This window comes from Malus sylvestris, chromosome 6 (assembly GCF_916048215.2).
Source record: "Malus sylvestris chromosome 6, drMalSylv7.2, whole genome shotgun sequence".
Taxonomy (NCBI): Eukaryota; Viridiplantae; Streptophyta; class Magnoliopsida; order Rosales; family Rosaceae; genus Malus; species Malus sylvestris.
The window spans coordinates 21549225-21621313 of NC_062265.1; the positions used below are offsets into that span (position 1 = coordinate 21549225).

At 36.1% G+C, this 72089-nt stretch overlaps 4 protein-coding genes, 1 long non-coding RNA gene and 2 pseudogenes across 9 annotated transcripts; all 7 read left to right on the top strand.

The window, feature by feature from the left end:
- Window positions 1–8907: 8907 nt before the first annotated feature.
- Window positions 8908–12653, top strand: LOC126627088 (uncharacterized; annotated as a pseudogene).
- Window positions 12609–13086, top strand: LOC126625522 (uncharacterized; annotated as a pseudogene).
- A 6336-nt stretch (window positions 13087–19422) lies between these two features.
- On the top strand, window positions 19423–21778 carry LOC126625523 (probable apyrase 6). The gene is made up of 4 exons (XM_050294592.1): window positions 19423–19639; window positions 20840–21018; window positions 21434–21541; window positions 21662–21778. Exons 1-4 carry the CDS (start codon window positions 19423–19425, stop codon window positions 21776–21778), a joined length of 621 nt encoding a protein of 206 aa, XP_050150549.1.
- Window positions 21779–21923: 145 nt separating this feature from the next.
- Window positions 21924–23790, top strand: LOC126625024 (uncharacterized). The gene is made up of 2 exons (XR_007624303.1): window positions 21924–22025; window positions 23649–23790. It is a non-coding gene; the product is annotated as an uncharacterized LOC126625024 (long non-coding RNA).
- A 160-nt stretch (window positions 23791–23950) lies between these two features.
- On the top strand, window positions 23951–27351 carry LOC126625524 (uncharacterized). The gene is made up of 4 exons (XM_050294593.1): window positions 23951–25998; window positions 26095–26102; window positions 26208–26491; window positions 26596–27351. Exons 1-4 carry the CDS (start codon window positions 23951–23953, stop codon window positions 27349–27351), a joined length of 3096 nt encoding a protein of 1031 aa, XP_050150550.1.
- Window positions 27352–27954: 603 nt separating this feature from the next.
- On the top strand, window positions 27955–34301 carry LOC126625359 (uncharacterized). 5 transcript variants are annotated; one of them, XM_050294461.1, is made up of 8 exons: window positions 27955–28066; window positions 30483–30586; window positions 31310–31590; window positions 31782–32020; window positions 33073–33291; window positions 33404–33502; window positions 33590–33674; window positions 33772–33864. In XM_050294461.1, the coding sequence occupies exons 3-8, from the start codon at window positions 31317–31319 to the stop codon at window positions 33774–33776; spliced, it is 921 nt and encodes a 306-aa protein (XP_050150418.1). In that variant the 5' UTR covers window positions 27955–28066; window positions 30483–30586; window positions 31310–31316; the 3' UTR covers window positions 33777–33864. The 5 variants fall into 5 exon arrangements, with proteins under 5 accessions (XP_050150418.1, XP_050150417.1, XP_050150413.1 ...); XM_050294460.1 differs by having other exon boundaries at window positions 33590–33680; window positions 33772–33829; XM_050294456.1 differs by having other exon boundaries at window positions 27958–28066; window positions 33590–33670; window positions 33772–34301.
- Window positions 34302–35110: 809 nt separating this feature from the next.
- LOC126625525 (uncharacterized) lies at window positions 35111–40109 on the top strand. The gene is made up of 3 exons (XM_050294594.1): window positions 35111–35188; window positions 39157–39379; window positions 39545–40109. The coding sequence occupies exons 1-3, from the start codon at window positions 35111–35113 to the stop codon at window positions 39943–39945; spliced, it is 702 nt and encodes a 233-aa protein (XP_050150551.1). The 3' UTR covers window positions 39946–40109.
- Window positions 40110–72089: the final 31980 nt, after the last annotated feature.

Here is a 72089-nt window from a genome sequence, read left to right on the forward strand (position 1 = left end):
GTATTAATTATATATAGAATAAATATTTAAGGGATTAATTATTTATAGAATAATATTTCGGGTATTAATTATTTATAGAATAAATATTTAAAGTATTAATTATTTTTTGAATAAATATTTAAGATATTAAATATAATACCTTAAATATTTATTCTAAATTAATTATTTTTTGAATAAATATTTAAGATATTAAATATAATACCTTAAATATTTATTCTAAAAATAATTAATATTTTATTCGTTGCGCAATATATTGAGCGATGATAATTTCGTCGCATAAGACAACTTTGCCCGACAAATCCATATGTTTGTCGCGTAAAGCATGGTTAGTCTACATTCAAACCTTCCAACTAAATGCTCATTGATGACGCATTTTGTGCGACGAACTTGAAATTTGCGCAACGAATATGTTTGTCGTGCAAAGGTGTCCCAATGCTATATAAACATAGTTTCAGAGCCCTAGTTTTCAATTTTTTTTTGTTTCAAAAAGAATGGCCGATTCTAGAGAAGGTTCTAGAAAAAAAAACTTGTAGTGCGATTAGAGAGGTATCGACAGAAGCAAGTGCCGTACTTTAAAGGAAAAAATTTGGCTGAGGTGTACGCCGAATTTAAGTTTGACATTGGGAACTTGGTGCCGAGGGACTGTTGACACACCCCGTCCCGAAGGAGGGCATGCTGGCCATCATGTGAGAGTGACGTAACCATTTACATAGTTCGGAAGCTTAAAAAAATACAATTACTAAGATGAAACACCCGAGGGTGAGTCCTACATTTGTGAATCCTGTCAGAACACCGTTGGATTCCTCGTGGCCACCAAAGCTCTGCTATCTTGAACCTGGAGGGGCGCAAAACAAAATTGAGTGGGTCAGTAAAACAAAGTTTTTCGAAAACATTTCCTTTAATAACATTTCTAACCCCTCACAGTAAAACCTGTATACTTTCCCAGAAGATAACCGTATATAAACATATATATATAAGCACATATCTCAATCCACCATTCTTTAACACTTCTTAGAAAATATGCCATGTCAAGAGTCCAAAAACATAATATAGATGCATTAATATAAATCATGTGAAAAATAAATCAACCGAAGACCCTACAATGGTCCTATACGGCTGAATCTAAAGCTCAATATCCAATCCAGCCGGAGTCACCAACTATGACCTGTACGGCACTACCGGAGTCACTAACTGTGACCTGTACGGCACTACACTGCACATAAGTCGAAACTACCTATAATAGTTTGTTCGACTAAGATGGTGTAGTAATACGCTCTAGTGCTTCTCTCATCAATCATCTGCACGCATAATCTAAGGTCACCTACTAGTCGGAACCACCTCCAGTGGTCTGTACGACTAGCATGTCGGAACCCTCTCATGGTCTGTACGACATGCACCTACTTGGATCCAAGGTGAGCGTGCGGTGCGGTGAATAATATAAGCACTAACACCAGGGGTGCAGGTTATGAGCTCTCAACACAATTCACATCATCAATGATTCACATGAATAACATAAACTCACCTGATACTCACCTGTGCGTCCACATCACCAATTCACATATATATATGCATCAATTATCGATTCATATAACTCATAATATGCATGCATGGCATTTGAAAACATACTTTCATATAAATTCAATTTCTGGAAAAAATCAATAATATATAGGTATATACGGAAAACAAAACTGCCCACTCACTGATATGTCGAAGGGTCGTAGCCCCCGTGTCTCCCTTAACTGTGCTCATCATCCATATAAGCCTCACCTATAGAAGAAGTAACCGAAATAACGTTATTTAAGCACATAACCAACCTAGGTAATAACTTTTCATACATTGCTTAAACTGGGCATATGAATATACCACAGTGATCTACACAACCTCACGAGCGTCATAATAATTTTAGAATAATTTTTTAGTGTCGCACGCGCCCCCACGCGCCGTGGGTGGCACGGACCTACGCGCCCCCACGCGCGTCTTCTTCTTCCTCACGTCGCCGGCACCGGAAACCTGCAACTCGTCCGTTCTCACTCGTTTCTTCACCATTTTTCATGAAATTTTCACCTACGAGCTCTAAATTAAGAGGGGAAGGAATCTATACCTTCAAAAACCTTTAAAAACCTCTGAAATTTCGTCAGGAAAATCCTCCAAAATCGGCCAACTTCGAATGACGTGATCCTGACGTCCAAAAACCTCCAACCTGGTCATCCGAGCTTCAAAAGATCATTTTAAGAACTTCTATGATCTTAGATTGGTCCAAAAACCCTTAGATTAAAACATCATGAATAGTACCTCGTTGTTAACTTTCGGAAAACCCTTGATTTCATGAGTTTCAGGCCAAACCAAAAGCATGACTGCGTTTGTGAACTTACCAGGGTTCCAAATCCGTTAAGAACAAGTTCGATCCATGCCTCAAACGTCCAAAACCACGACGTCCGTACATTCGAGGCTAAACGAAAAAAAAACCGAGAGAGAGAAGGGAGAGGAAATCCACGGGGGAGAGAGAGAAGGCAGATTTGTGTGTGTGTGTGTGGTCCACATAAATCCCTAACCACACAAATGAAAACATAACCCAAGTTCCATTTAAAATTTTCCAAAAACTTAGGAAGGACAATAATAATTAAATGTATAAGTCACACACACACCTTAGAAATCGATAAGGGCAATTCCGTCATTTCATATCAATGAATATGAAATTCCGGAACGGGCTGTGACAATTGTTCTGCCGAGTTTGAGTCTTGGAAAAAGGTCACTGAGGAGTTGAAGAAGTCCATGCTGAGAGAGTTATCGGTAAGTTTGTGGTAAATAATGAACAATTATTTTTGTTAAAACGTAATATTTTTTAAATTACTCATTTATTGTTACTGGCATTAATGTAGGTTCATTGGGATGTTGATGAAACCGATGAGAAGCAACAGATTTATATGGATGGGCTTTTTAAGCAGAGTTTTCGGCAGTGGAAGTTTGATGTGTTGCGGGCGGATGATTGAAGTTGATGCTGGTTGTATTTTTTTTTTTTTAAGAATTTGTGGACTTTATATTTAATTTAATGAATATATATATGTTATGTGGATGAGTATTAATATTTGCATTAATTATAATTTGTATTTGGGATAGTAAATTTGTTTTTTTAATTGATTTAATGTTTAATTAGGTTTGAGTTTTTTATTTATAATAAAATAAAAATTTACAATACATACAAATAAAAAACAAAAATAGAAAATAAATTAAAAAAATATGCATTGCGTGACGATACATTCTTTCGTCGCGCAATGTGTTCAAAAGAATAAATTGTAAAGTAAAGGACATAAAATAAAAGAAGCATTCGTTGTGAAAGTGTCATTTGCGTGACGAATACCATATTAGTCGTGCAATGGATGTTTGCGCAACGAAGACCTATTTCGTCGTGCAAAATCGTTCGTCCAAAAGGGAACTTTTTAATTTGGATTCAGCCATGTGTAGAGGCAAACTACAAAATAAAATTGATTGTGCCTTTGCACTCATCCCTTCGTTTTGCCATTCGTCATTTCATTTTCTCTCAATTTCATCATCTAATACTCCCTTCATCTTCTTCTCTATGTTGATCGAGCTATCTCGATGTGTCTGGTGAGCCTTTTTTGTCATTAGGGTAAAAGTGTTAATGTAAATTCATACTAACGCCATTAATTTCGTTGTCTATAGGGATATTGTGTGTGATTGGCGATTGGTGGAGAACGATTGAGAAGGTATTTTCTTCGTTTTATTTTGTAAACATATAAAACTAATTAAATTATGTTGAACTTAGTTTGTTATGTTTATATTGTGTTGTGAAATTTTATTTATATTATGTTGTTAAATTTGTATGTGACGTACAAATATGTGTTGTGATGGATGAAGTTAATTGAAATTAACTTTGTACTTGTTTTTTATTTTTAGTAAAACTTAGTTTCCCGTTCGAGGATTAGTTGGATTTCGCGCATGGATGTGAAAGCATGACTGCGGTCCAATTAATTCTTGAATTGTCCCATTATTTGGACAGTTTGGGAATGCACAGTTATGACGCGTAGTTTATGGTTGAAGAATTAGGTTTCGATTGTGGAGATTTCAGTGTCATCTCTATACGTTCTTCGGGTCGTACACCTGAAGAACTGTATTGAGTTGCTGCCGAAAATCATCCATGTCGAAATCTAATCTGATGTAGCCGGAAATTACGTGACATGACTGCATTCCCGAATGGGATAGGGCGCTTACCGGAGGCATAAGGCGACATTATCATTTTGTATGAAGTTGTTGTGATTTTTGTTCCAGGAATTATTGACATGATGTGGATACAGAACATGAATAGATGCACGGACGAATACTTGGATGGAATTGAGGATTTTATTGACTTTGCATGTACACACAACCTGGGTGCAACTAGAATCCGGTGTCCTTGTAGGAGGTGTAACAACACGTTAAGGAAGACAATTGAAAATGTTTGATTTCATTTAGTAAGGAATGGAATGGAATGATTGAGACATATAATACTTGGAACCATCATGAGGAACAATTAGACAATGCTTCGTCTTCAAATGCCACAAAAGTGACAATGTTGAACGTATTGTGGATCCTAATGAACAAGTCATGGACATTATATATGATGTTCCTACACCAATGGACAATGTAGAGTTCAAATAATATGAAAAACTATTAAAAAATGCCAACCAAGAGTTATACCCGGGGTGCGAGAGCTTTTCCGTTCTCACAACCATTGTGCACGGAAAAAGTAAAGTATCGTATGTCAAACTAGTGTTTCGATTACTTTTTGGGGGTTTTCAAGAGAATGCTTCCGAAGGACAATTGTTTGCCGAAAGACCATAGACATGCGCAAAAGGTGTTGAATGGCTTGGATTGGGTTATGAAAAAATTCACGCTTGCAAAAACAATTGTATTTTATTCTACAAAGAGAATAAAGCATTGGATAAATGCTGTGTATGCAATGAGTCGAGGTTCAAAATGACATCTCATAATAGAACAACTAAGATCCCACAAAACGTCATGCGTTATCTACCCTTGAAACCTAGGTTGCAGCGATTGTATATGTCAACGCATATTGCCACAGACATGAGATGACATATGGAAAAATGGGCTAATAACAATGTCCTGAGGCATCGTGCAGATGGAGAGGCATTGAAAGAGTTCGATCGAACGTTCCCTGATTTTGCTGATGATTCTCGTAACGTTAGATTGGGACTTGCCACTGACGGATTTAATCCATTTGGGGTTTTAAACCAACACCACAGTACTTGGCCGATTTTCGTAATTCCGTATAATTTACTGCTATGGAATTATGAAAAAAAGAATACATGATGATAACTTTATTGATAACTAAGGATCCTGGTAGGTCAATCGATGTATACTTACGATCGTTGGTGGATAAGCTAAAAGATTTATGGACACACGGTGTGCGTACATACGACAAATGTATTGGCAAGATGTTCACTTTGCGAGCTGTAGTGATGTGGACTATGAACGATTTGCCCGCATATGCAATGGTTTCCGGGTGGAGCACTAGAGGTTATATGGCATGCCCTGTATGCAAGGAAGACGTAACATCTAGTTGGCACGCCGAAAAAGTTTGTTACCTTGGTCATTGGAGATGGTTGCCTTGGGATCACGAGTGGCGAGAGAAGGATAAAGAGTTTGACGGGGAGAAAGAGCATCGCCTCAGACCTAGAGAATGGTCCAGTGATCAGATTTTGGAACAACTTAACCGTTTGGATTTTGCTCTTTTCGGGACCAATGTCAGTAGGATAAGACCATCTACACATATGAATTGGACGCACAAGTCTATGTTTTTTAAGCTTCCGTATTGGTCCAAACTAAAATTAAGACACAACCTCGATGTTATGCATGTTGAGAAAAATGTATTTGACACATTGGTCAACATAATTGTCACATCTCGGCCCGGGTCCCGGGCCCGTTCCACCACCGTAGCACGATATTGTCCGCTTTGGGCTTACCATTCCTTCACAATTTTGTTTTTGGGAACTCACGAGTAACTTCCCAGTGGGTCACCCATCTTGGGAATGCTCTGGCCTCCTTCTCGCTTAACTTCGGAGTTCCTACGGAACCCAAAACCAGTGAGCTCTCAAAAGACCTCGTGCTAAGTAGGGATGGGAATATACATTTAAGGATCACTCTCCTGGGCAATGTGGGATGTTACAATCCACCCCCCTTAAGGGCCTGACATCATCGCTGGCACACTACGGCCAGGGTTAGGCTCTGATACCATTTGTCACATCCCAGCCTGGGTCCCGAGCCCGTTATACCACCGTAGCACGATATTGTCCGCTTTGGGCTTACCATTCCCTCACGGTTTTATTTTTGGGAACTCACGAGTAACTTCCCAGTGGGTCACCCATCCTGGGAATGCTCTGGCCTCCTTCTCGCTTAACTTCAGAGTTCCTACGGAACCCGAAGCTAGTGAGCTCCCAAAAGGCCTCGTGCTAGGTAAGGATGTGAATATACATTTAAAGATCACTCTCCTGGGCGATGTGGGATGTTACATAATTCTAGATATTGAGAGCAAGACAAAGGACACGATCAAAGCTCATCTTGATTTGGAATGAATGGGAATACGGCGAGGTTTATGGATGAATAGGGACAATGATAAAGCCATAAGGGATCTTACGTTTTTTTCAATGAAACCGAATGATAGGAAATAATTTTTAAAGTTTTTATCATTTGTAAAGTTTCCCGATGGGTATGCTTCAAATATTGAGCGTTGCGTGAACGTTGATGGGGGTAAATTAGCTAGCTTAAAGAGTCATGACTGCCATATGGTTCTGCAACACCTACTTTCTGTGGGTATTCGACATCTCTTGCCAGCCGATGTGGTGAAACTAATCATGTTGTTGTCCTTTTTTTTTTTGCAATTGACGTGAAGAATGTTGCCAAAAATAGACGTTAATCAGTTGCGCCATGACATTGTGCAAGTTCTATGCAAGTTTGAGATGATATGTCCTCCAACTTTCTTCACAAGTATGATACACGTGATGGTTCACATACCTGGTGAGGCATTGCTTGCTGGACCAGTCAACTTTCAATGGATGTATCCAATATAAAGGTATATATTCCTCATCCTTTTTATTAATCAATATTAAATATATTACTATTAGTAATATGTGTATCGTATTGTTTTCTTTTGGCAGGCTTCTTGGAGACTTGAAGAAAAGTGTACAAAACAAAGCGAAGCCCAAATGATCCATTATACAAGCTTGGGTGGCATATGAGGTGCTTACATTTTGTGGAATGTATTTAAAGGATGTCGAGACAACTTTCAATTGTCCTCATCACAATAATGATAGGGGTGTGAGAACAGAGAAACTTTCAGTTTTTGGCCAAATCGCTAGACCATTCGGATATTCGATTTATGGCGAGTCGTTTTTCAAGAAGGACATGGAGGTAGCTTATTGGTTTGTACTGAACAATTGTGATGAGACACTGTCATACCTAGACGAGCATGAAAATATGATGAAGCAAGCACATCATTCACATTTGTATGCCAAGAAACACCGTGAATTGTTTCCGCAGTGGCTTCTCGAATATGTAAGTTTGAAGTATTTTGTATTGGACATATATATTGTACCAATTAAGTTGCTCGAACTAACAAATTTAAATGTTTGTCTAATATTATCAGGTGAATCAACTAAAAACATCAAATTCCCCCGCCTACAGTGAAGAGTTATTTAACTTGGCGTTCGGACCGATTCGTGTTGAATTGTACTTAGGTTGCCATGTCAACGACGTCAAGTTCTTAGCGAGTGCATGAAATGATAAGTTGTGTACACAAAACAATGGTGTTCATGTCCCCGGGGGAGGCGAAAGTACAGACATTGAATTCTATGGCAAACTAACAAGTGTTATGCAATTGCTTTACAAAGACTAGTGCCAAGTGATCCTATTTAAGTGTCGATGGTTTGATACAAAACCAAATAGGCATAGAAGTGTGAAAATAGATCATGGATTACTATCAGTGAACACTACCAAAACTTGGTACGATGACGACCTTTACATCTTAGCAACCATGGCAAAACAAATTGTGTATCTAGATGACCCTAAAGTCGGGAGGGGTTGGAAAGTTGTTTAGAAGATGTATCATAGGAATGTGCATGCTATACCAGAATAAGATCGTACTAATGACGACATTGACAATGTTGCTGACCAACGTCTTGAATTTTCGATGGAAAGTGGTGCGGAAACACTCCGAGATAGTAATCTTATCCAAAAACCATTTCATATAGAATGAGTATCTTCAATCGAAATACTGATTCAGTCGATCACAATTGACCTCGGTAATATTCCACGATACAGAGGTCCAGTACGCACAAACGACGATGGTGACGTACATATTGATGATGAGGAATGGGACATTGAAAATGATGATAGCGACAAAAGTGAGAGTTATTATAGTTCGGATGAAGATTAAGGCAATTTGTTCATAACTTTTTTTGTAAAACGCATGAAATGGTTAATGCATTATATAGAGTGATGGAAAAAATGGTATGAATGATTCCCATTTTATAAGTGAATTACTTTGTACATAAATTTGTTTTATTTGTATTTTATAATAAATTGTAAACAAAATAAAAGAATTTAAAAAACCATTTTAAAACATAATTGTGAGACGCATAACAATTTTTGGTCGCGCAAGCATTTTAATTTTACGGGGGAATATTAAAATTTCAAACATTTGTGCGACAAATACATATATTTCGTCGCTCAAAGTGTATTTGCGAGATAAAATATATGTATTCCTCGCGCAAGTGTCTGAAAATTCAATTAAGGTGCTTATTTTTCGCTGAAATTTTAAAAAACTTGCGCGATGATTTTTTAGCCTTGTGAGACAAACACTCTGTCGTGCAAGTTTCTATATTTTAACCCCGTGTCCCTCCTTCCTCCCCTCACTTCCCTCTTCTTCCTTTTTTCCCTGCTCGATGCCCTCTCTTTCCTTCCTCTGTATCTCCATCTGTCTCTCCGTCCCTCTCTCCGGCCGTCGCGTCTTTGTTTCCAAGAGGTAATTTCCTCTTCAGTTTTTATTTTAAATTTTCTTTATTTACCATGTTAATTAGGGTTTTTTTTTTTTGTTTTTTTTTCTTTTTCATATTGGGGGTTAAAATTAAGGCAGTCGAGTTAGATTTTGCGTTCGTTAATTGGGGGTTACATTTAAGTTCTTAAATTATAGTTTTTAGGGTTCTTAATTGGGGTTAGATTTAGGTCTAAAATTAGGGGAACGATTTTGGGCAATGAGGTTAGATGAAGTTTTCTTAAATTGGGGGTTAAATTTAGGGTGTTTCACTGGGGGTTAGAATTAGGGCCTTGTCTCGCTCTTGATTGAATTTTTCTTATTACCATGCAAAGTGATTTAGTGTGTTGAGAAATAATGGAACTAAATGAACTTTCTACTATCTTTAGCTTTGTTCCTTGGTTTTCCGAATGGTGTTTTTGCTACTTTGCTATTCGATTTTGGAATTGGATGTTGGTTGAAGTTTTTGGTTGAAAAACTTGATGTTTGTTGCTAGATGTGGGTGGAATCTGCAGAATGCAGAACCTGGAAAATGTTTACACTCTTTCCTTCTTAAAAAGTAACCTAAGTTAGACAATTGGTTTCCCACCCTATAATAATTAAATTAAATGTACTAGTAACTAAACAAACAACGTGCTGCTCGGCCCACTAATCTTAAACAAGAAATCATGAAGACAACAATTTAGCTTTGTTCCTCAGTTTTTCAATTAGGGTTTCTACTTCTTTGGTGTTTGATTTGGATATTTTTTGAAAATTGTTATGTTGGTTACTGGATGTAGTTGTTGGATTCTACAGAATGCATAATCTGGAAAATTTGTAACTCCTTCCTTCTTGGAAAGGAACCAAAGTTAGAAAATTGGTTATGGATTTCTCAGACAAGTAGAGTATTTTTATGGTTAATATAAGTCAAACGAATGTACTAGTAACTAAACGACCAACGTGCTACTTATCTTTAGCTGTGGTCCTCAATTTTCGAGTGGGGTTTTTGCTACTTTGGTGTTGGATTTTGGAATTGGATATTGGTTAAAAAATTTGTTTTTCGAGTGGGCCTTGTCTCGCTCTTGATTGAATTTTTCTTATTAATTGCGGTAACTTTTTTTTTTCCCAATGTGAAGAATGTATGATTTTGTTAAAGAAATAGTGTTGTAGCTTAATTAGTTAGTCATACAATCGGACATAGATAGTTATAGAAATAGGGTCGTGGGGTTGTTTAAATTGAAGAACATAAATAGCTTAATTAGCCTACTAATGGTTCACTTTCAAAAGTCTTGACTCCTAAATAGATAGAAAGTGTTATTTGTTGCTACTCACTCTTTTATAAATATATTGCATTGTTAATTACTCCAGTTAGCAAGCTCTATTTATATCCAACAGTCATATGATTTCTATATGTAATGTGGATGTTTAAAAAGACTGAGAATCACTTTATATGGTCCCTTTTCTCATTACTACCTGTGAAACTATTAAGTAATTATGGTGGAAACTGTTTGAAATTATGTTGCTTAGTACACACACACACACACACAGTACATACATCCAAAATAAACATACATCTGAGTACATGGAAAATTAGCATACATTAACACACACACACACACACACACACCCAAAATCAGCATATATACATGGACACACACACAGACATAGTACATACACACACACCCACACACCCACACACATAGAGCACGTACATGTAGACGGACGCATACACTCATAGGCTATGATTTTGCCTCCAACTACTCCTTTATGCTAGTTTCTTCTTATAAGTTATAATTGATGGGTCTATATATCGTCTCTGAATTTATTACTTTGTGTATAGTATATCAGTTTTAACTTTTGTTTCTGCCAAACTTGAATTGGGTTTAGAATTAGGGTTTTTAAATTTTGTTTTAAATTTAAGTTGAAATTATTAGCATGTGTACGGTAAGTTAAATCTTTGTGTACGAAACAAATTGATTTCCAATTTTATAGATGTCACACCTCATTAGAATTCGGAGGGCGATGACTTCTACACCTAGTCCGATGACTACACCTATTATTACCACTATTGCTCTAGCAGAGATGGACCATAGGCCGGACAATCCGGTTGACCCAATTGGTCATCCAGTCGCATAGGCGTAGGCATCATCTGCTTCTTCGGTGGCACTTCCTATTAGCATCCAATGTAGTCACCGGCGCCCCCGCACTACGGACCAGATGTTGCCATCGGGATCCACAACTAATGCCTCGGGTACACAGCCATGTATACAATCCTAATTCATTCCCTCATTCCCATGTTGACTGAGTTTTGTTAGTTTAGGTTCAATTTGTTAAGTTATGTCATGTAAGGATTAAAAAGTTGTCATCGCTTTGAACCTTTTATTAACTATTGTGATCATTATGTTGGATACGTATATTGTTAATGTTATTTTCAGGGTTTTGGGAAATGTTTTAATTATAGGGGAGGTTATGCCGAAATTTTAGTAGGAATTGTTATAAGTTTTGGGTTAATGATTTCTTTTTTTTTTTCATCTTTTTGCAGCGAAGAAAAAAACTCGAGGACCTTGTCGGCAATTGAAGACGGCGAAGGTCACCTGGGTGACCAACAGTCGTATCCCAATCGGATACGATGAGCGACATTGGGCAGCACCAACGGTGGAGCAGCATAGTGCATTGGCCCACGACATTGGGCATGTTGTGCGGACCTTTTGCCCTATGCGGTGGAAGTCTTAGAAGGCAATGCCGAAGGAGACGAAGAACACGGTGCACAATCAATTGTTCGTAAGTAACGTTGCCTTTTTAATGCTTTTCATGTACAGTTTATATATTTATATTTATTACCATCTTTTATTACTAATACTTTCAAAATATTTGTTACATTGCAGACAAACTACAATTTGGAGGACATGGACGAGGACATGTTCGCGTACCTCAATCGGCTCTTCTCCGAACGCTATAAGCAGTGGAAGAGTGACCTGCACCAATGTTTACAGCAGCTTGATGATCCACAGGTCGCTCTCGAGGAGGGTTGTCCAAAAGAGTTGGAGGACCGACAAGATAGTTGGGTTTGGCTTTGTGGTCATTTTCAGGAGCCGGGCTATATGGTGTGTTTTTAATTATGACTTCTTTCATTTTACTTTTGTTAATTTTTACTAATCTGTCTTAGTATTTTTTTAATTTTCTTTAAGTATTATAACTAATACACTTATTTTTTGTATAACAGAAGAAGGCGAAGGCGAACAAGATCAATCGGGAGAAGAAGACTATTCTCCACCATTCTGGTTAGAGGCCTTTCTCCTATAGGATAGAGGCGCGATGGAATGTATATATTACAACTTTCATTTCCAATTTTAAAATGTCGCTAATAATTTTTTTTTTCGTACTAACATTTTCCTTATCTTTTTCGATTTTAGGAGGGTTCAAAATTTCCGGAGATCGACGTCTTTGCTGACGTTTATGTTCGGCCTAGGGATGAGTTGACCGAGTCCCTTCATGCAATTAATTTCTTATGCATTAAACATTTATACTAATTATTTCAAATTGTTTTCTATTAATAATCCATGTTTTTTTTTTATAAGCAACTATGGTGGAGAAAAGTCAGTCGATGTTTTAGTAGTCTGCCTCCCAGCTTCCCTCGGACACGTTGATTGAGTCTGTGGATCCCCTTGAGGATGCAGGGTTTCACATCGTGACAGAGACGTTGGACCAAACTTTCGGTCCAAGGCCAGGGATATATTGTCAGGGTATGGGACATGCCAGGCGGCGGGAGAGTGGAGTCTTATCAGTTAAGGGGCCAGGTTACGGCTTTTACGCAGGAAGTCGCTGGCCTGAGGAGTGAGTTGGCATTGTACAAGACTTAAATGTCAATGCTTGTACAAGCCCTCAGTTCCTCCGGAATACATCTCCTTGGTTTTTCTGCACCATCGCCCTCAGAGCCTTTCCACACCGAACAAGCATAGCAATCAGGCCCGTCGACCTTCAACCCCGTCCCCAACCAGCAGCAAGATTACCAAGCACCTCCGAACGACATGCCTATAGATTTTTCAGCTTTTTTTTCATAGTTTTGTTCCCGCTTTTTTTTTTAACTTTATATTTGTACGTACATTTTTATTTATATTACAAATAAAACTTGTTTTTATTCATTAATTTGCTTCTTTTTTTTTTTTTTGTCATTAGTGTGAAATCTTTTTTTTTCCTTTTATTTTATTTATTAAAAATTACATTTACGCGACGCCGACTGGTCGTTGTGCAAAATTAAGCGCGTCTCACGACTTCGTCGCACATTACCACACGCCTCTTACATTTTTCGAGACAAAAGCGTACTTGTACCCTTTTATATCGTACGATGAAAACCTTTGTCCGTATAACATTAGCACGATGAGTAGTAAAGCATCACGCAATTGTTTAGGTGAGCGATGAAGTTGAAATTATTTGTCGTGCAATGTCTTTTTTCACGACCTTTGCGTGACAAAATATGCGCGACGAATTTCTGGTCGCCATAATTTTTGTGCGACCTAAGAGTGCTTTGCACGACAAAATCTCCCTCGTCGCTCAAACTATTTAATTTAGTAGTGATTCCGAAAACCGACCAAACTTCCCGTCAAGCATAGATAATCAGTAGTTAGATGTGCCCAAGTGATTTGCTCCAATTTTGTTTAACATTGTTGTTTGGAAGGTAGTGAAGGGAGAACCGGCCAGACGAGTGACTCAGATCAAGAGATATGCATGCATGTACTTCAACTCGACCGCACATGGGACCGGAACACATACCAGTGTTTAGAATCCGACTATATCCGGCTGTAGGGCCTCTGCTGAGATATTAGTCACTACTAATTTTAGAAAAAATGCAATACTAATGTAAATGGAGTCTACCACGTGCGTTTTACTGGTTGAAATCCTGTCACTTGGCATCCTTTTAGGTACCTTTATGTGGTAAATCTTTGACCTAATCTTGATTAGTAAACTAAGCAAATCTAAATACTAATAAACTAATGGAAACATGGTGTGAGTAGTATTACTATTATTATTGTGCTTCTAGGAGTTTGCCTAATAAAATTATTCTCTGTGTTTTTTAATGAAGCCCTTGTTTTCAGAAAGATCGAAATAGATTATTATTCAACTGAAGAAAAGTGATGTGCAGAAGGGAATCTAAAGAGTCAAATATAATTTGCTTATGGCAGATGATGAGGATGTTCAGGTTCATTCTAAATTGGTCTTAATCTTTTTAAACATTTCAAACAAGTACCCAACTAGTTAAAAATGTCACATCCTCTTAAGCTCCAGTTAATTTTTCAAACATAGATCATATTCAAAATCTACCAACTGGACATATAATAGACAATATTAATATTAGTTGCCTCAAAATCTAAATTTCAAACATAGATTATATAATATGGAACTCAATGATCAAACAGGTATTGAATTTAATCGAAAAGAGACTCAAATTGAAATTACATTAGGAGGGCAATCTTTTAACAAAGTTTAAGAATTCAGAGATAGGATTCCAAAGAGTTTGTTTCTACTCATTTGATTTCCTTATTCATTGATTCTCGGCTTGTAAACCTTCCAGTTTTTCTTTTTGGTGATGAAGATGGTGGTGGCCATATCAGGGTAGTCCATACCATTTTAGCAACATTCATGAACTTCTTTTCGATGTTGGCGGCTTGAATTGTAGGATGGAGTTGGTGGTTTTGCGTTGGGTTTGGAGGTGATGACATCATGACGGTGGTGGTAACTGTTAGTGAAGGCTATGCTTCCATGACCTTCTATTCTTCCATTAAGTATGTCATGTGCTATACTCTCATGAAGGTGGTGGTAACCGTTAATGAAGGCTCAACTCTTATAATTAGTCAAATTTCCACCTAGCTGTTGGATTTTCGAATTTTTCATCTATTCTTCCATTAAGTATGTCATGTGCTATACACATAATCACCTTTAAAGGGAAGAAAAAAAATGTCATTTTCTCCTAACCTTCGATCTTTTTTTTTTTTTTTTTTTGTTTGGTAAAAGCGGTAGATGTATTACCAAAAACACACTAAAGTTTACGAAGAACGAGGTGCAAATACAAGAAAAGCTCAAAAGAAAGTATAGACCCTCAAAACAAAACCCATAACAAAGGTTTGAGCTCAAAAACAGCAAAGGAAATAGAGAACCCTGAATTCCCTGAGATCGCTGCCGATGCATCACCGAAAAACATCCGCCCAATAGATGCCAAAAATCCAGCCAAACAATTCCGCAACAATGATGGAAAGATGACTCCAACAACCTTTACAAAGCAAACCTTCTATCTTCTTCCTTTTCTCTACCAATGTTTTCTACTCCCGAGATCTTTTCTCGTGACCTTTCAAACCCAACATTTCTTTCTGTTTTTCCCTCCAATCTCCAAACCCAACATTCAATTCCAGGTTAAAATGTAAGGAATGGATTGGGTCGACGAGGTGAAGCTCCAGTCGCCCCCGGATGCAGCATGGAGAGAAGAACAAGCTTGTCACCAGATTCCTCCTCCTTGATAGTGAACAACACCCTCGATGACACGTCGTACAATCTCGATTGCCATTTGAACACCTCGCTGACATCAAAGTTGATGTTACGGTGTAGGGAGCTAGGTGAGTGGTTGTTGTGATGAGCTTCATGGGGGCCCGATGCGGGCTAGAAACTAGGACTTTCTTCTATTAGAAACTGAAAAACCTAAACGTAAAGGATGCTCTGAACAGTTAAATAACAGTTAAATTGCATAGTTATTGAATGCTGAAGATTCTCATTAAACTGAATGAAACAAGTTTACAAATAAAATAGAAATAGGCAAGGTCCACGATAATGACTAACATGACTTGTGCATATTTTGTGGAGTTAACAACCCTAAGCAACAAAAACAATTTTGAACGTGGTGAACAGACACAAACCCATCGCCTACATAGTAGGACTATAGCTTGACTTGGTCTCTACGTTACTACATAAACTTTATTTAATTAAAACTTAATTAAACATGATTAAATAATTCTTAACGCCCTCCTTTAAACTGATTTCTATTGAAAATAGTTTAGGGTTTCTCTACCATCGCATAATCTTCTTCATCAGCATCTGGCTTCTCTACCATCACATAAACTTCTTCATGATCAATGCTTCGAACTGAACAAACACCAAGCATGTTCCTCGACTTCTCAAAAGTAGGTTGCTTCAAAGGTTTAGTTAAGATGTCTACAACCTGTTCTCCACTCTTGCAATACTCTAGTTCAATCTTTCCATCTCTGCACAAATCACGCAGAAAATAAAAACGAACATCAATATGTCATGCATGACTGGATTCCTTGACAACTTGATAGTTGACATGTTACCGCAGTTGAGATCGTTGGTCCATTTTGATCATCACCCAAGTACTTTAAACATCTTTATAAGCCATACAACTTGACATAAGCTTGTAAGTGCTACCATAAACTCAGCTTCAGTGGAGGAAAGTGTCATTATCTATTGCTTCTTTGAGGACCACGATATTGCACCAGAGTTAAGCGTAAATGCATGGCTAAAACTGCTCTTACGATCATTTATATCACCTACAGAGTCACATTCTGTGTACCCAACAAAACCAGCACTATTTGCCCTTTATAAAACACACCATAATCAACTATCCCTTTCACATACTTGAGAATACTTCTGGCTGCATTGATATGCATTTCAGTTGGTTTCTCCATATATCGACTTACCAAATTCACTACATACATGATGTCAGGCCGTGAGGAGGTTAAGTACATGACACTGCCAATGACTTGCTTTTGGTCAGAACAAGTTGATAGGATCCCTTTTTTCACGTCCCCATGTCCCTCCCGTGTGGTGACGTAGGGGCGTAAAAAGGAAAGAGAAGGATGTGGTTTCTCTCGCTTTTGGCATAGCGAGCCCCTAACAGGAAGCCTAGTACTATGGACATCCTTCCCTCCTCTGTCTTTGCACAACTTTAAACTGAGTTCAGTTGGATTTCCAAATGGCTTGCATTCATCCATATGAACCCTTTTAAGAATATCCTGTGCATACTTCTTCTGATATATAAAATTACCAGCAGTAGTTTGAATGATTTATATCCAATAGTGCACTAATACTTGATCAGTTATTTCAAACTCTTTCATCATAGACTTCTTAAATTCATCAAACATTTTAACATATTTTCTAGTAAAGATCAAGTCATCAACATACAAGCACATAATGAGTAATTTACCTCATTCTTTAGAGTTGACGTAAAAAGTGTGCTCAAGGGGACTTTTGTGAAATCCAAGTTTGACAAAATGAGCATTTATGCAACTGTATCAAGTTCGAGGTGCTTGTTTTAGTCCATAGAGTGCTTTTCAGTTTTTACCCCTTCTTTTTTCTCCTTTTTTCACGTAATCAGACGGTTGGTCAATGTACGCCTCTTCTTGCATATTACCACGCAAGAATGCTGACTTCACGTTTAACTAAAAGATTGACCAATAATTTTGAGTTGTTAGAGATATCACCAACCCGAACATGTTTTGCTTGAAACTGGGGCAAACACCTCATTGTAATCGATGTCATGTTTCTGCTTGTAACCCTTAACTACGAAACGAGCTTTGTGCTTGTTAAGTCCACCCTTTTCATTCAGCTTTGTTATGAAAACCCATTCAACACCAATGGTTTTCTTTCTACCAGGAAGATCTGTCAACTCCCAAATTTGGTTCTTCTTAATGTAATTGATTTCATTATCCATTGCTTCTCTCTATTGCTCATCTTTAATAACCTCATCGTATGTGATTGGATCACTATCTACAAACAACACAAAGTGAGCATTTTCATCATTCGACTTACATTGTAATCCATCACCATGTTGGCCTCTTCCTTGAGTTCGCATTTCTCAAATTGTCTCTCTTTTCTTTAGATTGTTAAGGTGATTGAATTTTAGGTTGAGGTGGCTGTTGGGCTTGAGTTGCAAAAGTTGTATAGTCTTCCTTGTTTGAATCATCATCAATTGGAATTTGTTGTTGAAATGATTTGTTCTCAGACCAATTACACATGGTGTCCTCATCAAATATCATGTCTCTGCTTACCACTATCCTCTTTGTCATAGGGTTGTACAATTTGTAATATTTTGAGTCTTCACTTACACAAAGAAAAACACACTTCTCACTCTTATCATTCAGCTTTTTTCTTTTCTCATTAGGGATATGTGCATATGTTATCCACCCAAACACCTTAAAATGATCAACTATGGGCTTTAGTCCACTCCAAGCTTCTTAAGGAGCCATATTTTCTTAACAAAAAACGTGGGTCTTCTGTTTAAAGTATGAATAGACCATAGCGCAGCTTCAGGCCAAAACTTCTTTGGAACGCTCCCTTTAACTAGCAAACTTCAAACCATATTGAGAACGGTGCGATTCTTCCTCTCACTCACACTATTTTGTTGTGGTTTGTAGGCAGTGGTAAGATGTCTCTTGATGTATTTCTCTTTGCAAAAATACATCAAATTTCTTCAAACAATACTTTCCCCCACTTTTGATCTTCTTGTCTAATTTTCATTTTTAGCTAGGGCTTTGAAGCTTTTGAAAGCATTAAATGCTTCTGATTTTTCCTGCAAGAAATAGACCCATGTAACTAAAATCATCAATAAGGGAGATGAAATACTCCTTGTTACCATTTCAGATGGGATTGATTGGTCCATATAGGTCAGAGTGAACCATCTCCAAAACAAATTCAGCCCTGACTGCTCCACTAGTAAATAAATCTCTTTCATGCGTCCTAGTGATACATACTACACACATCAAAGACTACACACATCGTGACCATCTCTTTTTGGTGAAGTGTTCTCAAACCATTGAAGTTCAAATTGCCATATTTGGTATGCCATCTCCAATGCCCATCTTCCTTCGCAAGCAAGCAAGCCTCTACAGCTTTGATCTTCAAAGGAATCATCTTGTTGGAGGACATCTTGACTACAACAATGGAGCCTTTCATTGGATCATAAAATTTGTCTTCAAATCAAGAATGTCAAAAAACAATTGAAATATTTTCAACGACCTCATTTTTGGTCCTGATGTGAGCATCTCCCGTTTCCATCACATTCACAGTTGATTATCCCCAAAACTCACCACTGAATCGAAAACTTTCATCTAAATTAACAAAGAAAAACTTACATCCACTCATGAGGTTGCTACAACCAGTGTCCATATACCATTTTTGGTCCTCATTTTTGTTAGTGCATGAAAGGCCATTACAAGTGTCTTTTCCTCTTTTATTCTCAACGAAATTGAATTTTTCTTCTTTCTCTTTTGAAAACTTTGTGTAGCATTCATGTTTCTAGTGACCAAAGTTTCCACATCTATAACACTTAACCTTGGACTTGTCATAATGGTTTCCTCTGTTTTCTTGAAAATCATCATCTCTCTTTTGAACATGAGATGATTTGCTATCACCTTGATTTCCAAACCTTCAACCGTCTCTATTGCCTCGACCACCTCTTCCTCGATCTTGTCCACCTCTTCTACGACATCCTCCTCCTCGATAGCTTGATGACTCAGAGAAAGTGGAAAGATTCAGCAACGTTTGTTCTTCATTGGCTGTCGCGCCCTAATCTGAATAACACTAGAGATCTACACATGGAAGCTGAAAGTAGGGGTACAATAATACATAGAATTAGCCGAGACTCATACATACTATACATCAGATATTTAGCGGAAAATAAATTACAATAAAGGAAACAAATCCTACTCTTGAGTGCATTGCACACGCCAACTACAACCCTTGAAAACCTTTTTTTATAAGCTCTACCTGTTACTATGCAAAATAACCCTATGTCGTGGGAATGGGTCATAGGGCAAAGCAAAATCCAAATCAGTTGCATAATTAACTTGTGTGAGTGACAATAATACAACATATGTGATTTAAAAACCACATTTCACAATTCATTGTATGTACAAAATAATCATTACTTATAATCTTGATTAAATCCATATAGACATCAAATCATCAATTTCATACATATAATATAATCATAGGGCTAGACAACATCATCAAGTTCCGTGTTTTAGAACCTCTCATGGAACCAGACAACAAGGATACACGAAGTAGGGTTTCAAAATCTCTCATGGAATCGAATAAAAACTATGCACGTGGTTCCTGAACTTCTTAAGGAACCAGGGTAGGATTCTAGAATCTCTCATATAATCCAAAAGAATGTAGGGTTCCAGAACCACTCATGGAACCAAATAGATGTAGCGTTCCAAAACCACTCATGGAACCTACCGAAAAGAATTTAGGATTCCATAACCACTCATGGAATAAAAAAGAACAGTAATAAACCAGGGATTTAATATCCACACATGAAATGAGAAAGAAAGTATACAACACTAGTACAAAAACATGTTTGCGCGACGCATAAAATTACGTCGCGCAAAACGGCTTTGCGCGACGTGTCCTTCGTCGCGCAAACTTTTGGCGCGAAACCCTAAGAATTTACCGCTTTTTCCCACCTTTGCGCGACGTAGGTGGGCATGCGTTGCGCAAAGTCACCAACTTTTTTTTCTTTTCATTTGATCATTTTGGGAGGCAGAAACTGCATACCCAGTTGCAGCAGCTACCTCCATCGCCCATCTCTCTCTTCAAAACCGTCTACCAGATCAGGTTTGAAGTTTGAATTACTAGGAATAGCCATAATGCCTAAATCTGTAATCGTTAGAAACAATGTTATTATTTTGTATGTCTTGCTCTCCCCAAATCCCACATTAGTTAAAGTCTTGTGCAGTCCGCAAACTTTTCTTCTTTTTTTATAAGATTGTTTGCAATGATGTTCTTAGTTAGTTTTATGTTAACTTCAAGTTCGTAGATTTTTACTTTCGGAGTTAGTCTTCAAATTCGTATTGCTGAAAATTCTGGTTGATGTAGGATCTGATGAAGGATTATATGCTTGGGTTGTTGCAAACCACGCACTTGGGACTCTGGGTGGTGATCCAATGCAGACAACTGGGATAATTGAACTTGGTGGAGCTTCTGCTCAGGTTAGGTGACTTCTATCTGTTATTCGGGAATTGGTGTTGTATTGGGAAATATGATTAGGTATCTCTTCATCCACAAGCACTAAAAAGTTTAGGTCTTTTCACTTAATAGTCCTTGATAATAGTACATTTTAGAGAAAAACGCTTCAAGTACAATGCTTTTAGAGGAAAATCCGGCTGACGATGAATGGGTGAATAACAACAAAGGAATTTCGCAAGTAAGAATTAGTTAGAAAACGAAAAGTGGCTAGCTGAGTTGTTTTTTAACTCTAGTTAAACTCTTGAGGTGTTTTTTCTAACTTACTGAAAAAAATAACAGAGAAAAGAGTTGGGAGAGTTGTGCATGGTTCAAGCAGTTAGCAATTTGAAGTTTTTAATTTTTGGTTGTCTGATAATGTTCAGTGCAATTTTATTTTAGGTGACATTTGTTTCAAGTGAGCCGGTGCCTCCCGAGTTCTCTCGTGCTGTTAAATTTGGAAATGTCACTTACAATCTCTACAGTCACAGCTTTCTTCATTTCGGCCAGGTATTTATTTAGTTCTATTAACTCTATTTAAAGTTGCTAGCCAAATGGAAGCTTGAAACTTTAATTTTCCTTAAGGCATTACTTTATGGTTTGAAGTTTAGAAGTAATTTGGTTTTGCAGAATGTTGCGTATGATTCATTGAAAGAGGGTATTGTTTCAGGAGACTTCGACTCAGGTAAAGATACAAGCTTTGCTTTCTTCACTGATTATATGAATGCCATGAACCTTGAGTTATGATTCATTGAAAAAGGGTACGTTTCTTAAGCGTTTAGTCCTAGGTTTTTATTGTGTACGTTTTCCTTCCCCATTCCCCCTGCAATAGCAAGATCTTTGTGTACTTGCAGTTTTTTTATTATCCTTATTGACTGATTTGGCTCTTTTCTCTAGCAAGCAATGCAAGTCATTCAAGGTAAGAGCTGATCAGGTCAAAAATGGTTTGGAGAAAGGTGTTCCTGGCATCAAAGTTCTACTAAACCCTGATAAGGTATACTTAATGAAGGATATTAATGTTTTCCATGGATTCGAGCTTATGTGGATGGAATGATTTAAAAGAAAGGATTTGGATATATTACAATAACGTTGAATTAGTAGAAAGACCAAAAACATTAGTTTTATGAATTCGAATTGAGTGGATACAAGGAATCAATTGAAACCATAAAGAATCAGGGGATAAACATTGTTTGTCGACCATTGTATCCTATAACTCACACTATTATCCAATCTTCACAATTTGAGATTAGAATCGTGCAAAACCTTTACTGTTAGGAAAATAGTAAGTACATGTTTAAGACTAATCTGTTTCTTATCCAAGCCGTTTTTCAAACGATTGCAGATATTCGTCTTACTCTTCAATCATTCAACAGCCACTGAGCACATCTGTTTTTTACTTCCCTCTTGCAGTTGATCATCAAATTAGGAATATCTGCATAGATAAAACCGGTTAAAAACTCTTAACAAAAATTAAACTAGGAAACGATTTGATTAGGACTTTGTAATTGGTTATGTTTGTTCTTATGGTATTAGTTTGTTTCTTTTCACTTGTTACTGCCTTTTGTAATCAACTTTTTCACTGTCATTATTTACTCTGATTGGTGATGACAGAGGCATGGCTATTGTATCTCATATAAGAGGAGAACTAATAAAGGAGAACTAAGGAGAACTAAGGAGAACTAAGGACTAAATTAAGAGATAGATGCGTAAAGTGAAATAAAGGGTGCATAAATCACTTTATATTAAAATGAAGTCTAAGAGAAATTTAACTACATTTGAGATGTCACAGTGTACATAAATCACTTTATTTTCTTCGCTAAATTAATTTTTATTAATTTTATCTATTTTATTTAGTTTTAGTAATTATTGTGATTTAGTTTATTTGTATGCACATATTTTTGTACATCACCTACAAAATTGTTTTGTGTTGTACGAAGTTAATACTACTTAACTTCGTACCCTTTTCTCAGGAAAAGCTTAGTTTCCTGTTTGAGAATTAGTTGGATTTCGTGCATGGATGCGAAAGCATGACTGCGGTCCAATTAATTCTTGAATTGTCCCATTTTTTGGACACTTTGGGAATGCCCTAGTTATGTGTTGTAGTTTGCGGTCCACGGATTAGGTTTCGATAGTGGAAATTTTGGTAACATTTCCTAATGTTCTTTGAGTACACGGTGGATATTATGTATCTACGACGTGCACTTGAAGAACTGTAAGGAGATGCTGCCGAAATTAACCCACGTCGAAATTTAATCCATTGGAATCGTAAATTACGGCACATAACTGTGCATTCTTGAATGGGATAGGGCCCTAACCGGAGGAATAAGGTGACAAGAAAATAGTTTTCATGTCCTAATCTATCACATAATTTGCTTCAATTGTACTTAATTCCAATTTTTGAATAAAATGAATGAATGCCAGCAACGGTGTAGATTTTCAATGGCATCCAATTTCATATAGTTTAATTAGTTATATCTCCATTTACCTATATACCTATTCATTCCAATTTTATATGATCGCTGGATGCAAAACTTTTCTAGATATTATTAGTTGCAGCAGTTGCATCTCTTAAAGATCTATACAACTTTTTCTCACTGGTTCACGGTGGATTTTGCAGTTACTTCTCGAGCGTGGGGAAGCACGAAGGGTTATTCCTTGGTAACACATTTATAAGGATTATGTTGTAGACGTTGTTGTAATTCTTGTACTTTTATTCGGATTGCAGACAAAATGGACAAACAATGGATACATAATCATAATAGATGTGCTGTTGAGTACTTGGATGGAATACATGCGTTCATTGAATTCGCAACTAGACACAACCTAGGTTCAACTCATATCCGATGTCCATGTAGGAGGTGTAACAACTCAACTTGGGAGACATTCGAGAATGTTCGATTTCATTTAGTAAGAAATGGGATGTTGGAGACCTATACTACTTGGTATCATCATGGAGAACGATTAGACCAAGCTTCGTCTTCATACGTGACACGAGTGGAAACTGTTGAATCTAATGTGGATCCTAATGAACAAGTTATGAATATTCTAAATGACGTTTATCCATACGCCTCGAGCAACACCAATCAGGAAGGGGGAGAAGGGGGAGATGACAGCCGTCCAACCATGGACAGTGAGGCATTCAAAAACTACGAAAAACTATTGAAAAATGCCAAGCAAGAATTATATCCGGGTTGCGAGAACTTTTCAGTGCTCACAGCAATTGTGGAGTTGATGCATGGCAAGATCAAGTTTCGTTTATCAAACAAGTATTTTGATTACTTTTTGGGAGTTATCAAGAAGATGCTTCCAAAGGAGAATTGTTTACCTGAAGATCATAAAAGTGCCCAAAAAGTGTTGAAGGGTCTCGGATTGGGGTATGAAAAAATTCACGCATGTGTAAATAATTGTATATTGTTCTATAAGGAGAACAAAGTGTTGGATAAATGCCCTGTCTGCAATGAGCCGAGGTTTAAAATGACATCACAGAATAGAAACACCAAGATTCCACAAAAAGTAATGCGCTATCTTCCATTGAAGCCTAGATTGCAGCGATTGTACATGTCGATGCATACCGCAACCGACATGAGATGGCATAAAGAAGGACGGGTAAATGACGATGTTATGAGGCATCTTGCAGATGGAGAGGCATGGAAAGAATTCGATCGGATGTACCCTGATTTTGCAGCTGACCCGCGCAACGTCAGATTGGGACTTGCCACCGATGGATTTAATCCGTTCGGGGTGTTAAACCTAAAGCACAGCACTTGGCCGGTCGTCGTGTTTCCTTATAATTTGCCACCTTGGAAGTGCATGAAAAAAGAATACATGATGTTGACTCTATTAATTAACGAAGATCCAGGAAAGTTCATTGATGTTTATTTGCGGCCGTTGGTTGATGAGCTAAAAGATTTATGGGAAAACGGTGTTCGTACATACGATAAATATATTGGGCAGATGTTCACCATGCGACCGGCAGTGATGTGGACAATAAACGATTTTCCTGCATATGCAATGGTTTCTGGGTGGATGACTAAGGGTTATTTGGCATGTCCAATATGCAAGGAGAACGTAACATCATCTTGGCATGCAAGGAAAGTTTGTTATCTTGGTCATCGTAGATGGCTCCTTTGGGACAACGAGTGGCGTCAGAACGATAAAGCCTTCGACGGCACAAAAGAGACTCGGCTAAGACCAAGAGAATGGTCCGGAGATGAGATTTTGGATCAGTTAAACCGTTTGGAATTTGGTCATTTCGGCAAAGGGGTCAGTAACCCCAGACCAACTACACATCTGAACTGGACGCACAAGAGTATGTTATTTGAGCTTTCGTACTGGTCAAAGTTAAAATTGAGACATAACCTCGATGTTATGCATATTGAGAAAAATGTGTTTGACACTTTGGTCGGGACAATTCTAGACATTGAAAGAAAAACAAAAGACACGATCGAAGCTCGCCTCAATTTGGAACGAATGGGCGTTAGGTCATCTTTGTGGATGAAGAATGTCGGTGGTACATTGAAGAAAGGCCATCCTTTTTTTACAGTTAAGCCGAATGAGAAGAAAGAGTTTTTCAACTTTATTTCTTCTGTAAAGTTTCCATATGGGTATGCTTCCAATATCTCGCGTTGTGTGAACGTGAATGGGTGTAAATTTCAAAACATGAAGAGTCATGACTGTCATGTGATACTCCAACGCCTTTTTCCAGTTGGTATTCGACACTTATTGCCTCTTGATGTGGTGAAACCAATCGTGTTGTTGTCGAGATTTTTTTCGCAGTTGACTGCAAGGTGTTTGCGGAAGTCAGATGTTAAACAATTGCAGGACGACATTGTGAACGTCTTATGCAAGTTCGAACAGATATTTCCCCCGGCTTTTTTTACAAGTATGATTCACGTGATGATTCACTTGCCAGATGAGGCATTGCTTGCCGGACCAGTGAACTGTCGATGGATGTATCCAATAGAAAGGTACTTAATTAAGCGTCTATATATATATATATATATAACATATTCATGATCAACGAACGCTTTGAATAATTTGTAGCATACCTTTTATTTATGCAGATATCTTGGTGAGTTGAAAAAGTCTATTCGAAACAAGGCAAAGCCCGAATGATCACTTGTGGAGGCATGGGTCGCATATGAGTCACTTACTTTTTGTGCAATGTATCTTGAAGATGTTGAGACAGCTTTCAATCGTTCTCAACGCAATAATGACGGTGGTGTCAGAAAAGAGAAACTGTCTGTTTTTGCCCAAATTGCGCGACCATTCGGCGATCCTGTAAAAGACGAATTGTTTACCAAAAAGGACATGGAGGTAGCGCATTGGTTCATACTCAACAATTGTGACGAGGCTTTGACATACCTTGAAGAGCATGAACAATTGATGAAGCGGGAACATCCTTCACATTTATATGCCAAGATGCACCGTGACTTGTTTCCTTCGTGGTTTCACGCACATGTAAGTTGTATGTGGTTTGAATTGAGCATATTTTCCAACTTGTTCATGCCCGTCTTTAAATTTGGTTATACTAACAAGTTAACTTTTTGTATATGTTATATTAGATGAACAAATTGAAGGAATTGAATTCACCCTCTTACGATGGAGAATTACATAACTTGGCGAGAGGACCGCTTCACGTTGAATTGTTCTCAGGTTGTCATGTCAACGGGATCAAGTTCTTGGGGGCAACACGTGATGACAAGTTGTCTACTCAAAATAGTGGTGTCCATGTCACGGGTGCGGGTGACAGTGAAGACATTGATTTTTATGGCAAACTAACTAGTGTAGTACAATTGCTTTACAAAGACAGGTGTCAAGTGATACTGTTTAAGTGTCTTTGGTTTGATACAAACCCACATAACCGAACGAGTGTTAAACAAGACCATGGTTTACTATCAGTAAACACTATGAGACATTGGTACGATGAAGACCCATACATTTTGGCAACAATGGCGAAACAAATATTCTATCTAGACGACCCTAAAGCTGGCAATGGTTGGAAAGTTGTTCAAAAGATTGATCGAAGAGGGCTATATGATATTCCAGAACAAGATCATGATGACAATTACGATAACGTCGCTGACCAACAGTTATCATCTTCAATAGAAATTGGTAAAGAAACACTCCGGGATACTAATATTGTCCAAGAACGGTTTGACGTAGTTGGATTTCCTGAATTCGAAATATCAATTGACCTTGGTGATCTACCTCAATACAATGCACCAGAAGAGGCAAACGAAGATGAAGATGAATGGGAATCTAGAAATGATAGTAGTGAGGATAGCGAGAGTTATTATTGTAGTTCGGATGATGATTAATATAAACTTGTAAAGAAAAATCGTGCTTTTTCGTTTATAACCATCAAAAAGTTTTGTCCCGTTACATAATCTCTGAATGTTTGTTTTTTGCAATTTTTGGCGTCTGCGATCTCGAAGCATATACAAATAAGTTTGACGGTTGGATAGTTGAAATTAGTTTCGTACAATGCGTTTCCCATCAAGTTCAATGGTATATATATTTACTAAGTTGATTTTAATTTATTTATTTTGTACTTATAACACTTAAGAAATTTAATGATATATATGTAAAAAAAAAATTATTGTGAGTTTTTGTTAGAAAAATATATTATTGTGGGGTTTATGTAAAACAAATTTGAATTTGAAAGAAGTAAATAGTAATTTTTATAATATTAAAAAAAAAAAAAAAAAAAAAACCTTGCGCGAAGTCTTAATGTAGTCGATGCCCAAAACTACTTTGCGCAACCTCAATTTGTATACCTACGTCGCGCCTGATGTGATAATTTTGGCGCTCCAATAGTGAAAAATAGGCGCTTGTTTTCAATTCTCCAAGTTTGGCAAACCTTTTGAACCCCCAAATCTCGCTCTTCCCGTATACCTCTCTCTTCCCACTCGCTCTTTCTTTCCCGTACGTAGACTTGCATCTCTCCCTCTCGCTCTTTCTTTCCCGTATACCTCTCTCTCCTCTTCAACCCCAAATCTCGAAGCCGATGCGACATAGGGTCCCAAAATCAAGGTAAACGTTTCTCATTTTCGAAGGGTTTTTGTTATTTAGGGTATAGGGTCAAATTGCATGTTGATTTCTGAGTACTTTGTCGAATCTCCAAATAAAATTGGAAGTTGGTTCTGATTTGATAGGGTTTCGGATTTGTGAGGGTTTGAGGTTATGTGGGTTTGTTGAGATTACACCAAAAGTCTGCACCGTTCACCGTTCACCGTTTAGGGTGTGAAATTAAAGAACCACATATTCGAGATGGGGCTGAATGAGATTGGCACACGGTCTTGTACTTTTCAGATTAGCTTGTAAATTTCTTATTAAGGTAAAAAATGCTGAAAAGATTGATTATTTTCATGCTGGAGTGTGACTGTTTGGGAGATGGGATAATCGAAATGCTTTTGCAGTTGATTTTAGTATAGATCCACATTTCAGTTTCGGTTGGCCTGGTTTCCCTTTCTCCTCTGGATTTCGGAATCAAACAAAAACTAAGAAATTTGATTCTTGATGCACTTTACCGGAGAGGGTTCAGATCTTGGAGGGAATATGAGTTTAGCATTTGCCCAACATATTCCTTTTCTGCCATCTCTTATTTAGATTTGTGTAATTGGTTGGCTCAAAGATGGTTTACAAGGCAGGGCTCTATATTCATCTTAAGATTGGTCCATATATTTGTTCATAATGGAATTTTGGGAATGATCATTTTCCTCGGCAGTTTTTCGTTTCGTCAATGAATTTCTTTTTGAATGTTTCTATTTTCTTTAGGGGGTTTCCAGTTTGGCTGAAGTTTGTTCCAGGCATTAGCTTCAGAACAAATAATGAGCCTTTTAAGGTGTGTGCACTTTTTTTTTACTAAGGATACGTAATTTGAAAAGTTGACAATTTCAGTCATTTGTCTTAATTAATCAATGATTAGTTTTTTACCTGCCCCAAAAATTTTAATTTTAATTTCGAGCCCTGATTTCATATTAGGCGCCTTATATTCATTTGGATTGTTCCGTCTCATATTGGAATCTCAACTTCTACCTATGTAAATTCGATTTCAAGTTTTTTAGTTCATCAGCACAAACAAGATCATGAGCATTTTGGTAGCCTGCAGCTCTCAGTTCTTGGTATTTCTTCTTACACATAATCTGGTTGAATTTTTTATTTTGTGGGTTTGGAAATTCAAGTTTTTTTTTTTTTCTGCAATTTATATTTGCATTGAAGTTTTTGAACTATTGTATTTGGTTGCCATTATGATTACTTATGGACTATTTCACCGTATGTATTTGCTACAAAATGTAAATTTATTTTAAATGAAACATGTTGAAGTCCTCTGCGCATTTGCATAAGCTATTGTGTGTTGTTAAAAGAGAGAGGGCATCTAGCATACAACACACATGCCATGGGTGTACAACTAAGTATGCCATGGAAGGATTTCTGGATTTCTTCGATGGCCTCTCCTTCAGACAAACCTCCGCATTTACATAATTTTTTAGATTGCAGGGTCTAACAGCATCAAGCATATAAACCGTTAGTAGCTATAGATTTTTTTTTTCTGCAATTTATATTTGCATTGAAGTTTTTGAACTATTGTATTTGGTTGCCATTATGATTACTTATGGACTATTTCACCATATGTATTTGCTACAAAATGTAAATTTATTTTAAATGAAACATGTTGAAGTCCTCTGCGCATTTGCATAAGCTATTGTGTGTTGTTAAAAGAGAGAGGGCATCTAGCATACAACACACATGCCATGGGTGTACAACTAAGTATGCCATGGAAGGATTTCTGGATTTCTTCGATGGCCTCTCCTTCAGACAAACCTCCGCATTTACATAATTTTTTAGATTGCAGGGTCTAACAGCATCAAGCATATAAACCGTTAGTAGCTATAGATTTTTTTTTTCTGCAATTTATATTTGCATTGAAGTTTTTGAACTATTGTATTTGGTTGCCATTATGATTACTTATGGACTATTTCGCCATATGTATTTGCTACAAAATGTAAATTTATTTTAAATGAAACATGTTGAAGTCCTCTGCGCATTTGCATAAGCTATTGTGTGTTGTTAAAAGAGAGAGGGCATCTAGCATACAACACACATGCCATGGGTGTACAACTAAGTATGCCATGGAAGGATTTCTGGATTTCTTCGATGGCCTCTCCTTCAGACAAACCTCTGCATTTACATAAATTTTTAGATTGCAGGGTCTAACAGCATCAAGCATATAAACCGTTAGTAGCTATAGATTTATTTTTCAAATCATTTTGGAAAGGAAAATTAATGGATGGTAGAAGTAAAACTGAAATTGAAAAACACCGAGGTTAAACATGTACAGTTGAAACTGTACCATTTGTATAATTTTTTGTATAAAAAAAAAGAGAAAATAAATTAGGGTCACATGGCTTCACCAACCTCATAGCATTAACATTTTGGCATTTTACAGGCAATAGAACTATGGAAGACAAATATGAGGCATCCTCAGGCATCTGAGGTCGTCAACAAGGACATAATATCGCACTTTGTTCTTCGGCTAGTTTATTGCAGAACGTAAGAACTTGTAACATTTTATTCTCGTAAAAGATATCTTATCTTATGTTGTTAATTTTTATTCTGCATTTTAGAAATTTTCCTTTTGCTTATTTAATTGGCATTGACTTGCATATAGTATTCATGCATGTTAGATGTATTCTGGAAAATCTTGTTCTTTTAGATAGTTGTTGTGAAAAACCTGTATTCTTGTTCTGAAGAATGAGCCCTGCATATGGCTTTTCCAGATTTGTAGGAAGTGTTAACTTTTCACAGGGGATTGAAACTAGAAAACATTTGATGCACATACTTATATATGATATGCCTGATTGCTTAACCCACTGCCTCGAGCTATTACGGTATTACCTTAGATGAGAATTTTACTTCAAAAGACTTAAGCAGTGCAGGACCCGACCATTTAAATACTGTACTTTTGAGCAGTTGCATTATAACCCACATATCCCATGTAAAGTTTATTCTAAATCTTTCATGAGGTGGAACAAATCAGTGAAAAAATCTATCATTTTTGCTCACAAAATACACATACTGTCACGGTTTAACTAATTTGATCTTTCTATGGTGATTCTCTTTTAGGGTTTGTTCAGATGCAAGAAAGGATTAGTTTAAATATTCTTGTATTGATATTATTGCTCTAATTACTTATATTACTTTGGTTGCTATTTTATTAGTTTCAAATGCAAGAAAGGATTAGTTTCTAATGTTATATTTTTATGGTTCATAAAGTGTATAGATGTCGCAGTTGATCACTCGTCGTCGGAGTGTGTCCAATGCAGCTCCTGCATTATCAACATCTAGTGCTCCAGGCGTGAGTGCTCCATTGATTGGGGAGCCTACACCCCTTACGGAGGCTACTCCTACAACGTCCCAGGTGCCCGTATCATCAACGTCATCAGTGTCAGTTGAGCCCCTCAGTGCACGGCGGCCTCACCGGCGCCGCCGCGAGCCGGAGCCTTCTGATCACACTTCCTCGTCCTCTAGAGTCGACGATGGGGCCTCCCAACCAGGTAGTTTTTTTCTAATTCTCACTATGTTGCATTTTTTTTTCATTTCAAAACTATTACTTTTATGATTGTGAAAATGTGTTGCGGGTTGTGAATTACTGTTTTAAGGTACTTTTATGATTAGGGGAGGTTTTGCCAAATTTTCTATACAAATTTAAGCTTAGGGTTTTTACCATTTAAGTTTTTTTGGGCAGCTAAAAAAAACACCAGGGGGCCCAATCGAATGTTGAAGGAGCTACAGCTTGTATGTATGTCTGCCTCCTTGATCAAGATTGCATATGATGAGCGACATCGTGGAGCGGTTACCTCACAGCAGCATAACAACGTCGTTAATTGTTGTGGTTTTATTATTAGGAATTTTTGTCCTATGCTGTGGGAGAGTTGGGCAAAAATTCCCGAGGAGACGAGGACTTTGGTGCGAGACAATTTGGAGGTTAGTATATTAATTTTTAGCAAAGTCAACATCTTTCTCTGCTTAAACTAGTGCAGGGCCATCATCTTGATTAGTAAAGTCAAGATCTTTCTCTCAATTTATGTTTGGTTGCTGAGAAAATGTAGGGGGGAAAGAGAAATCAGGTGCATTTCATTGTTTTGCACCTGATAGCCGAGTGTTGTTGTGATGAATAATTTGGTCATGTATTTTGCACTCTTCTTCTGTTCATAATTGGGAGCAGGTGTGGTCATTTAGTTTTGGTTAATTTCAGTGATTTGCGGCACTATTCTTTGTTGTCTGAATGCTTCCTGGGAAGGAAATTGAAAAATAATTCCGTGAACCATTGTTAAAATAATGATTATGTTGGTTAGGTGGAAGGATTACTATCTTATCTGATGCATATTTATGGGTTTTTAGTTTTGGTCTACGTCCTTGCTAAATGATTTATGATAGTGTTTAGGTGAGTATGCATGCCGTCTCTAGTACATTGCTTTGCTTGTGTTGTGCATCAGTTAACTTGATCCATAGTATCCACTGGTTGAGCAGCATCATGATACCTAAACATTATGCCTATACATGCTGTTTTGTTTTAATCATTAAGTGCTTCTTGGGACTGGCTATACTAATCAAGTAATCGATCTTTTACCGAGCGAGTCCTATGTATGGTTCTTGACTTTGCCTCAATTTGATAGTGAATTGTTTTTAGTTGTTGTCCTGGTTTTATTTATTAAAGTGAACTACGAAAGCAGCCTTAAATAGTCGAGTTAAATCCTTTGTTGAGAAATTATGCTAAGGAAAGGAATTTGATAAATAATTTGACTGTTAACCTTTTGGTTTGAACATTAAAGGTTTGACACTTGTGTGAAGTTGAGGTTTGACACTGCTTTCCGAATATAAACATTATATTGTTTGCTTCCTAACAAATTAAGATTCTAGTTATTATTGTAAACCGACAAACTTTATCAATATCTTATAAACTAGTTGTCAATTATTCTTATACATGGTCATTTTGTTTGTCATTTTGTTTGTCATTTTGTTTTTCATATTTGTAGGTTGTTTTTGAAATGGAGGACATATCCCCTGAGGTCAATGCTTACTTAGAGGAGACCTTAGCAAGCCGGTACAAAGATTGGAAGAGCGCTCTTCACAAGCATTTTCAGCTATGGGAATGTCCGGAGAATGCTCGCCTACCGGGTTGCCCACTCGAGTATAAGGAGCGGCGAGAGGATTGGGAGTGGCTCTGCACACATTTTACAGATCCAAAATTTTTGGTATGTACATAATACTTTAATAATAATTTATTATTTTTGTTATTTTATTTAAGTTTTTTTTAATAATTTCTTTCAAATAGTCGCACTAACATATATATTGTATGTTTAACAGAAGAAATCTGCTGCTGGAAAGAAAGCTCGGGACTCAAAGACACTTCTCCACCATTCTGGTTCGAAGCCCTTTTCGTATAGGGTTGAGGCACGACGTGAGGTAAAAGTATATTAATTTTGAAATTTTATACAATTTATTTTATATTATTGATTAATAAAATTTTCTTAATGTTTTTTTTTTCTTTAGGAGGGTTCTAAGTTCCCACAGATTGACCTGTTCAAGCATGTTTACGTTCATCCCAACAACGAGAACAGTGACCAGCTTTATGCAAGTATATGTAATTGTTATTTTTCTTATTTTTATGAATCGTTCAAATATTATTTATATTTTGTTATTAAACATTATATGTTTCTTCTTTATTATTATAGGGTGATATGGTGGGAAAGAGCACTGCTATTCTCCAAGAAGCAACATCGCAGCTTCCCCCAGAGACCCCGATCGAGGACGTCATTGTACCCAAGGATGCAGATGTTCAGATCGTGACTGAGGTCTTGGATCAGAAGTTCGGTCGTCATCATGGTAAGGTTGTTCGGTGTACGGGGAAGGCGGGGGTTCGTGAAACGGGTGCCTCTTCTTCCAGATTGTCCATAGGAGAGGTCAATTCCTTGAAGGAGGAAGTGACAACCCTAAGAGGTCAGGTTGCGGCCCAGGGCAACCGCATTAGGGCCCAGGACGAGAGGATGAATATGATTGTTCAGGCCTTAGCGATGTCCGGCCTCCAAATCCCAACGATGCCAGCACTGAATGTTGCTCCACCTTCGACTTCCCAGCCATTTTGCCCAGACGATACCGAGTAGCATGATGTATTAAACTTAGAAGACTTGTAGTTTTTTATTTTTTTGTTCGGACAAACGTACATTTTCATATATTCTATAATTAATTACTTTTTCTTGGTTTATTAATTATTTTTTAGAATTTAATTATAATATTTATTAAAAATTAAATAAAAAAATATAAATGACAAAAAAAAAAAAAAAAATTCCTTCACTGCCTTCGCGCGACGAAGGTTCGTTTGGCTAATTGTTGGGCGACGTATTTTTGACTTTGCGCGACGACGGTCCTACGTCGCGCAAAGTATTTTTTGTACTAGTGCAAGGTATTGGTCCTCTACTAGCCCCTTCAGTTCGCAAACATTTCAAATATATATACATATACATTTAATAAAGCATATCGTTAACTAGGCAAAACAAGGCACAGTGCTACTTGCATGTAAATTTACACAAAACATTTCAAATATATATACATGTACATTCAAATATTATCAAGACTAACACAAAATGAGGCACATTGATACTTGCATGTAAATTGAGATGCACATCAATAAGGAACGACATGCCATCATGATGAGCCATCTGAGCTCCACCAAGTGTCAATAATACTCTATTGCAATTTCACACAATTCAACTGTCGGATTGTCGTTAATTATGAAAATCGTACAATAGTACAGTTATCCAAAAAGTTGAATAATCGAACCATCATATTGAATTTCAACAAAATAACTTTGGAAATTGGCTCATGATGTTAAGAACATCTCGCTGTCCAAAATCCACATGTTAGAATTTTCCATGCCCCGCTGAGCGTGGTTTCCAATGAGCAAAAATCGGAATTTTCGAATAACTCCAAATGACACCAAATTTTACAAGCATGTAGAGCTCAACAAGTGGAACAACTTTTCTACCTGCGACGAAGTCCTAAAGTAGACGAAAGATGGTCAATTTTGCCGACAAAGCTGGTGGGTGCTTAAAACTTTTAGGCATCGATTCATCACCTATGGTTGTCGTTGAGGTTGGTCGGATTTACTCCTGGGATGAAAGGTTACAAAGACCAGGTGGTGGCATTGGTCACTACTATGTGGTTTTAACAGAATAATAAAAAGAGCCGTTGAAACTCGTTGGTGTTCGTTGGTTTCGTGGCCTCTCACTGTCACGTGTCAAACGGGGTGATTCTTGGGTGGATTTTGTAAAGGTAAGTACGAGCTTCAAGAAGATGGTAGTGGTACAGGGTAGCTATTTTTGAGTTGTCCAAAATTCACTTAAGAAAACATCATGTTGAAATGGGTCGGTCGACTTGGTGGGTTCGTGGTTTTTTGGGTTCAGTTTCCATTTCTGGAATCGTAGATCATCTCCAATTGAAGGGTCTAGAGGGCCAAAAATAGCCCAAAAAACCGTTTCCAACAGAGGGCAGGGCTTATGGGCCCCACTAAACAAAAAAGGGCCAAAAGGCCAACTGGCTGGCTCAATCCAGCTAGCCAACCAGCCTCGAGCCGAGCTGGATTTTTCATTATTAATACATTTTCTGTCTGATATATCCGATAGTATTGTCCTTTTCAGTGTCGGATATATCTGACAATATTGTCCTTTTTTTTTTTGGCCAAATTTATTTATTTTTTTAAAATTCCCCTTTTTTCCTATAAATACATAAGCTATTCCTACACCATTTTTACATAATTTTCACCCTTTTTAAATTTAAGTTGTTGTAGTTTTTAAATTTAAATAATAAATTATGTTTGGCCCTATGACCCTTTAGCCCTCGATTGGAGACAGTTTTTTGTCACAGGGCTAAAACGAGCCCTATGGCCCTTTGGCTCTCAGTTGGAGATGAAGGCAAATATGGCCTTGTACTGTTCATTAAAATATTAATATCTTGAAGGGCCAGAGGGTTAAAACGAGCCCTCTGGCCCTCGTTTGGTTGGAGATGGCCTTACTAGTTCTGTTAGGATTTCAAAATTTTCATGAAATTTCTATTTATAGTAAGTGAGAAAGGATGAAAACGCTCCTTACTTGAAAGACTTCTAACTTATTCGTTTCCACTCCGATTTGCGAACGGATTTTGCCAAGCATCGAGCTCCATCCATGTATTCTAAAGCACCTCCGAATACCAAAGTAAAATTTAAAATGAGCAAAACGCCTTTGAAATGGTTTTGCCAAAACTGTAAATTAAATAAATAATAAATTCCCTGACGAGATACCACACTGGCAGTGGTGTAGTTAAGCTTTTGTTCATGCACTAACAAGAAGCTTTGCAGTTTATTAGTTCGCAACTCAGTAAGATTCTTTGACTTTGCAACTGAGCAGACAATATAGTCAATTTTTGGAGTCAGTAATCTCAAAATCTTCTCCACGACTTTAACTTCTTCCATGGTGCCACCATTAGATCTCATCTTGCTTGCTATTCCCAAGGTTTCAGTAAAGAAATCAGTAATGGACTCACCTAATTTCATTTGGAGTGTTTCAAAGTCTGTCGTTAGAGTTTGAAGCAGTGGACGCTTCACTCTCTCTGACCGTTCATATTTCTTTTTCAAAGAGTCCCATATTTGTTGGGAGGTCTCATTCTCGAGTATGGTGACCAAAATAGATCGATCGAGTAATTTCTCACCTTCACGTCCTTCAGCTTCTGTTCATCAATCCTCTCCCATTGTTGCTTAGTCTACACAACTCTATCTGATGTGGTGTCAGTCCCTGATTCGACAAGGTGACAATATTTCTTTGGTCTTAGGCAGTGGCGAAGCCAGGAATTCTCATGGAGAGGGGCGAAATTCAAAAAATTTAGGGTCCCTAAAAAATGTGAACATTCATTTGAGGTCTAAGTTCAGGATTTGCAAGAAGATTATTTGAACTACCTGTAATATTCATAGAAGAATTTGCACTAACCGAAATATTCAAAAGAGGACTTGGACTACTCAAAATAGTCGAAGGAGGGTTTGAACAACAATATTATTTGAAGGATGATTTAGCATCGTTTCTTGTTGTATCGTCCTATTACTTAACTGTATAATTAGCAAAGTTTTAAAAGATGCTAAGCTCTAGTCGGGCGATAGACATGACTTTACACTTAGGTCAGAACCTAGGCAAATTTAAATAAATTTATTATATACCATATAAATAATTGTCTATTTATTATATAGCTTATAATATCCAAAAAAACATTGATTATAAAACATATAATATATAAAAATAATGACAAATTTTCTTTATTACTTTGTTGAATTTGATGGTAAGAGAAAGAAAAAAAAACAAATAATTACGAGTTCATAATATTTTACAAATTATGTTTTGAAGTTCGTATAAATTTATAGTGAATTTTAAGCTAAATAATAGTGTCAAATAAGTGGTTTAAAAAATATTAGAATAATGGTCAAATTAATTGGACAATAATTAAAAAAAAAAACAGATGTTAATCTAAAATAAAACAAATGTTAATCACTTTATTCTTGTGAAAATTTCTTCTATGTCTCCTTTCGGTACCCACACTAATATACTATCCTCTTGATTTTCGGAACGATCATCAGTTTTAACTTCCACAGTTCCACTGCAGAGTCATTAACAGAACAACTATCGATAAAACAACAATAGCAGGTTAGGTGGTGCAACTTGATTGGCCAATATTTAAAAAAAAATAAACAAAACAAATTGTAATTCTGAAAGTTCACGTGGGGTGGGATGGGAGAGAGAGAAGTCTCTCTCTTCTTCCTTTCTCTTCTTCCTCGTTCAAACCGAACTCGAACTTCATTTCCAGTCTCCAGAAGCTGCGATCAGCCTGTGCTGCGACAGAGCAGGGAAACCCAAAACGCCAGAAAACCAGACAGAATTTCACCACTTCCGTCGAGACCAGAGGGGCGGAACCACCGCTTCTAGGCTTGATTTCTGGCGAGGGGAGGGGCGGATGCCACTCCTCGCCCTCACGTAGCCTCGCCACTGGTCTTAGGAAGTTTCCATCAACAAGCTCCAATGGTCGTAGTTACCATCAATCCATGGAATTACAGGTTGAAAAACTCTATGTGGCTTTCTCAGTAACCATTGTTTCTTGATGCTACAAGACACTCTTTCACTTTGTTCTCGAGTCTTTCGAGCACAAGAGTGGATTTGATGCCAAATGTTGGAAACTGAAAAACCTTAACATAACGAATGCTCTGAACAATTGAATTGCACAATGATTGAATGCTGAAGATTCTCATTAAACTGAATGAAACAAGTTTACAACTTAAAAGAAATAGGCAAGCTCCACGATAACTAAGAGCAATTCCACCCCTAAGGACTTTGCGCCAGCACCCAGCGCATTTATCCACTAAAATGAACAGTAACAGACTCCAATGAACAATAATAGGCCAAGGCATCTCCACCCCTAAAAAAATGCGCTGGCACCTAGTGAAAAAATGCGCTGGCACAAACGATCTCCATCCCTACAAAATGCGCTGGCACCTAGCCCATTTAAAATATTTTTAAATTTTGTCTAAAAGAATAAAAAAATAAAATAGTTTTAATTTCGGATAGGATTTTTAACCAATCTCGTCACGCCACATGTCATTATCTGAATGTACTATTTTGTGAATAGATTTCCGCTAAGATTTTCAACCAATCCCGACACGCCACGTGTCACTTCCGTTTTACAATAATTTAGCCAAGATTTCGATAAGATTTTCAACCAATCACGTCATGCCACGTGTCATTATCTGAACGTACTATTTTGTGGATAGATTTCCGATAATATTGTCGACCAATCCCGACACGCCACGTGTCACTTCCGGTTTACAATAATTTAGCCAAGATTTCGATAAGATTTTCAACCAATCACATAGTGCCACGTGGCATTGTCCAGAACCTCATCCTTTCTTTTTTTGTCCATATAAACCCTACATCCCTACATCCATCCTCACACCAAGCTCAATCCTTTTTTTTAGCTCAGAATCCTTGTTCATCGTTTTCAAATCTTGAGTTCTTATTACAATGTCTTCTTCAAGAAGGGTGTATAAATAGTTGCAGGAGCAACAACAAAGGTTGTTGGCACAACAGGCAGAATTGGCCAATCTCGAGGAAGGTGGAAGTGGAGGTGGAGATGAGGCTTTCTTCATGGAGGAGGATGAGGATGATCACCATAGAAGGCAGAAGGCCTCACATTCCCGTCGTGTCATGGAAGTCGTGGGTCAGATAGACAAACCAAGACGTGTTGCAAACCTCGATAGAAAAAGGGAAAAACGAGGTAAAAATCTATTGGAAGATTATTTTATTCCCAATAGCATATTCCCTGATCATATTTTTAGACGGCATTTTAGAATGCAACGAAATTTGTTCAACAAAATCATGAGTGATATTTGCAACCATGATTCATACTTTGTGCAAAAAGAGGATGCTTTTCATGTTTTAGGTCTTATTCCCGAGCAAAAAATTATGGCATCCTTGCGAATGCTTGCATATGGAGCATCTGCAGATCAAGTGGATGAGATCGCGAGGATGGGAAAAACAACTGTTTTGGAGTCCCTGATGCGGTTTTGCTCTGCAATTGAAGCCCTCTACACCAATGAGTACCTCCGGACACCCACGCCAAGGGACATGCGAAGGCTTCTGAGGAAGGGTGAGATGCGAGGCTTCCCTGGCATGATTGGAAGCATGGACTGCATGCACTGGACTTGGAAAAACTATCCAAGTGCGTGGCAAGGAGCATATGGCAACAGAAAAGGAGCCAAAAGCATCATTTTGGAAGCGGTGGCTTCATTTGATACATGGATTTGGCATGCTTTTTTTTGGTGTTCTAGGAGCTCAGAATGACTTAAATGTCCTTGCCCAATCCCCAGTGTTCGACGAACTGCTGCAAGGAAACTCGCCGAGATGCACATATACCATTAATGGTACCCAATACGAGGGATCATACTACCTTGCAGATGGCATTTACCCAAGGTGGTCAACATTTGTCAAAACAGTGCCACATCCACAGACTGAAAAGGAAAAGCACTTTGCAAAATGTCAAGAAGGGTGTAGGAAGGATGTCGAGCGTTGTTTTGGTATCCTGCAAGCTCGTTGGGCGATTATCAGGGCTACAGCTAGAATGTTTGATGTCGAGGCTCTTCGATCCATCATAATGACGTGTATTATTCTCCACAACATGATTGTTGAAGATGAGTATGATTATGATGGCGTCGATGAATATAAGCCGGATCCGATGAACAACTCAAGAACACGTATCTATTGTGCTCATGATGGGACCGAAGATCCAGTGCAACATGAGCCGTTGGAACGCGATGGACGTTACAATGAATTGATCGTTCAGCGGTACACTAATGTGCAAGAGCCATACTGGCACGTAACCCGCCAGAATGACTTGATTGAGCACCATTGGGGATTGCATGAAGGCGAAGATAATTAGAATGAGGCTTGTGGTTGAAGAATAAATTGTATTTTTTTTTAAGTTTATGTAATTCTATGTAGTGTGTTTTGTTTTTAAGTTTATTTAGTGAGTTTATGTAATTCTATTTATTTGGTGAGTTTATGTAATTCTATGTAGTGTGTTTTGTTTTTAAGTTTATTTAGTGAGTTTATGTAATTCTATGTATTTGGTGAGTTTATGTAATTCTATGTAGTGTGTTTTGTTTTTAAGTTTATTTGGTGAGTTTATGTAATTCTATGTAGTGTGTTTTGTTTTTAAGTTTATTTGGTGAGTTTATGTAATTCTATGTAGTGTGTTTTGTTTTTAAATTTATTTGGTGAGTTTATGTAATCTTATTTCATGTGTTTAAATAAAGTACAAAAGAAATAAAGTTTTAAAAATAAATAAAGAATTACATTAAAATTGCATAATAAATTAAATAAAAATAAATAAAGTTTTAAAAATAAATAAGAAATAACATAAAAATTACATAAGAAATTAAATAAAGTTCAAACCTAGAAAAAGAAAAAAACATAAGAAATTACATAAGAAATTAAATAAAGTTCAAAAGAAAAAAGAAAGAAAAAACATAAAAAATACATAAAAATTATACAAAGTCTCTCGAGTTAGGATATGTGGTGCGAGGATCTTGGTTGTCACAAAAGTTGCTAGAACCCCCTTGACTTGTTTCCGCATCTCTTGCATGCCTCCTTTGCATGACATCTCTTTTTTCCGATGTCCAAAAATATTTAGAATTCGGAGACAGTCCTACTAGAGACTTGCTCATAGTGTCACGATCTGCTTGAGCCATCCTTTCTTCTCGAAGCAATTCATTTTCTCGATGAAGTGCTTCTCTAACCAGCTCATTCTCTCGATTAACTACTTCTCTTTGTCTCTCAGCCGTCGCATCACGGGCCTCAGTAGCTGCTAATATTGCTGCCATAGCAGCAACTTTTTCCTCATCTCTAACCTTTTCTCGTGCCATGTTCAGTTCACCTTGGCGAGCAAGTTCCTCCATATATTTAGTGTAGTCATTCTTGGAAGAACTACCTTTTTTCTTTGACGCCTTTTTACCTACGGGCCTGAGGGACTGACGAGTCGGTTGGGTCTCGGGCACTTGTTCAAGCATCCCTTCCGTGTCTTGAAATGTGTCGGCTTCTTGTTCGGCCATGTCTGGTTCTGGAGAACTATGTAGACCCATACCGTGCATGACAACTTCTGGACCAGTTGCCACAATTTTGTATTTAGGGCAATCTTTGACAATTTGCCAACATTCCCATCTAGTGAATGATTTGTTCCCGTTCTTTGAATTGTAGAATGCTTGAGCTTGTAGTGTCTATAAAAATGTGGGATAACATAGTGTTAAAAAATGCGGGTGTAACACAAATAAATAAATTCAAAATATTGATACGGGTGGAATGCATATAAATTACATAAAAATGACATAAGAAATTAAATAAAAATGACATAAGAAATTAAATAAAAATTACATAAAAATTACATAAGAAATAACAAAAAAATTACATACGAAATTAAATAAATCAAAATATTAATGTGAGTGGAATGCATATAAATAAATAAAAATATTGTCACCTGATCCGCTAAACTTGTCCCACTATGGAGGTTACCGGAAGCATGAGAGATGGCGTTTTTCCAACAAGTAAAGGATGCGTTGAGTTTTTTCCAATGACCTTGAAGACCTTGACTAGTTCTGGCGTTTTCTCCATGTACATCGCAAAACGTTTTCGTAATTTTACTCCACATTTCTCGCTTATCCATCTCATTACCCGTAATCGGATCATGAGTAGTGTGAACCCAACATTCACACAATGTAACATCTTCAATGAGCTTCCATGAAGACATTTTTTTCTCTTAAAGTGTAGAAAATATTGAAATGTAGATAGTATAGAAAGTGTAGAAAATATTGAAATGTGGTGTAAAGGTAGAAGATGAGGGTTAGGTATTTATAGGAAAAAAATTAACATTTTTCAAAATTTTCTGTAATTTTTTTAAAATTTTCTGTATTTTTTAATAATTTTTCTGTATTTTTTAATAATTTTTAATGAATTTTAATATAGTTAATTAATTTGGACCGTTGGATTTGAAAAATATTCAAATCCAAGAGCTAGGGAGTTGCCACGTGGTCAACGGTCATATTTCTGACCGTTGGGCCCTTTTTTTTTTTTTATTTACTTTTTGTGAAAAAAACGTGGACCGTTGATCTTTGATCCGACGGTCTATTTTAAAAGTAAAATTTAAAATTTTTTTACCGTTGGAAATCCAACGGCAGAGAGGGAGCCACGTCGCAAACTCGGGGGGTGGAACTGACAGCGCCTGCACACGGGCTCGGGCTCTGAAAGCCTGTCAGGCACTCGCGCCACGCCTGCGTGAAGCGCACGCGCCAGGCCAACAGCCCGGCTTCTTGCTCAGTCTCTTTTGGGCTGGTCCAGAGCCCAGCTCGGGCTGGGTACCGGTCAACTTGAGGGGGTGGACTTGATTGACAAGGGCCTGGCTTGTTTTTTGGACTGAGGGCTGGGACATTTTGTCCCCGCTGGACTTGCTCTAATAACATGACTTGTGCAAATTTTGTGGAGTTAACAACCCTAAGCAACGAAAGAAAATTTGAACGCGGTGAACAGACTCAACCACATCCCCAACATACTAAGACTCTAGCTTGATTTGGTCTTTACCTTTCCACCTCAGCTTTATTTAATTAAACTTAATGAAACATGACTAAATAACTCTTAACATCTCCGGCGCCAGAGGAGCTGCGGTACGAGGTGGTGGATGTTCAGTTGACGACCATGACGTCGTAAATGTGAGCGTAGCCCGATTTAGGAAGGATTTGCATTTAGTTTAGAGATGGGTAGAGTCGAGGCTCGAGACCCATTAAATTCGTATTTGGGGTCGAAGAAGCGTGGAGTAGATTGGAGGCGAGCCTTACGACTACGTAGGTGGTCATATCGCTGTGGTAAGCTCCCATAGTGATATAAATGCGGCATCCGCCTACGGTTTACCCTTCACGATAGCACGTGACACATTAAACGGAATATTGGATGGAATAATGAAAATTTAAATGGTAGGATGGAATGTGGCTAATTATGGGAGTCCATGGGGAAATTAGCAAATATCAAAGTTTAGGGGGTAAATTGACAATGCCTTACAAATTCAGGGGGCAAATCAATGAATACTTATGTTATTATGTAAGCGTATTATGGTATTTGTGCCTTTGGTGTTTTCTTGTAGGTTAAGAATTTGGATTTTTTTACTATTAGAATTTCGGTTCGTTCTCTAGAAATATGATGTTCTGTAATTCAATCCAATAAGTCTGGCAAGATGTAGTCTCTATAAGTTACGTAGCTTTTTTGGAAATCTTGTAGTATTTATTTATTTTCGATTGATAAAGTATTATTCGTACTTTTATATTTCATTTGTTTGTTGGGTACTTTGATTTTCAACTTATGGAAAATTCTAACTTGAAGTGAAGTAATGGAAAAGTCACAACATGCTTGGAAGAAGATCATAAAAGTTGTAACGTGTGTGATGTTGATGCGGGAAAGATCAAGGGTCTTGAGGAAACAAGAGATAGGTAATTTGAGATCACTCAACCAAGGGCAATGGAGCTCGCTCAACATTGCTAATCATATATTCACTTGACACGACCAAGCCAAAAGCTTTCTTTAGAAGGGGGGAAAACTCAATCACTTGAACTGCACAAAGCAAATATAATTTTCATTTAATCAAATCTATCATTCAAGGCTTTCTAGTACATTATCTATAACCATTTGTAAATTAATAGACCTCAAATTTTGCTTGGATACCCTTACAACTTCCAAAATAATTTTAACAAATTCCTATGTGACAATATTTCAAACTTAATTAAGCTTTAAACTTTCAACATGCATGGGCTGCCAATTAATAGACTATGATTGCTGCTCAGATGTGTATGACTAGCATGCATACTTATTTCCTATTATTGCAATCAATAGTTCTAAGAGAATTTCAGGAGAGATATATCAAGATGCAAGACACATACACTTCATTTGTTGTTGAAGTGTCATATAGGCAATTTTAGGGGGAATATGTTTTTTTTTTTTTTTTTACACCAAAAGGAGACATGCCATATGATAATGAGATAAGAAAGCTATCACTTAAAATCCAACTTTACATTTATTCCATTGGAAAAAAATTGGGAGTTTTAATGAAAAGGGTTTGGACCAAGTATTTTAACCAAAAACACCCTATAGTTTTCTTTAACCAAAAACACCCTATAGTTTTCTTTAACCAAAAGCACCTCAAAATTAACCATAAGGACAGGGCCCCCAAATTCTTCACGGGTTGGGTTACAAAGCCCAATACGAACAAAATAAGTTTTAAAAAATGCCCCTAACAGAAAGAAAACCCAACCACGCGCAAAACTCAGCAAGAACAAGTAAGACGTTGCTGAGTAGATAGCATTCTCATCGCCCTGCACAAAACCATCGAATACACATACCATCTCTGTAAGGGATATCATGGAATAGGGATAGGTGGAGAGATAGCATCAGATTTATTATCATCAGATTGTTGTCTCTGAACAAATACGCAGCTGAGAACAACAACTTGAGGTGATTCATAACCAAATTATTCTTATGCAATAAGAAACCACCTGACTAGTTCTGTAGTTTCCTCTGAGCCCCCTTTTCCAAAAGTGACATTTTTTTCTTATAAATTTCTGATTTTTGTTGTTTGAGCTTATTTGATTGAATATATCAGTGAAAAATTGAATTCTGAGAATTGTGTATTGGATATTTTGTTGTTTTATGAGATGGGTATTGATTGAAATCTGAAATCTTTAATTGTTGGCTTTTGGATTAATGGTTTCGTATTTTCTGTATGCATTGTGATTTGGAAGACAGTAGGCAACGTTTGATTCGTAATTGTGTAGAGGCTACTGGAAAGATTGAATATAATCTGTCAAGATTTGATGATACCTTGGATTTTTGGTATATCCAAGCATACCATATGTTCTTCCATTTTCATGTATGATTTTGGTTTCTCAGTCATTATTTCTTACTTACCAAATCTACTTCAACAATGCATAGATATTATATATCTCTTACAATATTACATTATTATTTAGTTCTTAATGTCTTTTATTGCAATTATAAAATTTTTTATTTACAAATTTTGCAAGTTCTTTCATATTTCTATAATGATTTAATTCTTATTTGGGCCTTGCAAACATTTACAATATTTTCTCCTCATGTTTTGTATGAATTTATGTATAAGATTTTGTATGAATTAATTTGTGCTAATTATATCTCTTTTTGATATTAAAAAATAATAATATTGCTCCTGCTCCAGTTGTGGGTTGGCCTCCAATTCGATCATTCAAGAAGAATCTTGCAAGCAACAAAAGCTCTTCCAAAAATGTTGTCCAAAACAAAGCTACTAATGGTAAACCAGTTGAAACTAGCGTAAAGGGTCTGTTTGTGAAAATTAACTTGGATGGAGTCTATGTTACCTCTTCAAGTTTTCTATCATCTAAATAATTTGCTGCCTTGGAAAATCTCCTGAGAACCAGAGCTGACGGCACCTTACAATCACAAAGACATAAATCTCTTGTATAATTATAGCAAATAGTAAATACAATAATGTATGAATTATAACTTTTACCTTATCTTTTTCTTTGTTTTACTATAGATATTGAGGGACAAGCTCGAGATTCTGAGAGTAAATGTGAATGCTTTTAACCAACTGAGTTACAAGTCTTTGTCATTTTAGCTATATTTAAATGAACGAATTAAGTAAAATCCGGGATATATGTATACTAGTAGGATGTTAGAGCTTATGTTGTCAAGTTGTCAAATTCTACCGTTATTGATCATATAGTTTTTTTTTATCAGAGTATGTCATTCTAATCCTCCTTAAAATAAGGAGACACTATTTATGAAACTGGACCAATAAGTAGACACTATTTATGAAACCAAATCAAGAATGAGACAGTATTTCTAAAACTAAACCAATAGGTGGAAACTATATATGAAACCAAATCAAGAATGAGACTATTTCTAAAACTAAACCAATGGATGGAAACTATTTCTAAAACTAAACCAATAGATGGAAACTATTTATAAAACTAGACTAAAAAAAAGACACTACTTATGAAACTAGACCAAGAAAGAGACATTATTTATGAAATTCTACCAATTGCTATACACTATTTATGAAACTGGACCAAGAACTAAGCCACTATTTATGAAAGTGGACCAAGAACTAGGCACTATTTATAAAACTGGATCAATAGAGACACTATTTCTAAAACAAAATCAATAGGTAGAAACTATTTATGAAACTAGACTAAGGATGAGACACTATTTAAGAATTTGAACCAAGAACTAAGCATTACTTATGAAACTGGACTAACAAATAGACACTATTTATGAAACCAAACAAAAAATTAGGCACTATTTCTCAAACTGAACAAATAGGTGAATACTATTTATGGAATTGGACTAATAAAGAGATACTATTTATGAAACCCTACCAATTATTGTACACTGTTTATGAAATTGGATCAAGAACTAGACACTATTTATGAAATTGTACTAATTCCCATACAATATTTATGAAACTGAACTAATAATAAGTACACATTATTTATGAAACTAAACCAATAAATTTACGAGCTAAAGCATTGGCAGATTAAAAATATGTTATGAGTTAAAGGATTGGTAAACTAAAATATATTTTCATTTTCAATGCTAGAGAACATGTGTCTGTCACATGCTTGATCTTACACAAGTACACTTTCAAGCTCAAGAGGTGTATACAAATACAGGTGTGATATCTACATACCACATTTTACTTCTCACATACCTTTTTAATTTTCGACCGTCAGATCGGATGAATTGAAGAAGATCAACGGACAAAAATTATCAAATGGTGTGTGAGAAGTGAAATGAAGTGTGTGGATAGCATACCCCTAGAAATATATGCATTGGATGTAATAAGCAACTGAATGTAAACAATTTTTTCTCAACTTTACAGTGATATATATATATATATATATATCTATATATATTCTTCTGAATCTCCTAAACAAATTGTTCGTTTCCATTCAGGAGTTTGGAATCCGGCACAAACTAATTATAGTACTATTAAGAAAGAGATATTATCTATTGTATTATGCATTAGTAAATTTCAAGATGATTTATTAAATCAAAAATTTTTTGTCAGAGTTTATTGCAAATCTGCAAGACATGTTTTACAAAAAGATGTTCAAAACATTGCATCCAAACAGATTTTTGCACGATGGCAAGCCATATTAAGTATTTTTTATTTTGAAATTGAATACATTAAAGGCAGCCATAATTGCATCCCAGATTTTTTAACAAGAGAATTTATGCAGGGGAAAAAGGTCTGGAAACAACAGTGGCCAGAGAAGGTTTTCAGCGACTCTTCCACCTCCACCACCAGTAAAACAGGAATTTATTCCCGATTCCTCATCGGTCCAAGCCATTACCAACAAATTTACTCCCCTAGGATCAACTGTAGGTCAATTCCAACCAAACTACCAAACACCTAGCCAGTCCTTATGACCCGTATCATCAATGCCATCGCCTTCAACCCCCAGAACACCTAGCTTTGCTAAAACATATCCCTATATCAAGAAAAATCCAATGGAATACCTTTTCAACATCCCTAACCATATTGACAGAAAACAAGCCCAGAAAAAATAGCCAAAACAATCTTACCTCCAAATTTCCATCATATTCTAACTGAATTTTTCAAAACTCTCCAATATTACCAAGCAATTATCAGTGAGACCGCAAGTATTGCTATCAAACCCATTTACAGTACCACCCATCAAAACAAAATCCTTTACCATTCACTCCATATTGGAAAATTCCTTACAGAACAAGAATGGGGATTCCCCCTCTATCACACCAAACAACTTCACACCCAAAATGTTTTACTTCCCAACAACAAATATGGTTATTTTGACTATATTCAAGCATGGACCAATATATTTTTACACCAAACATCTGACTTTAGTCACTCTTGGTTCATCACATTTGATAAAAGTTTCAGGTTACATTTCCCAGCATGGTTTCCCAGCTGGTGGTCAGCTCACCACCTAACAGCCAGCTTACTACCTGAAGATCTTAAGCAAATTTTATCATCTGGTTTCCAGAAGAAGTTTGATCGAAGCCATTTCGACGATAGAATTACTCTTCTTCCGTTGTTCATGGAAAATACAAGGTCTCTTAGATCATGAAATGGACTTATAAGATTGAAACAGGTCAAGTTTACAGAGCCTGGTGGGTTAAATGGTGGAATAAATTTGATTACGGAAAAATTATCAGTTTAGTCTCATTGGAATTTCCAATTGAACCTGTTCCAATGGTATCTCCATCAACAACAATAACAAAGGCATTGCCAGAAATCCCAGAAAATACCCAATCCTTCATGCGCAGTGAAGACAAAGACCCAAGTTCAGATTCTTCAGATGCTTCGTCACAACCAACTAAATGGGCAGATTACTCGCCAGATTCTCAAGACCCGTTTGATTTGTAATTTTCAAACATGTAATCATTTGTAATCATTTTAAAGGTTTTTACCCATGTTAATCGCACAGTAGAAGCCATGTGAATTCCACATAAAGTAGCATCAACAGTAGCAGTAATCATTCCGACAAGACACTCCTCATGAAAAGTAAAATCACTTTTTACTATTCATCCATCACTCCAGACAACAGCAGTGTGAATCTACAGTAAAAACATCATCATTCGCCAGTGTTTACAGCCTTTGCCACATGCAAATGACAGAAAGTAGCGGGATTCTCGGATCTCAATTATCAGACCTCTTCCTACAAAAGAAGAGCTCATGCACAGAAAGAAGGGACTCTAGTCAAACAGCTGAGACTTCTACGAATTCTCTCAAGAATATAAGCCATTATTCAGCTCCATTCCACAACCAGATAAATTATCAAACACTTGTATTTTACTTTTCTATCAAGGATGCCTGCAAGCACCTCTGTTTTCTCTATCAATCGTCAGTAGAAAAAATTGTAAGTTAGTTTACAATTTGAAATAAAATTATTTTCAAATCTATACTTGCATTATTAGTTTTAATTCATCAATTTCATTATGAAGAATATTTGCATAACCACTGATTTTGAATGACACAAAATTCTTACTTAGAGTCAATTCATTGAGTATCTCAAATTCAAGATAAATACCGATCAATCATTCATTCAATTCTTTTTATTTGTTTATCATAGTTGGTTCCAAATTTGTTATGGTACTGATGATAATAATCCAATTCCATACTCATCTTATCAATATGATCATTACTGCCCCCATTCTTACTGTCCTTATCAAACATTCCACCAATAATTATCTACTTATAAGCTTTCACCCCTATTTGGTATCAGAGCCAAGTGAGTGGAAATTGCATTAGCATCTTCTTAATCTGCAAGTCAGATTCATATTCAAGCTTTCAGTTTACAGTTTATCTTATCTGTCGGTTCTCATAGTCATTTGTTCAATTCCCCAACCAAACGGTAAGGCGTGTTCCAAACAATAAGACCCAAGAGAGGCATGAGCGGATCGCATGAGCGGGGAAGGAGTATAGCTAATTCACGAGGAAGATGAATTAATATAAGTTTTCAATATTTTGTTTGTTTGATTGTGAATTTTAAGAGTAGATTATTTAGATCTAATTCAATGGCCATCTCTAGCTCTAGGTCCAGTTTAGGAGCAATTCCTGATATTGTTAATGAAGAATAAAAACTTGATTTTCAAACTGATGAAAGTATTGATTTTGGAGATTGGAATATCCCCAAGGTTTCAAGTAAAAATATTTATAAAAAGAAATGGTCAGTAGCCTCATTCAGAAGTGAACATCACGTCAAGACAGTTGAAAAGGCTTATGCTCTTAGTAAAGAACATGAGACTTGTCAATTGTTCTCCCCAGAAAAAATCAAATCTCATAGAAAAGATGGTCATAACTACATCCACATTGGCTTAGTTCAAATAGCCATAAAACCTTTAACACGTAGAGGCCTTAACACCTCTATTTTGTTATATCTCCGAGATGCTAGATTCACTAATTTTAGTGATAGTATACTTGGAATGATCGAGTCAAGTTTATACAATGGACATATCCATTTGGATTGTTTTCCAGACCTCACCATAAGTCTTTCAGACCCCCACATGCTAAAAGCACTCACATTAAACATTAAAACTTCAGGATATCAAGTCCTTTAAGGAACACAACCATTGACCTTAATTTATCGAGTCTACTACAAAGTCACTGGCACAAACATGAATTTTCAGGCTTTGACCAAAAGTCCGAGAGATCATACACTTTTAATCCAAACCAATCAAGAAAATGCAAACATTAAAGTTCCTAGAATCATTAGGTGGTCAGATATCAGTCTACCTTCAGATTGGTGTTTGATTAATGAAAGTCGGCTAGTAAGCATCCAGAACAGTCTAGTTAATTTAGACAACATAGAATAATATTTTGACGGGACAATCAAAATCAATTTTGATCGTCCAGCCAGAAGATCTTGTGAGTTCATTCACTCACATAAATTATTTGCTCTTTGCAAAAATTCTTTTTCTGGATCCATGCCAATCGATAGGATGGGTCAAGATCAAGAGTTAATCAATTCATTAACCAATAGGAAACTAAAAGCAGTAGACACCAATTCATTTGTTACTCAACAAGAATTAATCAATGATTTGATTAATATCAAGTTAAAATCAATAGAAACAACCTCTCAGGTCACTCATCTGGTTTACCAACCCCAAGTCCAAGATCAAGGAGAACAAACTTCTCATATAGAATATGATTTTGACGCAGATCAGATTCATCATCAACTCTTAGTTTTAAACAAACCATTTAAAAAGAACCGCAAAAGGTTCAATGCTGATATTATAGTCGAAAACAATATTCCACTAAGGAATATTTTCCGAAACAAATACACCCAAGAAGAAAAATCAGAAATTTATAAAAAAAAAAATGGAATGAATTCATGGAAACCCACAAATTTGAAGTATATTTCTTTGATTATGTAGAGAAGTACTACGAGTCTGATAAAGAACTCGAGGTAATAACCAAAGAAAATTGGCTTAAAGAAGATAAAACTATTGTCTCCTCTAGCCATCCTCCTCAAGAAACAATCCTAATCGTGAAGGGTAATACCCAAATCCCAATAACTCCTTTCAAATTCCCCAAGGAAGATTTAGGGGTTATACCAGTCATTGAACAAAACAATTTTACTAATCAAAGTCTCAATACAATTGGAAAACAATTAGATAAAATTGAAACTAAAATTGATAAACTCTCTCAACCAAAATCTTTAATCAGGGAAAAACCCTTGGTTAATTTCCCAGAATCCTTTTCAAAAGCAATAGCTTTGAAATCAACCTCAACCTCCACAAATCAAAAAATTGATCAAATGTTATTAGAATTAAAAAGGAAAAAACAGTCCAAGTCATAAATCATCATGAAGAATCCCAATCAGAAATATCCCCTACATCCTCTGAGTTCGAAAGTGATTCAGATTCTATTCGAAAAGTTGAACAAGCTTTTCAAAACCTTGAACTCAAAAGGATTAACAACAAACGTGTCAATCTAGCATCTCTTACCAAGAATTGGTATCCCAGACCTACACCTCCTGATATTCAATTTGAAGAAAGAAATATTCAAAATCAATTCTCAGTCTCTTCTGATAAACTCTATGAATGGAATATAGATGGTTTGTCAGAACAAGAACATTTTAATAAACTCCAACATATTTCTATGGTGGCTAATAGCTATATTACAAATCATAATCTCTGTCAACCTTAAGTTGTCGACCTTTTGGTCACTGGATTTACAGGAATACTCCATTCCTGGTGGGAGAAACATCTCACTGAACAATGCAGAAATGAAATAATAAACGCCGTTAAAAAAATGAAGAAGGATTACCTATTTTTGATGAAAATTTCGGACAAGGCGTCCCTGACGCAATTAACACATTACTTTTCACAATCATAGAACATTTCATAGGAACACCTAGTAATGTCACCTCTAGGATTCACGACCAACAAAGTAACTTAAGATGTCCAACCTTAAGTGACTTCAGATGGTTTAAAGATGTATTCATGTCTAGAGTCATGCTCAGAGAAGATAATAATCAACCATTTTGAAAAGAAAAATTTATAAATGGATTACCAAATCTTTTTGCACATAAAATCAGAAATGTTTTAGTAAACGAAGAAGGTGTCATACCATATCATACCCTTACTTATGGAAATATAATTAATATTATCCAGAAGGAAGACTTAAAAATGTGTATCGATATGAAAATTTCAAAACAAGTCAATAAAGATAAATCTATCGCTAAATACGAGTTAGGAACGTTCTGTAAACAATATGGATTACCTCCTATTGCTCTTTCTAATAAAAAGAAAAGGTTAGGTACCTACAATAGGTATCCAACCAGATACTCTAGTAAGAGACACCCTAAATATAATAAATACAAATATAAGAATTTTGAAAGAAATGAATTCCATGAAAAACCAAAGACTAATAAGTCAAAAAGAAAATGTTATAAATGTGGCAAATTTGGCCATTACGCCAATAAATGTTGTGTTAAGAAAACTATTAATCAATTGAAGATCTCTGAGGAAGAGAAACTTCAGTTAATCCAAGTTTTGGAATTAAAAGACAAAGACCACTATCAGTAAGAAGATGATATGGAATTATCCTCTTCTGATAACCATTCATTGAGCAATAGCTCATCTCCAGACATCAAGGTTGGATGTACAGATGCTTGTTGTAATAACAAAATTTCAATCCTTAATAAACAAGAAGAACAAGAAGATTTTCTACTTGAATTAATAAGTAAGGTTGATGACCCTGAACTCAAATCTTTTTATCTTAAGAAGATAAAGAAACTAGTTTCTCAGATGAACTTGGCAATAGCCAAATCCAATCAACTCCAAAAATCTCTCTTAGCACAACCGTAGAAGGGTTTAATAAGTCTAAGAAAGAAATCAAGATCAAAGATCTTCAATTTGAAGTAAATAAAATTAAATAAGAAATTAAGCTTCTAAAGTCTGAAAACTTAGAAGTCCGAACACAACTCAGTAAGGTTTCAACACACTTATTAGTCAACCCTTATGAAGAAGAACTTGCCTGTTCTTCCTCCAGTTCTGAGTCTGGTTCTCAATCCACAGAGAACTTAGTTTTAGTTCTTTTATACAAGATAAGAATCTAGAAATGATATTATAAAATCAAGATAATAATCGAAGATTTTCAATTAGAAGCAATTGCTTTGATTGATTCAGGTGCAGACTTGAATTGTATTCAAGAAGGGTTAATACCTACTAAGTATTTTCATAAGTCAACAGAAATACCTAGTGCTGCAAACCAGTCGCCAATGCAATTAAAATATGAAATACCTAAAGCACATGTGTGTCAAAACAATATTTGTTTTAAAACTCCATTTGTTTTAATAAAAAATATTTCTAATCCAGTCATATTAGGTATGCCCTTTTTAGCACTCATATATCGTTATAAGGTTCATCATAATATGATTACCACCAGAGTCTTAGGACAGAAGGTCACATTTGAGTTCTGCCTGGAAACAAATCTAAAAAAACTGGGACATTTATAGAAAAACAATATTTCAAAAACTATTAGTATTATCACTAATAAGTCACAATACATTAATTTCTTGAAGGAAGAAATTAACCACAAACGAATTGAAGAACAGTTAATAAATAAATCTTTGTTAGAAACTATTAATAATTTTCAAAAGAAACTTATTAATGAAGTTTATTCTGACATTCCCAATGCCTTTTGGCACCATAAACAACACATTGTTAAACTTCCTTACATAAAGGAGTTTAATGAATCTAAGATACCTACTAAGGCTAGACCAATCCAAATGAGTCAAGAAGTCATGGAATTCTGCAAAAAAGAAATCCAGGCCAATCCAAATGAGTCAAGAAGTCATGGAATTCTGCAAAAAAGAAATCCAGGAACTTCTTAATAAAGGAACCATTAGGGAAAGTAAGTCTCCATGGCCATGCCCTGCATTTTATGTTCAGAAGAACGCAGAATTAGAAAGAACCCAGATTAGTTATTAACTATAAACCTTTGAATGAGGTTTTGGAATGGATTAGGCATCCAATCCCCAACAAAAGAGATTTGATAAAAAGACTTTCTCAAGTAGTTATTTTTTCAAAATTTGATATGAAATCAAGTTTTTGGCAAATTCAAATACATGAATTAGGTTTTTCAAAACCTTTGAATGAGGTTTTGGACATTATGAATGGAATGTAATGCCTTTTGGCCTAAAGAATGCACCAATTGAATTTCAAAATATTATGAATGAGATTTTTAATCAATATAGTCATTTTTCGATTGTTTATATTGATGATGTTCTTATTTATTCAAAGTCAATAGATGAACACTGGAAATATTTACATTTGTTTGCTAGAATTATTAAGTCCAATGGATTAGTTGTATATGCTTCTAAGATCAAACTGTTTCAGACTAATGTTAGATTTTTAGGATATAATATCCACCAATCTACCATTCAACGTATCAATAGAGTCATTCAATTTGCTGATAAATTCCCAGATTAGATTACTGATAAAACTCAACTACAAAGATTCCTTGGATCACTAAACTATGTTTCAGAATTTTATCCTCATCTTCGTCAATAGTGTAAACCATTGTTTGATCGTCTCAAAGATAATCCTCTAGCATGGTCTACCATTCATACTTCCATTGTTAAACAGATCAAAACTCATGTTAAGACATTACCCTGTCTTGGCATTCCAACTCCCAACTGTTTTAAGATAGTTGAAACCGATGCATCAGATATCGGTTATGGAGGTATCCTCAAACAAAAACCTTTTTCCAAACCTCCTGAACAAATTGTTCGTTTCCATTCAAGAGTTTGGAATTCTACACAAACTAATTATAATACTATTAAGAAAGAGATATTATCTATTGTATTATGCATTAGTAAATCTCAAGATGATTTATTAAATAAAAAATGTTTGGTCAAAGTCGATTGCAAATTTGCAAAACATGTTTTACAAAAAGATGTTCAAAACATTGCATCCAAACAGATTTTTGCACGATGGCAAGCCATATTAAGTATTTTTTTTTATTTTGAAATTGAATACATTAAAGGCAACCATAATTACATCCCAAATTTTTTAACAAGAGAATTTCTGCAGGGGAAGAATATCTGAAAACAGCAGTAGCCAGAGAAGGCTTCCAGCCATTCTTCCACCACCACCACCACCAGTAAAACAGGAATCTATTCCTGATTCCTCATCGGCCTTAGCCATTACCAACAGATTTACTCCTTAGGATCAACTGTAGGTCAATTCCGACCAAACTACCAAACGGCCTAAGCCAATCCTTATGACCCATATTCATCAATGCCATCGCCTTCAACCCCTAGAACACCTAGCTTTGCTAAAACATCTCCCTATGGCAAGAAAAATCCAATGGAATACCTTTTCAGCATCCCTAACCATATTGACAGAAAACAAGCCCCATAAAAAATAGCCAAAACAATCTTACCTCCAAATTTCCATCATATTCCAATTGAATCTTTCAAAACCCTCCAATATTACCAAGCAATTCTCAGTGAGACCGAAAGTATTGCTATCAAACCCATTTACAGTACCACCCATCAAAACAAAATCCTCTACCATTCACTCCATATTGGGAAATTCCTTACAGAACAAGAATGGGGATTCCCCCTTTATCACACCAAATAATTTCACACCCAAAATGTTTTACTTCCCAACAACAAATATAGTTATTTTGACTACATTCAAGCATCGACCAATATATATTTACACCAAACATCTGACTTTGGTCACTCTTGGTTCATCATATTTGATAAAAGTTTTAGGTTACATTTCCCAGCATGGTTTCCAAACTAGTGGTCAGCTCACGGCCCAACAACTAGCTTACTATCTAAAGATCTTATGCAAATTTTATCATCTGGTTTCCAGAAGAAGTTTGATCGAAGCTGTTTCGATGACATAATTGCTCTTCTTCCGTTGTTCATGGAAACATACAAGGTCCCTTGGATCATGAAATGGACTTATGAGATTGAAACAGGTCAAGTTTACAGAGCCTGGTGGGTTAAATGGTGGGATAAATTTGATTATGGAAAAATTATCAGTTTAGTCTCATCATAATTTCCAATTGAACCTGTTCTAATGCTATCTCCATTAGCAACAACAACAAAAGCATTGCCAGAAATCCCAGAAAATACCCAGTCCTTATCAGACATTAGTCCTTCATCTTTGCTCAAGGAAAAACCAAATCATCCAGGTCCTCCAAGACATCAAGTTCGAAGAAGAAAGAGAAACCCTCACAACTCATGAAAATGGCAGATAGGCTTATAGCAGAAGCAACTCTACTGCACAGTGAAGACAAAGACCTAAGTTTAGATTCTTTAGATGCTTCGTCTCAACCAGCCAAATGGGCAGATTACCCGCCAGATTCTCAAGACCCATTTGATTTGTAAATTTCAAACATGTAATGATTTGTAATAATTTTAAAGGTTTTTACCCATGGAAATCGCACAGTAGAAGCCATGTGAATTCCACAGAAAGCAGCATCAGCAGTAGCAGCAATCATTCTGATAAGACACTGTTCATAAATAGTAAAATCATTTTTTACTATTCATCCATCACTCAAGATAACAGCAGTGTGAATCCACAGTAAAAACATCGTCATTCCCCAGCCTTTACAGGTTTTGGCACATGCAAACGACAGAAAACAGCGGCATTCCCATATCTCAATTATCAGATCTCTTCCTACAAAAGAAGAGCTCATGCACAGAAAGAAGGGACTCTAGTCGAACAGCTGAGACTTCTGCGAATTCTCTCAAGAACAGAAGCCATTATTCAGCTCCATTCCACAACCAGATAAATTATCAAACACTTGTATTTTACTTTTCTATCAAGGATGCCTACGAGTACCTCTGTTTTCTCTATCAATCGTTAGTAGACGAAATTGTAAGTTAGTTTACAGTTTGAAATAAAATTATTTTCAAATCTATACTTGCATCATTAATTTTAATTCATCAATTTCATTATGAAGAATATTTTCATAACTAATGATTTTGAATGGCACAAAATTCTTACTTACAACCAATTAATTGAGTATCTCAAATTCAAGGTAAATACCGATCAATCATTCATTCAATTCTTTTTATTTGTTTATCATAGTTGGTTCCAAATTTGTTATGGTACTGATGATAATAATCTAATTCCATACTCATCTTATCAATATGATCATTACTACCCCCATTCTTACTGTCCTCATCAAACATTCCACTAATAATTATCTGCTTATAAGCTTCCGCCCCCATTTGCTATATATATATATATATATATATATATATATATATATATATATATATATATATATATATATATATTAGTGTTCTAAAAATCGGCCTAGGCGGTGCTAGGTGGCAGTGTAGGCAGTTTGAATCTTGCAGCAAATCTTAAACTCAATGCAATTTTTGTAACAGCAGAGCTCGACGAATTTCTACAGCTCGTATCTGTGAAGATGAGGTAAGAGAGAGTCTGAAGAGAGAAAGTATTAAACATTTCAATTTGTGGTGGCGCAAGTTGGATTTGAGATCCAATTTTGAGGTTCTGAAAGTGAAAGGGCGAAAAAGAAGAATGAAGATGAGGGAAAAGATAGTGCGAAGAGAGAGAGAGAGTAAAAGATTCAATTTTGAGGTTCTGAAAGGGCAAAGAAGAAGAAACGAACTTTTCTAAGTTCAGAAGCTAGCGATGGGTTCATCTTGGGTGATGTGAAAGAGGTAAGGTGGACAACTACTACTTGAAGGGTCATCAAATGGTTTTAATTATGAAAACCACCCACTTGCGTGGGCTTTTTATATTTTGAAAAGTTTGGGATGTATATTATATGTATATAAATGTTATATAAATTATAAATTATTTAGATAATTTTTTTTCCTAGGCAAGCATATTATATATATATATATATATGTATGTATGTATGTACATAAAACCTTCACATATGTTTGTTCTTCTATAAGAAATAACATATTATTCAATAATTATTTATATCTGATATAGTAAATTTAATTAATGCATATAATATATAAGAAATTTACCTAAATTCGCATAGATCCCGCCTAGGCGCCTAGGCGCTAGGCGCCAGCCCACCACCCGACTAGCGCCTAGTGAGTGGTAATTGAGTTAGTATCTATCTCATCTTCATATTTTGTATCACTATTCAGCTCTTATTTCCAGTTTATCTTATTTGTTAATCTTCTGAGAAAATTGTTTTGCTCTCAAAGCAAACAGTAAGTCGTGTTCCAAACAGTAAGTTCATAGGGTTAGCCTGAGCGGATCACCTAAGCAGAGAGAGAGTTTAGCAGGTTTTCAAGGAAGGTAAACTTTTGATATTTCTGTGTTTTGTTAGTCTGAATTTTGTGCAAAATGAGTAGATTATTTAGATCTAATTCAATGGCCAGAACTAGCTCTATATCCAGTCTAGGAACCATTACAGATGTAGTTAATGAAGAACAAAAATTAGAATTTCAAACAGAAGACAGTGTCGACTTTGGAGATTGGAATATCTTTAAAATTTCTAGTAAAAACATTTACAAAAAGAAACGGTCAGTAGCCTCTTTTAGAAGTGAACACCATGTAAAAACAATTGAAAAAGCATATGCTCTTTGCAAAGAACATGAAACTTGCCAATTATTCACGCCAGAACAAATCAGAACCCATAGAAAAGATGGTCATAATTATATCCACATAGGATTAGTTCAAATAGTAGTCAAGCCTTTAACAAGAAGAAGTCTTAATACCTCTATTTTGTTATGTCTCCGAGATGCGAGATCCATTGACTTTAGTGATAGCATTATTGGAATGATCGAATCAAGTCTATTTAACGGACCAATTCATTTTGATTGTTTCCCAGATCTCACAGTAAGTCTTTCAGATCCCCACATGCTAAAAGCACTCACATTAAACATCAAAACTTTAGGATACCAAGTCCTTGAAGGAGTTCAACCATTCGCCTTAATTTTTAGGGTTTACTACAATGTCACTGGAACAAACATGAATTTTCAAGCCTTAGTCAAGACTCATAGAGACCACACACTTCTAATCCAAACCAACCAAGAAAATGCCAACATCAAAATACCTAGAACCATTAGGTGGTCAGATATTAGTCTACCTTCTGACTGGTGCTTGATCAATGAAAGCAAACCAGTTAGCATCCAAAATAGTTTAGTTAACTTAGACAACATAGAACAATATTTTGATGGAACAGTTAAAATCAACTTTGACCAACCGGCTAGAAAATCTAGTGTTAACCTCCATGAGTTATCTCAGTCACATAGGTCCTTAGCTCTGAGTAGGAATTCTTCTGCCGGATCCACATCTGCCAGCACGGTAGATTAAGATCAAGATCTCATTCATTCTTTAATCAACAAAAAATTAAAAGATGTATAAACAAGTTCTCAAGTCACTCATCCTATCTATCAACCCAATACCCAAAATCAAGGAGAACAAACTTCTCCAACAACATCTGACTTCGAAGCAGGTCAAATTAATTATCAATTACTAGTATTAAATAAACCATTTAAGATTCGATAGAAGAAACTCAATGTTGACATCGAAGCTATAGAAAACATTCCTCGTAAGGACATTTTTCGTAATAGGTATACAAAAGATCAAAAAATGGACATTTACAATAAATGGACCAATTTTATGAAAAAACACAGGTTTGAAGTATTTTTCTTCAACTTTGTTGAAAAGTATTACGAATTTGAAAACAAGTTAAAGGTTATCACCAAAGAAAATTGGGTCAAAGAAGATAAGACATTAGTTTCCTCTAGTCATCCCCGACAAGAAACCATTTTAATTTCCACTGCAAACACACAAGTACCAACCACTTTTTTTAAACTTCCAAAAGAAGATGCAAGAGTTAAGCCAGTCATTGAACAAAACAATTTCACGAATCAGAGTCTTCATACTATCGGAAAATAGTTAGATAAAATTGAAACAAAGATAGATAAACTATCCCAACCAAAACCAACACGTAGGGAAAAACCTTTAGTCAACTTTCCAGAGTCTTCTTCTAGCACAATCACTTTGAAAACAATTTCCACAAGCCAAAAAATAGACCAAATGTTACAAGAATTAAAACAAGAAAAAACAGTTAATGTTTTACAAAATCAAGAAGAGTCTCATGTAGATACAATCTGTACAATTTGGGATTCGGAAAATGAAACCGAAACAGATTCCATTAGGAAAGTAGAACAAGCTTTTCAAAACCTTGAACTCAAAAGAATCACAAATAGACGAGTCAACCCAAAATCTCTTACCAAAAATTGGTATCCGAGACTAACACCTCCGAATATTCAGTTTGAGGAACTAAACATCCAAAATCAATTCTCTGTCTCATCTGATAAACTCTATGAATGGAATATATATGGTCTGTCAGAACAAGAACTTTTGAACTAATTACAACAAATTTCTATGGTTGCTAATAGTTATATTACCAATCACAATCTTAGTCAAACACAAGTTGTCCACCTTTTGGTCACTGGTCGTCTTCTTCCAACAATTCCTCAATTAGTCTTTCATCCCCCAACGTTAAATTAGGATGCACTGACATTTGTTGTAAAAAGATCTCAATCCTTAATAAACAAGAAGAACAAGAAGATCTTCTTATTGAATTAATTAGCAAAGTTGATGACCCTAAACTAAAATCATTTTAATTGAAGAAGCTCAAAAAACTAGTTTCTTACAAAGAAACTAGTACTAGTCAACCTCAGTCATCTCAAAAAATCAGTCTAAGCACAACTTTAGAACGATTCAACAAATCCAAGAAAGAAATCACAGTGAAAGAACTTACAGAGAGAAGTCAATAAAATCAAAGATGAAATTAGGTTTCTCAAATCAGAAAACCTAGACATTCGTACACATCTCAGTAGAGTTCAAACACAAATAATTGTCAACAATAATAATGAAGAACATAGTAGTTCTTCTTCAAGTCACAATTCAGACTCCCAGTATGAAGAAACATCATCAAAAAATCTAATTTTAGAATTATTAGACAAGATAAGAATCTAGAAATGGTATTCTAAAATTAAAATAATAATTGATGACTTTCATTTCGAAACAATTGCTTTGATTGATCCAGGAGCATACTTGAATTGTATTCAAGAAGGATTAACATAAATACTTAGTGCTATGGATTTAGATGACTTGGTTGTTCCTTTGAGGGATGATGAAGGACTATGTCTGATAGAGATTGTTTTGGAATGATTGGCAATTCCATTTTTGGTTGTGCTGAAATAGCTTGAGCTTAGGTTGATGGGATGATTGGAACTGGAATGACGGGAAATTCTGAGAGGACCAGATTGATGATATTTTGATGATTGAACTTATCCCACCACTTGACTGATCTTGTTCGGTAGACTTCGTTAGTTTTGATTTCATAATTCCACTTCATTATCCACAGGACTTTGTACTTAGCCTTGAACAAAAAGAGAAATGTAATCCTGTAGTTAAATCGGCTTCTGTCAAATTTTTGCTGGAAACCAGCTGAGAGGACTTGCGTGAGTTCTTCTGGTAAGAGGCTGGCTGTTGGGCATGAACTGACCACCATTTTGGAAACCATGCTGGGAAATTTAATCTTAAACTCTTATCAAAATTGATAAACCATGAGTGACTAAAGTTTTCTGTTTGATGGAGGAAAATGTTAGTCCATGCTTGAATATAATCAAAATAATTGTAATGATTATTGGGGATGAGAAATGCTGGGTATGAATGGGTTTTGTCTAGTAGAAGGGGAGTCCCCATTCTGATTCAGTTAAAAACTTTCTGATATAAAGAGAATGGTAAAGGATTTTGTTTTCATGGGTTGTGCTGTAAATTGGTTTAATCGAGATGGATTCAGTCTCACAGAGAATGGCTTGGTAGTATTTAAGAGTAATATGGTTCAGTAGGCTGATAATGAAATTGGGAGGAAAAATTGTTTTGGCTATTTTTTCTAAGGCTTGTTCTTGGTGAATATTGAAGGGGATGCTGAAAAGGTATTCCTTCGGGTTTTTTCTGGACATAAGGGGATATTTTAGCATAGCTGGTTGATTGAGACAATGATGGATGGTATGGCTGAGATGAGTAAGGATCATATTGGCTGACTAATGCCGTTTGGTAATGTGGTCGTGGTGTTTGGTAGTTTGGTTTGAGGTTTCCTATTGTGGAACCTAAAGGAGTGAATCGGTTGGTAATGGCTAAGGCTAATGAAGAATTTGGGCTTGATTCTTGTTTTACTGGTGGTGGTGGTAGGGTGGCTGGAAGCCTTCTATGATTATTTCTTTTGTCCGTCATTTTTCCCCTGCAAAAATTCTCTGGATAAGAAATCAATAATGCAATTTTGGCTGCCTTTAATATATTCAATTTCAAAATAAAAAATACTTAATATGGCTTGCCATCGTGCAAAAAACTATTTTGATGCAATGTTTTGGACATCTTTTTGTAAAACATGTTTTGCAGATTTGCAATCGACTCTGATAAAAAACCTTTGATTTAATAAATCATCTTGAAATTTGCTAATGCATAATACGATAGATAATATCTCTTTCTTAATAGTACTATAATTACTTTGTGCTGGATTCCATACTCCTGAATGAAAACAAACAATTTGTTAAGGAGATCTGTATGAGATTGACTGTTTGAGGTTACCTCCGTAACCAATTTTAGAGGCATCAGTTTCAACAATTTTGAATGAATTAGGAGATGGAATACCAAGACAGGGTAAAGTCTTAACATGAGATTTGATTTTTTTTACAATAGAAGTATGAGTATGAGACCAAGGTGAAGGATTTTCTTTAAGACGATCAAATAAAGGTTTGCATTGTTGTCTGAGATGGGGATAAAATTCTACAACATAATTTAAGGATCCTAGAAATCTTTGTAATTGGGTTTTATCAATGATTTCATCTAGAAACTTATCTGCAAATTGGATGATTCTATCTATTGGTTGAATGGTAGTGTGGTGGATATTGTATCCTAAAAACCTAATTTTGGTCTGAAATAATTTAATCTTTGTTGCTGAGACAACTAATCCATTTGAATTAATTATCCTGGCAAACATATTCAAATGTTTCCAATGCTCATCTATTGATTTTGAATAAATAAGAACATCATAAATGTAAACAATTGAGAAATAACTATATTGATTAAATATTTCATTCATGATATTCTGATATTCATTGGGTGCATTCTTAAGGCCGAAAGACATTACATTTCATTCATAATGACCAAAAGGAGTGACAAACGTTGTTTTGTATTTGTCATCCTCATGTATTTGGATTTGCCAAAATCCAGACTTCATGTCAAATTTTGAAAATATCACAGCTTGACTAAGTCTCTTAATTAAATCTTTTTTGTTAAGAATCGGATATCGTATCCATTCCAAGACTTCATTAAGAGGTTTATAATTGTTGACTAACATGGGAGTTTCTCTTTCTAATTCAGCATTTTTTTGAACATAGAAAGCAAGGCATGACCATGGTGATTTACTCTTCCTAATTATTCCTTTATTAAGTAGTTCTTAGATTTCTCCCTTGCAAAATTTCATAACTTCTTGACTCATTTAAATTGGTCTGGCTTTGGTTGGTATTTTCTTTTCGTCAAAATCCTTATTGTAAGGAAGTTTGACAATGTGTTGTTTTTTGTGCCAAAAGGCATTGGGAATATCAAAACAAATTTCATTTACAAGTTTCTTTTGAAAATTGTCAATGCTTTGTAACAAAGATTTATTTGTTAATTGTTCTTCAATGCTTTTGTAATTAATTTTAAGAAATTAATTTGTTGAGATTTCTTATTAACTAAGTTGAAGGTTTTTGAGATACTATCCTTTTGTAACTGTCTTAATTTTCTGAGATCTGTTTCCGTGCAGAACTCAAAGACGACTTCCTGTCCTAACATTCTGGTAGTTATATGATTATGGTGTACCTTTAAAGGATATAGTAGGGCTATGAAAGGAAGACCTAAAATGATTGGGTCTGATATATTTTTTACTAAAACAAATGGGGTTTTAAAACAGACATTGTTTTGACAAACATGGGCTTTTGGAATTTCATATTTTAATTGCATTGGTGACTGGTTCACAAGTTCAAAGAAGAAAGAAAAATCATCTCAGCTCAAAGACTTAGCTCAACAGCTAATGGTAGAAGCAACTTTGCTCCATAATGAAGATTCAGATTCAGAGTCTTCAGACGCATCATCACAACAACCAGCCAACTCAGCAAGTCAGAAAACCAAGTGGGTAGACTATCAGGATTCCCAATTATAATTTACCCATGTGAGTAAACAGTTGCTCAGCATGTGATTCCAATAGGAAAAATGTCTACATCAACACTGAAAGAAGTAGCAATTATCACCCATCATTCCAGACAAGACAAGATACTATTCATAAATAGTAAAATCACTTTTACTGTTCATCCATCATGATGTTCTCAATTATGTTCGTGTGATTCAACAGTCATCTGCTTTTAACATCTTTCCAACTCATAATGCAGCCGGATTTCCCGCTTCAATTATTCAACTCAATCATCTCCAATCTACTTAAGAAAATTCAAGTCTCATTAGAGATGAGGCTGATACTTCTGCGTATTCTCAAACAATAGAACATAAGCAAGTATTCAGCTTGTAATTTCTCAATTCAAAAATTGTAAACACTTTTAGGTCTAAGATCAAGGATGCTTGTGTGCACCAATATCGTTGCTTTCATTCCAGTTTATTGATTCAATAGTTAGTAAATCAATTGTAAGTCGTTGAGTAAGTTTTCAATAAAACTTATTTTCAAATATATCTGCATCATTACTTTGAATTCATTATTTTCATTATGAAGAATATTTTCATAACAACTGATTTTGAATGGTATAAAATTCTTACTCACAGTCAATTCATCGAGTATCTCAAGTTCAAGGGAAACACTGATCAATCATTTACTCAATTCTTCTTATCTGTTTATAACAGTTGGTTTCATGGTATATTCAATCCTGGTTATCTTCCACATCAAATTCCTCATGATTCAATTAATCATTCATTTTCCAGTTCATTCAATCATAATCATCATTGCCATTGGTATAATTGCCCTCCTCGTTTATATATATATAACTCTTAACAATATGCAATGGTATGTCTCAATTTAAACTACAAAATGAAAGATTCGTTTTTCTATCTGACATGGCCAATTCTCCAGTTGAAGTTATTGCTAAAATACACCTCCATATAAATCCAGCTCTTGGTCCTTGTTTTTCTTTTTTCCCTCCAAAATATCAAATCCCCAAATTTCTTTTGCCTCTCTATCTCCCCTTTCTCAAACGTCCTTTTATATGTGTTTTTGTGGGATTTTCCTACATATATTTCGGTCCTCCTTATTCTTTTCTGGGTCTATCTTGATTTTAATGAGACTGGCAGAGATTGCAATTTTGTTGCTCTTGGTTATGGCTTGTATTAGATCAAACAATGCAGCTTCAAAGTCCAGCTTATTCCTCACTCCCTTTGGTCATGATCATCATCACAATGTTGGAAAGAGGGTGAAGGGTTTATCAGCAAATGGAAGAGTGTTCAGAGGGGCAGCAACTAATTTCAGAGAGTTCTGCAAGTCTAAAGGGAAAACCAAAATACACAAAAATTTATACGCACCAGCCCCTGAATAGAAGACCAAATCCTAATTGCTACTGGTCAGGAGGCGTCCGAAGATCAACTTTGGGATGTAGACCTTTTCCTACATGTGAATCTTGACAGGAACTCCAGTGCCATTGTTGTATACACTGATGCAGCTCTGTGGTAGCAGTGGACCCAAAGATTGGAAGATTGAATTGAGGTCAGTTGACCTAAGCTTTTCGTTGGTCAGAATTTTGGGTCGGGGCTGGTCTGAGGTAGCAGTGGCGGCGGTGCCTGAATGTTCGTCAAAAACACAACAATCTCTCCTCACCTCTCCTCTCCTCATCTTCTTCGGGAGGAGATCGTCATTGTTCTATCATGGAAAGGGGGGAGACAACATAGCAGAGAGATCCAGAAGATTGGACAGGCAAAAGACTTGCAAAATCGGAAATTTATTGTTTAGGACATTTTAATTGGACTAGTTTACTATTGGACTTTGTCATAAACATTAAATAAAGTTAGTACATGGTTTTTTTGTTAATATTCAAAGTTTTCAAACCTTTTTCATTAATTTTATTAAAAAAATTACATATATATATATATATATATATATATATATATATCTATAAAAAATAAATATTGAATGTAAATAAGATTTATACATTTCAAATTGCATCTCTCAATAAAAAAATAAAAAAATAAAAAATAAAATAAAATAAAAACTCCTCTAATGGCTAGACGGTGAGAATACTTGGCTAGCATCCTATAACCCTATTATTGATGCATGTAGAAGGAAATCAATATTTTTATCTTTTCTCTCCTATTTTTTGTCAAGTAATATCTCCCAACACACATTCACATATTTAGAGGAGCGAATTTTTTTTATTTGTTTACAAGCATTAGGATAATCTATATTAAATTCATTTAACTTACTGGATAAGAAATTCTAACACAGGACTTCAAGTCATAGACAAATAATTTTAACCAACTGAGTTACAAATCACTTGCATTAGCGACTCGATTCAAATTGCTGTTTTCAATATCAATTTCTACTTTTAAGCTTATTGCATGATTTAAAGAATAATATTCCCAATTAGAAAACAAATTATGAGTACAATTCCGAGAAATATATTTCCTCTTGCAAAGATCAAAACATGATCAAGGGCCCAAACGGCTGCTAAAGGTTAAAAGCCCAAAACTCAAGTTCAATGGAGTAATGGCTCAACAATCTTTTTGATAAAGAGTTGGAAGTAACGCAAGGTAACTCCTATCATCATCACATAATTTTTAACATCAGTGCAATGCATATTTCGTTTGATTTGGACCCTCTTCAACCATAATGTATATATTCGTATTGTTCATACATATTAGATATCTAATTCGTCATTTATTGAAGTCAAACTTGAGATATCTTACTTTTAAATAGACATGAATATTACTAGAATGTAAAGTTAGAGGAAGCCAAGTCTAGTATTTCGGCCTTTTCGCTATTTGGAAAGAGTATCAAACTCACTCGTCTGTTGGCAGTCGACAATGGGTGCCAACCTAAACCTTATGTTTGGCCCAAAAACGTTGGCCAGCCCAAACCTTTTTTTAAAGGAACGTCTCATGTACGATTTTAGTCATCAATTGACAACAAAAACCAAACTATACAACTCTGATGTAGGCATAATTTACTTAACGATTATAGAGCCCTTAGAGAGAGGGGTGCGGCAATAGGTAGAGAAAATGAGAGAGATGTGTAATTGTGAGGTGTCTTCTATTCCACCCCATTGTGCCTTTATTTATAGTAGTAGGATAGGTAAAAACTTTTCCCTTTGGGATTACAACATTTAATAGGTAATTTACTCCTAATAGGAATATAAGAGATATTCTTATATATACTAGGATTTACACAATCACATTCCTAATCTAATAGGACTGCAACACTCCCCCTTGAGTGTGTAAATACTCAAGTAAATGGCGCATCAGGTCTTCAGTGATAAAGCAAGTATAGTTGATGAAATCGTCGGTACAATGAGCAAATGCGAGTCTCAGATCAATAGAAGAATGCATAAAAAGTAAAACTCACAAAACCTTGCTATGGTAAAACCCAAGGTGGGAGAAAAACTCATAGTCTAAAGAGAAAAGTGAGAAGTTGCATTAAGTCAAAACTATAAGTCTTTTGGACGCAAGTAGAAGAGTTCACAAGGGTATGATCAGCCCATGATGAGTGCCTCGTTAAAACCTAGTTAGGTAGTAAAAACCCAGTGGAAAAAATGCTCCTAATTGTAGGGAAAAAGTACATTAAGATCAAGTGAGTATACTTCTGGATACTCCTCCTGAGTTTGACATAACTTCCAAATGAGAACTAGAAGCATTGCATATGAATAGTTAGGCATACCAATTCCTTGGACAAGCTTCTGGAAGGTTGAATTCGGCAATGACGTCGTGTAGAGGTCGGCAAGGTTATCTGGGATCAGCTTGCATGACTTCAATCTCCTGATGCTTTGCTGATGTAGATGTGGAAGCAATATGTCTTGGAGTTGACTTCGTTGATGTATCATGGCTTGGTCGGGTTGATACATGTAGCATAATCTGCATGGATCATCATTGGGACTCAACGATAGATGAAAACACAAGTACTTCGAATATGCTCAACAAGAACTCCTAACCATGTCTTATTTATGGCATAGTGAAGTAAGGTGAGTCTTGGAATGATTCGAAGATTTTTCAACTAAGGTCATATCATAGACCTCCAAGATATTACGATATCCCTAACGGTAAAGGCATAACCATTTTGGGATTTTGCCTTGTGCGGGTTTGATAAGCAACCTGGGTCAGCATAACAAGAAGGCAAGCATCATTCCGAGGATCAGGGGGTTGGATTCACTCGAGATGCGTTGGGATTTGCCCATGTAGTACCTTCAGGGTAGTTTTTAATACCAATTCAATGGATGTGTGTAAGCGCGGTGCTACATCTTTACCAAGATCAACAACGAAGGAGATGTCCTGTCTAAATACAATGAGCTAAGTACAACGAAGCACAAAGTTGAACTTAGACATGGAATTTAGGATTCCATAACCTCTTCAAGGGTTTTATTTGCATATAACGTATGGACGATCAAAGGTATACTCAAAGGTAACACATTCGGGGTGTAGTTCAACTGGTAGACCAAAATAACGTCAGAACAATGCTTCAACTTCAAGTCAAGGTATAAACGAGTTTTCCTAAGATCCTTCATCTCAAATTCTATCTTCAGGTGCAAGGTAGTTTTCTCAAGCTCTTTCGGAGTCTTAGTGAGATTCGTGTCAATGACATAAAATGTAACTCTAGCAATTTGGAATAAGACTTCATAGTTTAACACGCAAGGGCATAATTCATATCCCTAACTGATCAAATAATCACTTAGACGAGTATACCACTTCCATCAGATTTTTCAATCCATAAGTGAACGACTCAAAACAAGTTAAGAGGGTGTTCTGTGGTTTTGGAACTATTTGAAACAATCCATGTAATTCTTCGAGAACTTACATGTAAATCTCCTCATCTATATCCCTATGGAGAAACACTAACCATATTTCATAATGTTGCTATCAATCACAAGACGTTTTGAGAGAAACCTTACGCTGTAAGGCGTGCATTATATCGCACTATTTCATTAATCACAATACGCTTCCTTTCCCACTTGTAACACAACAGGGTTATCTTGGGCAATGTAGGAATGACAAGTCCAATACACACTTTGGTAAAGAATTTGACCTGGATTATAACTTTAGTTGTCCAATCAGTTCTACGTTGTCACTTAATCAACGGAACACGGTTCGATATCGTTGCTTTTCATTTATGTCGGTAGCTACTATATAAGTGAAAACATCATCGATGGAAATCTCATTTCAATTCCATTTCCGCATCCAAACTAGTATACTGGACTAAGAACTTTAAGTCTCGGGAGAAATCCGGATTAATCTCATGAGATGGAAATGATTTGAGATAGCGATCAAGTGTAGATTCATTTTGTGCCATGCCTTCCTCTTCTAGTGAAGTGAATCCTATGAACCGAGTGATTTGTCATGCTCCAGGCCAAGACAGATTGATTGGCTATCTGTCGGTGTACTGGATCGTCCAACAGGGGCGCACACCCTCCAAGGATGTTGACTCGACGTCTGTTAAATACGTCTATCCTTGTAGGCATGTTTGCAACTGGTATATAATCTCGTCACTTTAGCTAGATCAGAGAAATACGTATGGAGCAACATTTTGAAATTTAGAATTCATCGCACTTACTTGTCATACATGTGCGGTACAGGGATCGAGATGAGACATAGTGGGTAACGTCCACGTAAATTCGCGTCGTTCTACAGGAACATTGACATTCTAATCTCCTTCTAACGGTGGGAGGACTGTCTCATTAAAGTGACAACCCATAAATGAGCGGTAAAGGGATTGCATGCAATGGCTCGAAGAGAGCTAGTGTTAAGAAGAATCATAATCGACAAAGATTCACATCCTTCTTTGAGGACCCATATTGGTACATTACGGCGGCGTAACTTCGCACATGGAATGCTCACCCAAATGCATAAACACGAAAATCGTCAGGTTCGTACCTAGTAACCAATTGTAACGTCATATAGGTTAGGTGGCAATGGGCCTCAAGGTGGACCAACATAACTGCGTACAAGGATTGCATAGCCCTAGGCAGAAATTGAAAACTTGGTACGTTTACCAAAATTCGGGCAATCATTTAAATTGCGCTTTATGATCACTAGGCGAGGCTCTTTGGGGTGAACATGGGAATTCAATGTTCAATTATAAACCCAAAATACATGCAATACTTTATCGATCGTCGATATAAACTCTCCGGCATTATCCAGTCTCCCTGACCTTGAGGGATAACTAGGGAGGTAAACCCTTAATCGGGCATGAGGTTTAGCAGTAATGTTTGTGGACAAACATATGACCAGTTTGTCAATTCATCAACCAAAACCATAAGTATTTATATGGTCCGCATTTTGGTTGGATTAGTCCACATATGTTCCCTTGAATCCACTGTGAAAAAGGAGTCGTTTTGTATCTTTGCTAGGGGTGATTTAGAAATCAAAATTCCCAAAAATGAGTGGGTTTTGGCAAAGTGTGCTTGTAGGCACAAGATCTTTACTTTAGGTAAGGAGATGCGTCGTAGCATCATTGTTCGACCTAAGTGTCCCAGTTCTAAGCCAGCCACATGTGGCATGTTCCTAGTTGGGAAACAACCCATTGGCCCCAAATCAAAGTTGCAAGTGCATTTTTGGAGGTGGTGCAAAGATATTTCACTCTATTGTCTTCAGTGGTTTCATTTATGATCATTGTCATCTTGAATATCCTTAAAAACTCAACGACAGTGAGAATTTAAGGTATCTTAAATGGTGATTCAGTACCATTCATACAACGAGGAGCGTGCCAATGCTCTTAATCAGGTTGGATAGACCTAAAGTTGTTGTTAGAGATGTGATTTAGGTGTAAAGTTAGTGTGCGTAGTATGCATTCATCCAAACATCTAACTTTCCCACATTCCTACCTAATCATGTGTTTAATTGAATCGGTGACATGTATTAAGAAACATGATTCAATTAACTCATATTCGAGGACAATATCAATAAGATTATCCATAAGTAAAACATACACCAAACGTGAATCCAAGAACATGGAAAAATGTTCGCAAAGTAAATGGTTTACTAAGGGGATTTGGCCAACAAGGCCATTCATGTCAAAATTATGCTCTTCCAATGATGTTTGGTGGAGCAAAATTAGTCTCAAATATTGACTACTAGAATGATACTCATTAACAATATTGGTAGGAGCACGAACAGGTGCACAACCA

Coding starts and splice junctions, on each gene's coding strand:
- LOC126625523 (XM_050294592.1), top strand. CDS start 19,423: ATGATTTGCTATCACCTTGATTTCCAAACCTTCAACCGTCTCTATTGC. Junction 21,019..21,433: donor TTGGTGGAGCTTCTGCTCAG/GTTAGGTGACTT, acceptor ATTTTATTTTAG/GTGACATTTGTTTCAAGTGA. Junction 21,542..21,661: donor GCTTTCTTCATTTCGGCCAG/GTATTTATTTAG, acceptor TTGGTTTTGCAG/AATGTTGCGTATGATTCATT.
- LOC126625524 (XM_050294593.1), top strand. CDS start 23,951: ATGTTGGAGACCTATACTACTTGGTATCATCATGGAGAACGATTAGAC. Junction 26,492..26,595: donor CTTCGTGGTTTCACGCACAT/GTAAGTTGTATG, acceptor ATGTTATATTAG/ATGAACAAATTGAAGGAATT.
- LOC126625359 (XM_050294456.1), top strand. CDS start 31,317: ATGTCGCAGTTGATCACTCGTCGTCGGAGTGTGTCCAATGCAGCTCCT. Junction 32,021..33,072: donor TGGTGCGAGACAATTTGGAG/GTTAGTATATTA, acceptor TCATATTTGTAG/GTTGTTTTTGAAATGGAGGA. Junction 33,503..33,589: donor GGGTTGAGGCACGACGTGAG/GTAAAAGTATAT, acceptor TTTTTTCTTTAG/GAGGGTTCTAAGTTCCCACA.
- LOC126625525 (XM_050294594.1), top strand. CDS start 35,111: ATGGTCAATTTTGCCGACAAAGCTGGTGGGTGCTTAAAACTTTTAGGC. Junction 35,189..39,156: donor CACCTATGGTTGTCGTTGAG/GTTGGTCGGATT, acceptor GTGTATAAATAG/TTGCAGGAGCAACAACAAAG. Junction 39,380..39,544: donor TAGAAAAAGGGAAAAACGAG/GTAAAAATCTAT, acceptor TTCATGTTTTAG/GTCTTATTCCCGAGCAAAAA.